Below are 52190 nucleotides of genomic sequence, written 5' to 3' on the forward strand. Positions count from 1 at the left end.
TTTTTTAGCGACTTTGCACCAAAATAATTGAAAAAAAAACCCTGCTTGCCGACACTTTAAATGCCTCACATATGGCAATAGGTAAATCCTTCAGAAAATTTAGATTTTGCAATGAGAATTTTTGCAAAATTAACAGTTCTGAATTTTACCATTTTGATAATCCACTGTACACGATGCTCTTGGAAAACTTAATGGGGACTGAAAAAGATCACATATCACACCATCTGTACCCAATACATAGTCTGATTCCTGTCAACAACAAGAAAAAACAGCTTTTTTAGCTGTTTTTGCAAATGTGAAATAACATTTTTGCACTTTAGCTGCAGTTAAAGTCAATTGCAAGGCTTCTCAAGGTCATGCATTTTTTTGTTTCAATAATAAAATAACTCAAGGAATAACTAACAGTCTCAGGTTACATCAACAGCTCCTTACTTTTTTCCTACTTGTACATAACTGGGTGATTCTTTCTGCTCACTCTCGGGCCAATGTGTTGACTCTGGTTAGCTAACCTGTACCAAGGTTAGCTGTCGGTCACTGAGGCCCCCCTCCAGTTTACCAACTGCCTGGAGGCTTCAGGGCACCGGACCAACCATCTGCTTACCCCTCCACCTACCTTCTGCCTCTTCTTTCTTTCTCCTCCTTCCTCTCTCCTCTCCCTACATTCAAGTGATGTCGAGTCGTACTTTTCTGCGAGTCTGGAATACGTTACAACTGGGCCATCTGAGTAGTTCGCGTTCACGTGCTTTGTGGTCGGAAAATTGGAGAAACTGTTTACATACATTGCCAGCCTTCTAGGCTAACGTTGGCAATCGAGCTAGCGATGGCCTAGCTAGCAAGCAATCTTCAGCTATTTCAGGGGATTATGAATGTAAACACCACAGGAAATTGAATGCCGTAGCACTATAGTTATCAAGGAATTATATCTTTTAAATATGTACTTGTGGTTCATTTTCAGCTTTACTGTATGATTTTTTTTCTGTTCACGTATGTCCCTGTGCTCTGTTCAGCCAGAGCGATTACATCACAACTTCAATTCATCTTTGTTTTTTACATTCAACATAGTTTTTTTTTTTTTTACTGTTTTTATTATGGCTTGTTTTAGATTTTATTTGCCTGCTTATATTCATACTTGTCTTTTTCCCTGCTGAACCCTAGAACTTTTTGCTGCTGCAACAACACCCCCCACAGGGATCAATAAAGTTTCATCTTGTCTTATCACATGGGCATGGTAATTGCTTAATGTAATAACCTAGTATGTATGAGAGAGTGAGGAGAATTATTGGTCAATGTGAAGTACAGTAAGACATTGCTAAACTGAATCCCTGATCTGAAGGTTTCTTCTTTCTGAAAATATATTTTCCACTATATTTACAATATGTGAGCTCAATCCAAACTTTATTAAAGGAGAAGTGCTCCATTTTTTTTAAAGGGGAAGGGGTGCTTGCGCTTGTGACCAAAGCCAACCACAAAATATGCTTCTAAAAGCGCAGAGTGAATAAAACTACAAATGTGTTTGAGACAGAAATGCTGTAATGGGAGTATGAACAGTATGGGTCGGTTACGCATCTAGAGATGTTCCCATGAACCTTGTAAGACCCTGCTGCAACTGCTGGGACGCCCCACAGAGACATGGAATTACTACAGCATTTACATGTGTTAAGAGCCCGTCTCCAAGGGATTACGACATTGTGATTTAATCAAAAATCTCCCCAGTGAGTAGTATCTCAACGGGGAGGAAATACTGTATCATGCAGAACAAAATGAGCAAGCATAGCACTGTGAGCTCAAGTGTGTCTATCTCAGATACCAGGGTTGGACTTATGCTTCCACACCAGTTCTTGTGTGTATAGGATGCCAAGGGGCAAATGCTGTATGAAGCAAGTGTACCATGTTAATTGCTCAACCAGCACATCTTTCGAAGACGTGACATGCTCCGAACAATCTCCTCCTCAAGCTCCTTGGGCCAAATGCAATAGGTTAGCCTACATTTCTACGCTTTGAAACTTCAGGGGTTTCTGCCATGTGTTAATGAAATAATTAGCGTTAGAGTTCAACCAATATGGACCTTTTGAAGGCCGATAACGGTATTTTTTGGAATGAAACTTATTTAAGATTTTTAAATTTGACCATTTTCATACCAAAAAATGAATTATATTCTTGTCAGGGTGGAAAAGCCACTGAAACAGCATTTAGACCATCATGGGACACTAAAACTCTCCATTGACTAATTCAATTATTTTAGGGTTAGCAGCTCTTTAAGGCAGGGCGACCCCCCTCCCCCCTCCCACCATGGTATATCGGTCTAAGTCCCACACTGTTCAGGAGAGCCATTTAAAGTTTGTCCATTTCCTCTGATGGAGAGTGATGTGACAGGAACAAGAGACTAGATAAGAGACTGAAAGCTGCACTAGAAGGCAACATCCCAGGTCAGGCTGCTTTAGAAATGGGGCGGCATGTTAAGACTCTGGATTACTGCAACTCACCAGAGAGCTGGTCTGACGATATGGGCAGGTCTAGATGAGAAATGGTTTAATTAAATGCCATTAGTGCTCTGATCTCAATTCTGTTAATTAGTTTAGTGGTCGACCTCTCTGAAATGAGCTTGCAGATTGAATGGAAAGAGTGAATCATAGAAGCCTTGATGTTGTGCTCTTGGAAAATTAAATTTGATAAGAAGTCTTTTCTCATATAAAAATTAAAAATCTGTAAAATGTAAGAATCATGTGATCTTTAATAAATAATATCAATAATAACCCAGTTAAACCCTCCCTGTGTGTTCACATTAAAGGTAAAATCCACCCTCAGATACTCTTGTACTGTTACAGTATATCGTCAGTCTGTGATGTTCAATGCATTCCAGGAATTACTTTGCGATGAATTGTTGTAATTTTGGTGTATCCACTTTTCTTCAACCTGTTCATCTATTTCTACGTCAGTTAGTGATTTCCTACGTTTCCCAGAATGTCTTGGACAACCCCTCAGTGAAGGGGCTATGAGGGAATATGTTGCTTTCAATCAAAGGTGGACGTATGTACGTAATATAGCTAGCTAGCCAGCTAGTTCATGAACATTGGGGCGTGTCTATAATTGTAATATAGCTAGCTAGCCAGCTAGTTCATGAACATTGGGGCGTGTCTATAATTGTAATATAGCTAGCTAGCCAGCTAGTTCATGAACATTGGGGCGTGTCTATAATTGTAATATAGCTAGCTAGCCAACATTGGGGCATGTCTATAATTGTGGCCACACCCCTTACTCAAACACAACATGTCCTGCGGATGCATTGCAGTGTCAAAGGTCAACGTCAACATCGCATGCAGTATAAACAGCATAAATTGCTAAATATAAGTAAACTATGCGATGTACCATTCCGACTTCTCAAGATGTCACAGGATATAGGGATATGTTCCCACTTACAGAATTTGAGGGCAATTTAACCACAAATAGGCAAGTTTTGGATATCTTGAACATCGCAGAGATCAAGTAGAACTCAATCATACACTTGACGCACTTGATGAATTAATTTCTTCCTCTCCTTGATGTCTGATGGAAATCTATAAAACAAGCAATCGTTTTTTGCATTATAATGGTCACAATTAGGTACAAAACATGGCTTATCAACAGTAATTCTACCCTCTGCTATCTATATCTAACGTTAGCAACCCGGATGATAGATGAAGTTTTGGTTGGTCCCGGTACGTATCAACCGAGAACTTCCAGGATGGCAACCATAGAGGCTTGTGGTAATCTCGATGTCATCACAGTTCCGGAAGAGTTTTGGCCATTTGTTTGTAGTACCCAGATTTCAAAATAGCTGGTTTGATTTTTCCTTTGATGCAAACCTTGTACTCTTTTGCTGTCATTCCTTGTGAATTACAGGGTCAGGGTTAATGTTAATATTAAAAACAATGTCCAATGTATGTATTTTATATGTCTTAGTTTGCAATAAAAAAAATATAATATGTAAGTGGCCATTAGTGGGTCTAAGCCAATGGGGCAAATGGTTTGACAGTGAGATATAAGCTTGATTCATCATTTTGGAAAAGTTCTACATCTCAGATATACAACATTTTGGTGAAAGTCCTGCAACTGCAGGTGAAATGATGCCTGACATATAGATGAGTTTCCAAGCAACGTCACATAAAGTATGCACGCGCATCTCAGGGGCAGAAAGGCTACCAGTAGCCACTCAGTTCACGTCAGTTAGTTAGTTATCTGAGTTCCCAGAAGCAATAGCAAAGATTTTAGTTTAGTAAGTGGCCATATATTTTAACATCATGCGTCGCAGTTGCTAGTCACAGTTGCACCCTAGACTGGTAAGAATAAAAGCAACCCCCAAAATCAACAGTTACAGTAGGGACCAGCTGCAGCCCCGGAGAAGCCCCTGGCTTGGCATAGCACACTCACCCAAACCCCTATCCCTAACTTCGCCTTGCCTAGCCAGGGGCTTCTCCGGGTCTGCAGCTGGGTGCTGTTGGAGTAGCAATCCAGCTAACTCAGTTAGCTAGCTTCATAGTAAACCCCCTGGTTGACACTTACCGGCCATACATGTAGAATTTGTTGTCAGGATGTCGCCTTTTTCAGTATGTACACCCATGCATCAGGGCTTTGCCTTCACACTTTGACGCTGGCTGGGTAAAACCTCTGCTCTTAACACACAAAACTCACCAGAGCTGTAATGTCTAATCTGTTGCACATGCCCACATACTACGCAATTTACAGGATCAAGAGATTTGTATGCTCGAAGGCTGTCTTTTGTATACGCTAGGCTTTTCAATCAGATACATATGTCTGGCAAATACAAGCCATTCATCAACTGGGATTGAATAAGGGTCCGGCAGTCATTCACCACTACTTAAAACAAATTTTTCTATATAATCTGCATGATCAGAGTCTGACAAACTAGCCAGGTACGCCATTGTTGTCTGTTTGTTGTTATCAGTGCGAAAATGACAGCCAAGTTGCTATAGCTCCGATAGCCACAGCGGCTTTTCTGCCCCTGAGCTGCACGCGCATCCTCGTCTGTAAACAGGAAACTCATCTATTGGCATTTGAAAAATTGACACTTTTTGGCCTCATGGTCAAGCTATAGCGTGCAATCAAATGTAGTCTGACACACTTTTAGGCCTTCACAAACATTTATATGAAGTTTGGTTGCGCAAACATTTGGTCATTAAGGAATTATGCATTCCCTCCTGTTTGCATGCAACTTTTTTTGTGCGTCAAGGCCAAATGGTTACAAATATAAAAATTCTGTGATAATAAAGATGATGGAGTTGAAATATGCTATTTGTAAAATTTGGCGGAGAACGAGGCAACTTTGTAGAACAAATTTAAAAAAAATAATGCAAGGGTGGCCTGATAGTGGCGCTATGGAGCACAACCAAATGTGGTCTGACACACTTCTGGGCCCATCACAAACATGTATGTGAAATTTGGTTGGTCTAGCATCAAGCGTTAAGGAATTATGCCTCACTTTCTGTTTGCACGTATTTGCTGTCAACTTCATTTGTGCACCATGGCCAAACAGTTTAACTTTTCAAAACTCTGGGTAATAGCTGTAATTAGGAAGTTCATATGCTGTGTGCAAAATTTTGTTGAGATTGGATCAACTTTGTCGGGGAAGTAGCGAAAAATAGTTTTTGCATAAAATTTGAAATGTTGGAAAACTATCAAGGCTGAAATGAAAACGTGGATTCGTCTTGAGCCAAGGAATCTGAGGGGAAAAAATTAATTCCACACCTACGGCTCAGTAATTATTGGCCAAAACGGAAAGTTGCTTGTTATAGTGCCACCATCTGGCCAATCGGTGTCATTTTTGTCGCCTGAGCATAAACAAAATACATTAAATACCAAATTTGATAAATTAAATAAATGTAATTAATAAAATTGCCTGAGTAGTGGGTGAGAAGAAGAAGTAGAAGAACAATCTGAACAAAAACACTAGGGATCAAGAACCCCTAAGAATCAACGCAGGGGGAGAAAGCGAAGGAAAGGGAGAAAGAGGAGAGAGGGATGAGAAGAGGAGAAAGTGGTGGTGGTAATGTGTGAGTGTGTGTGTGTTGGGGGTGGTAGTGGTTATGGATTTGTTTGCTGTGTTGCCTAATCCTTGCAGCACATGCAGCACACTAACACCATCTGTCACCATTCACATTTGGTGAAAGAGTCAGCTGGACTGCTGGGTACTGTACTGGTGGGTACTGGTGGGCAGCTTACTAGTGGGTACTGGGAGGAGTGGGGGTTGGGGCTGGGGAGTGTGTGTGTGTGTGTGTGTGGGGGGTGTGTGTGTGTGTGTGTGTGGGGGGGGGGGTAGCACACACCTCCCGCAGCCCTCATGTACCACAGAGCACACAGTCTCTGTCTGTCAAGCCGGAGCGGAGGGAGAGGATTTTTTTTTTCTGAATTGCCGAGCATGCAGCAGCAGTGGCACAGACTCTGAATGTGCGTGGAAAGAGGACGCAGAGGGAGAGAAAAGGGAGAGAGAGAGATGCTGTGATGATGATGCGTTGACACGGGGCTGCCCGTACCCGCCTGCCTGGGTCTGCGGCTTCCACTTTCCATTCACCGGGAGACAGAAAAGGCTGGACAATGGGATGCTGAGAGAGAACGGGAGGCTGAGGCTGCTGCAACGACGATCCACACACACACACACACACACACACAGCCTTTATTCACACATCTACCGGTGATCACATAGCCTATTGGTAAGTGTCCACCTGTCATTACCTGCATGCTTTTAGTTATTGTAGCCGCTAGTCCTATTAGGCTACTAATAATGATCCATCTCACAGTGTAGCAACAATTGTTTTACATCTCCATTCGGACATTTTTGATTGATCTGTATTTTAATTGTGCATACTTTACCTTAACAGTTTGTTCCAATATTGGCCATAAAGCGAGGTGTTTAAGATCCAACCATTTCTCATGGAAAATAGATTTGCATCTCTTTTATTATATTTCTATGAACTGACCCAGGGGCCTAGCTTATATATAAGCTTAGCCCACTCAAGGTGACATTCATTTGCTAAAGTTTTTCGTCAGGTGTTCCAACTTCATGCGTCAAACATACTGTATAATGCTCTGTGCTGCTTTTCATTTGTCAATGATTCTTAGTAAAGTTTCAGCTGGGCAAACTTTTCCTCTTATATTTCTCTACATTCGCTGTCAGTTGGACATCACAGTCTTTTTTTTCAAAATTTGAACCACAATCAGAATACAGGCAATATGCTTGTAACACCTGAGCATAAAAACAGTCAAATGAAGTAAAATAAAAATAGAAACAAAAAAATAAAACAAAAAATCTACATAGCCAGGGGCTAAACATATTCAAACACATTGATGATGTTGCACAATTTCAGGGCAGTTTTACTTTTTCTTTTTTGATTTTTGTTCAATAAAACGTGTTTGAAAGCAGCCAAGATTGGAGGGTCTTAAACAACCTGCATTTATCAATGTAATGTAACTGAAAATTTGTGATGTCAGCCAGAGATAGCCAAAATAATAGCCTACCGTTTTAATTTTCAGGTTGTAACTGGAAGTCATAGCCTATGTGTTATATTTGGTTTTAGCGTTTCCAATAACAGTTTTGTTTACACTTTTACTTTCAGTAAACTGTTCATGACACATATAGCCAAATTAGTTTTTGTGGAAAGATAGGCTGATGGACGTCATTGACTGAAACGCGCTTCCTTAATTCTACCTTAATGGCCTAAACAGCGCGCCTGCAGAAATACCCCTGCCGAGCCGCCGTAGCAATGGGAGATAACGTATCAAAACGACTGAAGTTGGTCTCGGCTACGGAAGCAGAGATGGAGGAGAGGTCTTTTCCCAACCCGTATCCCGACTGGGACCAAGGGGTCCTCACCGCCAACTCCGGAACAGAGGTGGATTATGACGAGCCGTTCGATGCAGATGGAAAGGTGAGCAATGTTGAGTTTGTAGGGGTGGGCCACTTGCAAGTCTTCAAACGTGGCTACCGTGCTACAAGTTAGAGCTAGCTTAGCCTCGATTCGCTCCGTTCTGTTACTGAAAGTACGTCACGCCGAACTCCATTTAAAAACCTGTCAATTTAATGTTGTCATGCTTATTGGCGAACGTACACACCCCCCAAGACGTGACTTAAGACCTTCTCTGGAGCAGCGGTAGCCATTGGTATATTCGGCAGGTATATAAACCACCAAGTAAAGTTTATTTCAGTAAAATGTTCACTTTAAGAATTGGTTCGTATGCAATTCCCATAATATTCTTCCACCAAAATACACCGCGAAGTAATGCTAAATTACCAGTAGACCCTACCGATTCGTCAAGGTGTTATGTCATTTTTGCGAGGTATATACATTTGCCGATAAACAAGGAAACATTAATGCCAGATTTGTCGATGGAGTTTGGTGTGACACTCCCCAGCTCCACTGCTGTCCATGAGTAGTTCCACTGGAGCAGTTGGAGGTACAGTGCCTTACTCAAGGAGACCTGAACGGTAGATGTTGAGGGAGGGGAGAGGGGTTACAGCCAGATACTTCTGCAGTGCACTGGAGGGAGTGTTTTTAGGATGTTTTGCTTGGAATAAATTACTGGTTTGATGGTACATAGGCCCAGCCAGAATCATTAGTCCTTCAGTTACTAGTGAATTTTAAACCATTTCAAGCCCATATGGCTGAAACCCTTTTGTTTTGTGCTGGTCTATTACAGGTTCAAGTCTGTAAGGCTGCTGGTTTCTTCTCCTGCTTCTTCTGTCATTTCTCAAATTGCCGTGAGATGGTACATGACAGAGCCATGAAATTTGGCAGAATGATAGATAATGTTGTGCAAAAGCTTGCCAATAAATATGACCCCAGTCAGCCTGATGGGGCGCTATAATTAAAGGTCCAAATTAGGGCTGCAGCTATCGATTATTTTAGTAATCGAGTATTCTACCGATTATTCCATCGATTAATCGAGTAATCGGATAAGAAATACTTTTGCTTTATTAAAGAGCAATAGTAAATATACAAAAGAGAAAAGCTGTCCGCACGAAGCTGTCCATACGACACTGTGATTTACTGAAAACGAGGTGAAATAATAATTATTATTGATATTTATTACTAGGCCTAAATATCATACAAGTTCATAAGACTGGCTAATGTACATTTATTTACTATGGTGAAGGGTTGCCCTACACCTACTGACCCTACTCACTGCAATCAAACTAAACTGAATATACCTGCTGTATTGGACTGGTGCATTTTAGGCTCCAATTGCTACTTACACCACCTGATATTTTGCTTTCTGGGGTATTTTATGCATCACTGTGAGGGGAGTAGGTGTGTGTGTGTGTGGGGGGGTGTGTGTGTGTGTGTGTGTATGTGTGTGACTATCATAATAATAACATGAATGAAGCTCAGGCTTTCACAAATTGACTGCAGCATTTTATTTTCTGTGGTTATTTTCTTGAGCAAAACTTAGCTAACTTAGGGACATCATAACTAGCCACCATATTGATTTACGTTCTTAACTAGCCATTACATATAGCCATAATTAATGTGCATTCTTTACTAGCCTTCATCTCATCCTGTTTTAATATTAAGTGCTGACTCCGCCCACCCGGGCCAGTTTCGGCATACGCCGGTAGCAATTACAAGTGGACCCTATCCTACAGTCCCTGCTGTCAGCGGAGGGAAGGAGCTACGCTGTGTGTGGGAAGCGTATTAACAGCATCCAGCATCCAGCATCAGCCGAACCAATTTATTGCCAAATGCTTTGGGATTCAACACATTAACATTGCTTCCCATGGTCAGAAAAAGTCGGCAGATTTGTCGCTAGTCGCTTTTGAGAAATAAAGTCGCCAGGGGGGTCTGAAAAGTTGCTAAGTCTAGCGACAAAGTCGCCAAGTTGGCAACACTGGATCCGAAACTTTGGACACTTTCTGTCGTTTTCTCTGGCCTGTCTCTTCTCTTCGCCCCTCGCTATTTTCTCTCTCTTTCTCCAGCGCGTTGTGCAACAGTAATAATCATCCGTGCGAAACACTGAGTGTGTATATAGTTATATGGATTAAACGAAGCTTCGATGCAAAGAATTTGCATCGATGATTTTTAGTAATCGAGTTACTCGAGTTTCTCGAGGAATCGTTTCAGCCCTAGTCCAAATTTGAAACCTGTGAAACTCTTTCACAGTCACATTCCAAAAGTCAGATTGACACAAAAGTTGCTACACTTATTTTCTCGTTTGCTCTACAAATTTTCCAATGGGGCCACTGAAGTCTGCTATGATGGATTTGTTGCTAATTTGCATTTGTTGAAAAACAGTTTTTCCCTAAGGCTTTTCAACATGAACTTGTTGCATTCAGCACGTCTAAGTGGAGAGAATGAAGAGCAAGAGACAGCGTTTTTCCAGTCAAGAAAAAGTGATTGCCCCTTACTCAAAATGCAACACGTCTTATGGCTGCATTACATTCTGGTCTCTTGAGGCTACTGTGGGTGGAGAAACTGGTATCTCCTTCTCTTCTACGATGGATTTCTCCCTGTATGATTGTTGAACGTCTCTTGGCGCAAAATGGAGACTCTAGAAAGAAGCCCTCGCTCTTTGATTCTGAGGGACTGACACCAAAACGTGACATTTACTGTTGATGTTTTAGATCGCTGAAAATATTTCTGCCATTAAACTCCATTGTAGCTGAGCTGGAAATATCTGGATGTGACGTCAGGTCAACTACATTTGGCTAGTTGACTACGGGAATAAGAAAAATACACCACTTTCTTTACCGCCACTCCCGATATTTTGCTCAGCCATGATCCTACACCAAGGTAACGAAGAGACATGCCTCCTTACCTGGCGGGACACAGGACGTTAAGAGGCAACCAATGGAAAATCAGTGTAACAATAGTTTATTTGAAAATGGAGATAATTTCTGATGACAAATGATGAATTATCAAATATTCGTTGCTGCCCTATACACCACCAAACAACAAAAGGTACATCACCAGTATCTGATTTGTAACAGTAGCTGTGTTTACATGGAACCTTTTATTCGACTAGTAATCAGAATAACAGCCCAATCAGAATAAAAATGACTCTTATAACCACCTCAATCAGAATAAACCAGCCCACTCCAAATTAAATTTCATTCCATTTGAGAGGAGTGGTATAAACCTTTCATAATCCGGTCAGTGGATAAAATTTTGTCATGTAAAGGCTCATTCCGATCACTTTCTTTGGTTGGAATAATTTTCGGGCTAATTTTCCATCAGAATGATTTAATTCAGAATGAAACACTATGGCTCCGGTAACTGCAGCTAGTGTTAAAGTGTTTTAGGTTGGATTTTTCCTTAGGTTTTTATAAACAGCTTTTTTCAACTCTGTCTCTCACTTGAATAAAAAGAGGAGTTTAGAAATGAGTCTGTAATTAGAACAGATCAGGGTCCAGGTTTGGCTTTTTCAGAAGTGCATGTGTAAAACTAGAAGGAACTCCAACTTGCTGTTACACCCAAAGACATCGTTCCTCTTAATGGATTTTTAAATTTAATAGATTTCTTGACCCTAAACATCCCCTCTGGATTCAATTATTTATCTCTAGTTGCATAATAACGGCTAAAAATTATATCACTTTTCAACCGTTATACTTGAGCATTCTCTTTCTCCTTCTCGGCTTTTCGGAATATTCCATTGTTATGCTTGACGGCAACTTTTTGTTTATCTCTGTTGAACAATCCTCTCTTTGACTTTGCCTCAGCCTTGTTCTGTGTTCCACCCTTTCTCTTCCCTCCATCTCTCCCTCCATCCCTGGGTGGCTGTAGCAGTGACTCAGAGCAGAGAGTACAGACTGATTCGGTCATAATCCTCCCTGTTTAAGGACAGAGGGCGGACTCGGGTCAGGGCCTTTGTGTTTTAGCCTTTAGGACAGTCTGTTCTGTTTGGAGCGGACTGGACCCAGAAAGGATTTTTTTTTAAGCTCTCATCATCTCATTATAGTTTGGGATTTTTCATTAGTTTTTGTTTTTATATAGCTTTCAATGTTCCATTTCAATTTCAGTTTGCTTTTAGATAGTTTTCAGAGGGCTTGGTAGTTTTAGTTTAATTTTTTTTTTTTTTTTTTTAACGTTTAGTTTTTATTTAGTATCAATTCTAATTTTGGTATTTTTGGTAGGGGTAGTATTTTTTTTTTTAAAGTATAGGCTAATGACAGAAGTTCAGAACAGGTATTTTGTATATGTTTACAACAAGTATTGCGTAACACATATGATACATCCTAAATTCTTTAAAAAAAAAATATTTATATGCATTTTTCAATTACCGTTATGTAAAAACAGGCAAAAATTATCCCCATAAAATTCTTCTTTTTTTTTTTACACATCCTAAACAAAAATACAAAAACTAAAAACATTTCATGTGTATTTACTAGGGGTGGGAATCACAGAGTAACTCACGATACGATACTATCACGATACGTTGCCCACGATAACGATGGTATCACGATACAGCGATTCTGCGATACTCGATACATTGCAAGACAATTCATCTATGATACATAACGATATCTGTGTAACTGAACGATATCTGTGTAACTGCTTACCAACTTGTTTTATGTAAACCTGGACACATTTCAATTCATCCTGAAATATGCATGTTCTTCTTCAGGAACAGCAACTGATCAGCATGCTCAGAGGTGAGTACACTCCTCTGAGTGGTGATTATGTCACCAGCAGTCGAAAAGATTCTTTCTGCAGATACACTAGTCCCCGGGACACACAGATACCTTTGTGCCAGCTTGGCAAGGAGTGGGTACCCTTGTGCCTGAGATTTCCACCAATCCAATGGGTCATCTGTCAGTGGTAGAGGTGGAGCATCTTGGTATTGTCTGATCTCCTTTTCAGCTATGGAAGCAGCCGACAACAAGGGAGCTCTGGTGCTCTTGAACGTCTGCCCGAGGAGGTCAGCAAGTGCAGATTTCCTCTTCTTTGGTGTGTGTGTGGAGTGGAAGGATCGTTCCCATTGTCACTGGTGTCAAGACATTCAGCAGCACTCTGCTCAGTGCTTCCTTCCTCGTCAGTAGTGCTCTCTTGAGAATTATTCTCCATTTCCAAGTTTGCATCCTGTAAGAAAATGAACAGTGGCACACCTTTTACACTATTATTTAAAAACATGTTCACATCAAGTCAACCATTTCTATTAATTTTAAATTTTCACGCAAGACTTTTTGCATATGGATTGGATATATGGATGGCATCTCTAGCAGTAGTCTGATGGTTTAAAGGCACAACTGAAACTAAGAATTCAGATGACCTACTACTGTTTACAAGATGTAATTACCTTCAGAGCAGCAGCCTTTGACACCACTTTGGCATACGTCTCCTGCATATCTTGTGGCGATAGGAAGAGCAGAGATTTAAACCTGGGGTCTAAGGCTGATGAGATGTACAGGTTGTTTTTCTCCTCTGTAGAGTCATATCTCTTTGATAGGTCTTGATGGATGGTGCTCTTTATCTCCCTGACAAGAGGGGAATCCTCAATGGTGCCGATTGTGTCACTCAAAAGTTGGGCATGAAGCGGAGCAATAACAGAAATTGTTGGGCTCTTCTCGCACATGATGTTTGTTGCCACCAGCATTGGCTTGAGGGCTTGCACAACCTCTTCGGCATTTGAGATGTCTGTCTCAGTCAGGGTGCAGATGTCAGAGACACTCTTTCTTACCTTTAATGAAAGAACAGGACAGAATGGAACATTCATTATAAACATTAATTTAATGTATATTTTGTGAATGATATAGCCTAAAATATTAATTCATGATTTTTAATTAAAGTGCTATGCTGCTCTGTTCTTGCATTAATTTAAAGCGTAGGCAAGTTGAATTTTAGTAATGACTAGGTTGTGAATTATATAAAATATAAATTATATAAAATTTATATAATTTAAAATTTTTATATAATTTATATTTTATATAATTCACAACCTAGTCATTACTAAAATTCAACTTGCCTAAGCTTTAATGCAAGAACAGAGCAGCATAGCACTTTAATTAAAAATCATGAATTAATATTTTAGGCTATATCATTCACAACCTCATTATTAAAATTGAATCTGTGATATACAAACAAATCAGATACATACATACAGATTTGAATACACTTTATCAGTAACAATGTAGAATAAACAACTTACCTCGGGACATAAAAGGGCAGCACAGACGGCAGGCTGCTGCTCGAGAAACCGGGAGAGCATCTCATAGGCGCTGTTCCATCGGACAACATCTGTTATGAGCTTGTGTTGTGGAAGGTCAAGCATCCTCTGGTTTCTCTTCAGTGCATCGGCGGCTGTGGTGCTTCTGTGGAAGAAGACGGAAATTCTCCGGACCCTCGCAAGCAGTCGAGCAGCGGCAGTCAGTTTCAGGGCACGCTGTGATGCGAGGTTCAGTATATACGCAAAACACCAAATGTGTTGATATCCAGTCAGCTCAACAGCTACAGTCATATTTGATGTGTTGTCAGTAGGGGTATCACGATTCTCCAAATCCACGATTAGATTTGACTTTCGATTTTAAGGTTTCGATTCGATTTTCGATTTAAACTTTTTTTTTTTCAGCACTGACGGCTATGCCATTGTTAGACTATCGAGTCTTGATTTGTAAAGATCAACGGATCATTGGTTTTATGCCCGACAACTGTCATTTACATTTTCAAATTCTTCTTTAAAAAGATGATATCAAGTGTGATATAACTGCCATATTTTTTTTTTGGAATGTACCACACTAAGGCCATATGGTCAAAGTTTTTCCATTTAAAAAAACACAACTTTCCCTTTAATTTGGTAGCCTACCAAATACATGGCAAGGCGATTCAGGGCGTCCTTACTTCAGTGTCAACATTCACAGTATGACAACAAAACAGATCCTTCCTATCTTGGCTAACGAAAAGCTTTCAAAATACATACAAAACCTCCAGCGCTTCAACCCACACAGTAATAAGATCAGACAATAATAGTCGCCAAACAAATATGGAAAAAGTCGCCAAACTTATATGGATAAAAGTCGCTGCAACCCGGCCAGTCCTCCTACCGACTCTTCGGCACACTGCCTCCCGGAAAACAGCGTCTGTCTCCAGCGGTGAGAGCAGGTAGGTCCCGCTGTTTAGTGAAGGTGATCTTGTGTCTTGTTTCATCGAGCAAGAACAAGCGATTTCGATCAAAAGACTTCAACTCACAATGTCTTCGTAACTTTCCACTACATACGGCGGGTCAGGTTCTGTCTCACAGCACAATCTGACAGCTTCCAGAAGGTTTTAAAAGCGTGACGCTTAGCCGGTGAAGGCATTTTTACCGGTGGAGGACGACTAAACCCAGGGAAAATCAAACGTCTCAGTGTCACCAGATATACAGTATTTTCCGGTTCCGGTTCATCGATGACAACTTGAAGTATATATAAAACAAAGCTGATAACTTGATTTTCAGTTTTTGGTACATTTTAAATGATTTAAAAATGACGGGAGCTCTTGGGCGCTATAGTGAAATATAGAACGGGCGCTCTCTAGCAGCTACGCTGTGTCGTCATTGAAATGTTTTTTTTCTTCAGAGGCGTGCAAGTAGGCAGGGGTGGAGAGAAAAAAACACTGGGAGAATCGCAAACCTGCTTGTGATTTCGAAGGTCGAAATCGAACGCTCATTTCGATCGATTTTCGATTTAGAATCGAAATCATGACACCCCTAGTTGTCAGTAACGACTACTGGGTCTTTTTCAGTAAGCTTCCATTCCTCTGTAGCCTTCTGTAACACTTCTGCCATATGAGCACCGGTGTGACTCTCGTGCATCACCCTAGTCTGAAGAACGTAAGATTGCATTTCCCACTCGTTGTCAATAAAATGAGCAGTGATGGTCACATAGGATTCGTGGCCCTTGAAGTCCACCCATCACAGGTGAGTGCAACTCTCTCAGCAGATTGAAGTGCATCCTCCACCTTTGCTCTCGTCTCTGCATACAACGCTGGAATAGCTTTTTCAGTGAAATATTTTCGACTCGGTATGTCATATCTTGGTTCCAGTGTTTGAAGCATTCAGCGAAAACCTTCATTTTCGACTACACTGTACAGGCGAAGGTCCTTGCAAATAAACCCAGCGATAGACTTAGTAATACTCGTAGCCCTCGGGGACGTAAATATACATATATATATATATATATATATATATAATATTGTATTCATTGCAGACTGACTTCCAGTTGTGGTAACGTTAGCTGTTTTCTCCACGACGAGATCAGGATGATGACGAACAAGGTGGCTATGCATGTTCGTTGTGTTGCCTGTGTACTTTACTTTCACGAGACAGTTCTTGCAGACCGCGTAGTTTTTATCGATTTTGTTTGTCCCATCATCAGTGTTGTAAAAGCCGAAGTAGGCCCAGACTTTCGACTTGAAAGATGACGGTGCCTCTCTGATTTGCTTTCCCCTGCTGTCCGCCATTTTCCCCTCTGTGAGTTACTCATCTTCTTCACCGCAAGTTAGTTAACTTCCGTTGACTTTACCCTCATTCATTTGATAAGCGCCACCACGAGGAGTCCTGAAATAGTGACTCTGGTAAGTCAAAATGGTAACAGGCTTAATGCGGGGGAATCCGTTAAGAGCGCCTGCATGTTTTAATAAAAATATCGTTATTTGGCGCCAGTGTATCGATAACGTATCGCAAGAGGAAGTATGACGACATATTCCAATATCGATATTTTGTCCCACCCCTAGTATTTCCATATTATTAGTTAGTTTTATAAGGAGACAAGATAGGCCTAGTTTTAGTTCTGTTCGTTTTGTCACAAAGTGGTCGTCTTTTTTTTAAAATTTCAGTTAACAATATTTTTTAACCTAGTTTTCATCTTAGTGGTAGTTTTAGTTTACTATAATTACCTTGGCTCTCACGCCAGTACTGAATGTTTGATTTGGAGAGGAGTGTAGACTCACTAGACTGTAGAACATGCATTTTTAATGGTGGCAGTGTTTTCTGAGGGAAAACGATACAAAATGGCCAGATCTTATTATCACCAGTGATGTAGTGGTAAAGAAATAGGAGGGTAAACTATGACCTATGAGAAGGCAACTACCAATATAAATAAAAATCAATTGTTTTCAGAATAGCATTAATTGTTTCCTTAAAATACACTATCATATGACTTAAGTCAGTTTTATACAGTTTTATACTATGAAATTGATGTCAGTCTAAACGGGTGGGTAAACTGATTTAGGTGGGTTTACCCTCCACTACATCTCTGATTATCATACATTGAGGAAAATGGCGAAGAAGATGCAGTCTGATACCGGCTGGAGAAAAACTCTCTCCACATGACTGGGTTTCAGCAGCAGCAGAGATTGGCCGGCGCTGACGAATCTCAGCCTATTCTCCAAGCTGCTCCACTTAATTTATCAGGTTGGTGGGTAGGAGTAAATTGGCCCTGAGCCCAACAAATACTCTACACCCGCCTTGTGCAGTCCCAGACTCCCAACTGTGTTTGTTTGAGGAGGAGGCTGGCGAGAGTTGCCGATACTCCTCGGCAGTGAAATCTCTCTTGGTGCGTTGAGTCAGGAAGCTTTCTAGGCCTACTGGTCATACAGTGCGCTCTATATAGGCTGAATGTGAAGGGAGCCTCTAGAGGATAAATTAACTCCACAGCCATGATCAAATACGGCTTTGAAGCCTAGTGGCGGCCGACCCTATTGGACAAATCTGTAAAGGGTAAATAGGGCCTTGGGCCTTGTGAAAATAACCTAATTAACACAGTGCATTTCATGAAATGAATCACAATGATGAAGGGCTTGGGTTGTAACTTACTGGCCTATATCTGAATAATTATTAGGCTTTCCAGTCCTGGTACAGTCAGAGTGGCAACTCTTGATGACTTCCTGGAATAAGACAGGAAGCACATTGACTCACTCAACCCATTTTGAATAAAACGTTTTTTTGCCCATTGGATCAAGTCGTTGGTAGCAGTATAGTGCTAGCTGTAGACGACAGTAGTGTAACATCTGTACAGGTGACATTAACAGTCTGGTATCTCTGTCTGGGAATCAGTCTGGCTGACTGCTGCTTCTCCACATTGTACGCTTATTGGTGTTTCTCCATTTGCTGCTTCTGTGGAGTGTCGCTATGGAGGCTCTGGTGTGTTGCTCTGACCACAAGGCTACTGCTGCCCCTGAACACCAAAATCTGAGAGTCTGAAAGACCCAAGTCCAAGGTTTCAGGGCTTACAATGGCACTGCCCAAGCTCTTTTTTTCCCCCTCTCTGACAGCTCATATCTCTTTGGTAAAGTGAAATTTGCTGCAATTTCATTGTATCATAGCATCAGTTAAAGGATAAGTTCAGTGATTTTGGATCTATATATAATTTGTCTCATACATACTGTACCTATAGCCTAATACTTGGACCCACAGACAATATTGGCTCCCTAGTCAGCTGTCGGTTGAAATGGCGAGCTCCCATTGCTAGCCTTGCGTTGCTAACAAGCAGTCCAAACAGAGTATGTCAAAATGCAAGGTTTTTTGGGTATAAGGAGATGCATGCTGACACATCTGATAGCCAGCAGTTCCTCATGTTTGGAAAGTGAAGCGAGAGCAAGCTGCAGTCTGGACTGATGGTCATATTCGGCTATTTCTTCATGTGTTCTTAACTGCTATGAGCACCAGAGAAAGGAAATTGCAGAAAAGAGCACAGACAAGTCCATCATGCCGAGCTAAAGTTACAGGGACTGGAATCAGATTTTGACTCCCCCTCACCAACACTAACATCTCCATCCTGGCGGGATGACAAGTTACCAAAAGTCTGTCCAATAAACAGGCTATTTGTGAGTCCATGTGACTTTTGTATACAAGCCCTGGGTCGCTTGTAATTGGGCAGTTTGTACCTAAAGAACCAAATACAAAAGTGCATCAAAGTAAACTTTTCCACTATGGCTCAGACCAAAGCTGTAGGTGTGCTCTTAGCTACCTAGGTAGTAACTGGATTGTATTTCTGTCATGTCATTTGAATGCCATGAATCCAGAGTAGAGAACAGAGAGTCACTCTGAGATCTCTAGCCGTGCTGACCCAGTCTGCCTTGCTGTCTCAAACCAGTAGAGCAAAAGAGCAGAGAAAGCAGCAGTCTTTGCAGCAGACCTGAACAGCCCAAATTAGCAGCTGCAGCATTACTTATGTTTTCCCTCAGGTTGCCAGGTTTGTTTTTTTTTCTGCCAGTTTCTCTCTGTGAGAAAAGGGCTCCGGGGATGGCGTGATGTGTACAAAAAAGGTTAAAGGTGTGTGTGTGTTTGTATGTGTGTGTGTGTGTGTGTGTGTGTTAGTGTCTGTTCTGCACCTCGGGTGAGCAATTCTCTGTTTTAAGCAAAATCTGGCACGCTGCTTGTAACTGTTCAATTCTTCTGCCTGTAGACTAAATGCCATAGTTACCTCACACCTTATATTTGTGTATTTTTTGTTGTTTGGTGGTGTATTTTTCCTATTCCCGCAGGATTTTTTTAATAGTGGTTAACGTCAGGTTTTGGTGGCAGTCCCTCAGAATCAAAGAGCAAGGACTTCTTTCCAGACTCACCATTTTTCACTATATTTATATGCCTGCCAACCTTTGATTGAAAGCAACAAGTTCACGCCCCTTCTCTAGACATTGTCGAAAGGCATTCTGGGAAACGTAGGCAATCATAAGAATAACTGAAGTAGAAGTAGACAAGGTAGGTTGAGGGAAAGTGGGTACACCAAAAAAGTAAATTACAACACTTCATCACAAAATAACTCCTATCCATATCTAACAGTGTAACAGTATACAAGGGTGGATTTTTCCTTTAATGAATATTCTATTGTAATGCTTTGACTGGGGTTAATAAATTCACTATCTTTCCTCCACAGGTGAGCGCTGCATTCCAGAAGAAAGTCCAGAATAAGATCAAAGATCTCCTCCAGCAGATGGAGGAGGGCCTGAAGACCGCCGACCCCCATGACTTCTCCACTTACACTGGCTGGACAGGTCTGCCTTTTACTGTCTGTCAGACAATTTGACTGAAATATAGTTTTTCATTATGTTAAGTAGATCAGTGGTTGGAAAAGTTCTTAAAATGTCTTGAATATGCTTCGAAAGTCCTTGAAAACGGCTAAATACAGCCTTCTTGGTGCGCTATTCTGTGAAAAGTCAGCCCACTCTGAACAGAACAGTTTTTTTGTTCATTTCAGTGGTAACATTTGTCTTATATTTCATTCTAATTGGCATTAAAAGGTCTCAAAAGTATTGGATTTACCTTTTTTAAACTTGCAGACAACCTGAAATTAGTATGGCTGAGGCAACTATATGCAAATTATCAGATGAGGTCATTTGACCCTCATGACACGGGGAACCACCAAAGAAGTGGAATAACTAATTACTTACACTGCCTCTACATACAGTACATCTTGCCTTCTCTTTTCACTCTCTCTACAGGCATTTCCCTGTTGTATCTGCAGTTGCACCGGCTGTCCCAAGAGGCGTCCCACCTGCAGAGAGCGCTGGACTACGTGAAAAGGACCCTGAGGAACCTGAATGGCCGCAAAGTCACTTTCCTGTGCGGTGACGCTGGGCCGCTGGCGGTGGCCGCCGTGGTCTACCACAGGCTGAACAACCCCGCCGACAGCAAGGAGTGCCTGACCAAGTAGGTGGCTGGGGGTTCGGGGTGGGGGTGGGGGGGGGTGTCACATCTAACATTGTGAGAGGGTTTCAACCGATATGAGTTTTTGAAGGCTGATATTGATATTTTTTGCATGAACATGATCAATTTTAACGAGATTGAATATCTGATCAAAACATCTATATCAGCTTTCAAAAAGCCATGGTGGTCGAACCCTAATCCACAGCAGTCAGAAATAAACAAATGACAAGAAAATGTACTGTACAGTGCAATACAGTGTGTATTCAGTTGAACTTTTTTTTAATTAATATTTTTGTTTTTAATACAATAATACTAGAAGAAACGTCATGATACATAATATAATAAAAACAAAATAAATGCATATAAAAAAAAACATTTATTTAAGGAGAAAAAAACAATAAAAAAGAAACCGCGGACCCACATACATGCATACATACAATATCTTCATGCAGTAGACATCAGCAATATTGATTGATATACGTATATAGTATGCCAAATACAATATCCATCCCAAATAATTAGTCCAACTGATTGCATATATAACCATGCATACAGTACACACATGTACACACACGCACACCTAGTTGTTTATGTATGTGCACAGGCATAGAGACACGGACACACCAACAAGCACACTGTACATGGATACAGATATTAGTGTATGCATGTATACACAAGCATAACTTCACACGTGATTGATCAGACATTGTCATTGATTATTACACCTTAATTACTTCTTCAGGTACAATATAAATTCTAGAATTTTATTTACCGCTTTACTCAAATATTTACCCTTCCCAACATATTATATGAAATCTTTTCATATGCCGCTACTGTCTAATTTCAGTAAACCATTCTGAGATGGAAGGGCCCCCTGCCTCTTTCCACCCCCTCATAATTACCAGTTTGCCTAACATAATTGCAGTTTTTATCCAGTCACTCTCTTGCTCTGAAAAACGTTGCAATGTGTGAGGGTCTCCAAGAATATACAAGCTTGGGCAAAGTTCTTTTCCTGTGCTCATAATAGCTATAATATGGCCATGGATCCTGAATTTTTGGACACGACCATAGTACATGAACCAAGCTACCTTCCCCTTCTTGACATCTCCAGCATAGTGCAGTATCTTTAAGACCTAATCTAAATAATCTAGATGGGGTCCAGTAAAAACGAATTTTAAATTGTACAAGCCTAGTTTTACCCTCTTGGAAATCCCACAGATGCAATCCCATTCCTTCTTCTCTAAAGATATATATATATATATATATGTATATATATATATATATATATATATATATATATATATATATATATATATATATATGTATATGTATATATATATCCCAGACTAATTTAAGAGCAGAAGAAATCTATCTATCATGACCTTTGCCAAAAATGGTGAGAACTTTGTGGAGCAGATCAATACCTTGAAGGGAATTCTGAGATTACCCAAAAACACTCCCGAGAAGATGTCTTAATTGTAAATATCTCCAATATCGGCCCTTGGCTAAATTAAATTGTTGGTGTAGGGTAGCAAATGATTTAAGACTTTCCTTCTCTTAAAGGTCACTAATGTTGAGGATGCCTTTATCAATCCAGTCCCTTCATATCCATAGGGTATCCCTCTATCTTCAGTTTAATAGAACTGTTTTTTTAATTTAGTTGTGAAAGGTTCTTGGTTTCTTAGATGATAGTCTTGGTTCTTGGTTTCTTAGTTCTTGGTTTCTTAGATGATAGTCTAACAGAGGAAAATGCATGTTGACATTCAGTTACATGTTGACACAAATTTAATTTTGTATCAGCACAAAGTCTTGGCTCTCAGCTGCTTCAATCCAATCAGTATCGGTTAAATGCTAGAGAGCGAAAACAATTCTTTGTCCATAATCACTTAATTGGTTCAATCACACCTGCTGCGTTTAAAAAGTCTGACCCATGCAAGACAACATCATGACACACTGAAGGAAGGCCTAGGTCCGAAACGTGTCCTTTTTCCTCCCCTGCTCCATATTTACTAAAAGATGTTGGAACCAATTTAGTCTACGAAGTCTGTTTTTGAGTGCGAACCTATGTCCCAGGCTCCTCCAGCTCCAGCGGGCGGTGCTGAGTCCAGACTCGGAGATGCCAGATGAGCTGCTGTACGGCCGGTCCGGCTACCTCTACGCCCTGCTGTACGTCAACAAGGAGATGGGAGCCGACACCGTGGATGAGAGCACCATCGGCAAGGTGACTCGCACATGCACGCGCACACAGCAGGCGTTTTCACATCTAGTTGATTTAGAACAGTTACTGTGTACCCTGGAGTGTTTTCCCCTTCGTTGGGTTTGGCCATATGAGACCTAGTCCCTGTTGAGAGGGAGTGTTTTTTTGAGGGAGAACAAGACTCACCAACGATCCTACCCAAACACAGGAAGGACTGTGCATTTAAGTAGCTAAACACGCCGGGAGTTATGGGTTACAGCTGCACTAGGCAAGATTTTTATGTAAAAATACACCCATCTTATCCTTCTAACTCATAAAGTGGTGCTGCAACAGAGAGAGTGTCCTATCCCCACTAATCGAGAGTCCATAGACTCGCCCTATTTTCCCAAATTATTATCATTTTAATGATGGGTTTGGTAATTGGCAGTAAATCTTCTCACCGCACAGGAAGGGATGAATTGAAACTTAAGAGTGAAGTGCAAAAGTGTCTCCTCAACAGCAGTGAGTGAGCACTCTGTCCAGAGAAAGCTGGACTCACCAACGATGGCTGAACCTCTTCAGTACGCTCTTCAGTACACTCATTAAAGCCTGCCTTTGGAGGCAGCGCCTTCTCTTTTTCCAATCAAGTGAAGCAAATACATTGTTTTCAAGATGTTGTCTACAGATTCAGCATTCTGCTCACATGCCACAGACTAGTATATGAACCAAAGAATGACTGCAAATGTGATGATCCACAAACTTAGCTGATGTTCCATGTTGGTTTACCCTAGAAGAAAGTCCTTTCCTTTCCCAAACCACATTTCTGACCAATGCATGAAATCATTGGTTCCACGTGGCTTTTCTTGATATTATGGTTCACTTGAAATTTTGCTGTGCGAAACGCAACCGAACCATTGCGTAAATACAGCATAGTAACAACCGGTCCCCTGATTGAGACCAAAGCAACGGACTAGAGGTTTGTCCTAATCGTGCGAGCATGTTGCAAACACACACATATAATGCGCCAATAGAGACAAATGCATGCACCCTGGGTAGAGATGAAGAAGGGGAAACCGATCTTCTTGCAGGTCCTAGTAATTCTCGTATTAAAATTGAGAATGGCCTCGATTTGCACCATTCAAATTAGGCTACAGTTTGCTATAACATGCACACGAGCCCTGGAGGGGGATAATTCCTTCCAGGCCTGGCACCTGAAGAGAGCAGAGATACTGATAATGATGATGTGCATATAGACCAATTGGATTAGATAGGCTGCTTACAGGTACAATAGAACAGAACGTATTTACTATGCATCAAGGTTTATAGGCAAATGGAGAAAATGAAACACCAAGTGCTGCATGAGCGATGCATTAAGTCCATTTACAGAGATCATAAAATTTCTAGTAATGGCTGCTTACAGACAGGCTATTATTGGAAGCAGTTAGATCATAAATCAGCTGACCCTCTGTTTGGATCTTGCCTCTAACAGCTATCTCTTGTATCTTATGCCGCATAGACTTAATGCCCAATGTGGCTAGACATTGAACTTTAGTCCAAAAGGTATTCAAATATCTCAATTCCAGTTATTATATACGTTTTGGGCTCTAGACTCTTGGACGAGATGATAAACCTGTCATGTACCCACATCCTCCACTTCAGAATGGACTCCTCCTCTTCTTCAAGAACAAGCACAGCAATAGCTAACTTTCTGTGGTCCAACAACATTATCCCCCTTGTTACTTCAGGTTGGCTAGCTATCGCTAATTAGTTTGCAAGTTGTCAAACTTTGTGCTGCATAGCAGTGAGAATGATGCAACGTTGCTTGAGCTCTTGCTTTCTCCGTTACTAGCAATGCTCACAGCTGAGCTTTGCATTTGGGCTGCGAAAAAAGGGTCTGATCACGGTCTTATGGTTCCAGAACTTTCATTAGCTATGTTCCATCAAAATAGGGGTAAACTGTATATATGGTAAAGCACCATATTGGTAGGAAATGCATGTGACATTATGGGAATACTATGAATTCTGATGGTCACCCTCAGCATCACTGTATTCATTTTTTCTGGAGGTCCGCAAAGCACCATGAGTACATTGTATGTTCAATGCTGTTGGCCATATGCCACACACAACAAAACAACAAAAAAGTCAAAATATTATTCCAAGTATTCAGTGTTCTCCCCAGAATTGTATTCTTGTCAGGGTGGAGAAGCCTCTGAAACAGCATTTAGACCATCATGGGACACTAAAACTCTGCAGTGAACGCCATACTGATGGAATATTTTTAGGTGCTTAGCAACTCCTTAAGGCAGGGCGGGACAGGGCTCTGAGTAAATTTCGCCCACGCCACACTGGAATGATTTCTCTGGTGAGACATAAAATAATAATAATAAAACATATTGACTAGCTGTGGTCAGGGAGGAACCGCCATCATATCAGAGGTGGACCACACTGACTGGACCATATCTGATTTTTAAGAACAAGGCTAATATCGACCCCATATATCGGCAAACATATCGATCTAACCCCAATGTTTATACACATACAAATACACATAAGATTACATATTTTCAAATACGTGCGTGTATATTTATGTGTGTGTATGTTCCAGCTTTGCTGCTGCTTTCCCCTTATAGTAGAAGAGTTAAACTGAGCTTAGAAAGCATCTTCAAATGACAGGCAACATTTTTCTCTGTAAGACTAGTGTAATAACCATCTGTTACACACCAAGCAGGGACAAGAGTGGGGTAGCACCAGGGTAAAGGGCACACACACACACACACACACACACAGCAGATAATAATCCCTCGACTCTCTTTTTTGACTATTTACTTAAGCACAAGCACACACACTCCTGCAATCAGTGTTGCAGGAAACTGCGGGACCAGCTGTCCCCCTTTGGTAAAGTGCCAGGCAAAGGCGCATACACACACACACACACACGCACTCTCAGCAGGGCTTATAAAGAAAGAAGCAGAAGTGGGTTGACATACGGCCAGTGTTGTCTTCAGGCTTATCGAATAGGAGTGTTATTATGACCAATAGAGGACTAAAGTCATGTGGAGCTTTAAAGCACTGCACTGCTATTTATCAGTCTATCATCTGTACTGAAATACCTGTCATCAGTGCAGCCGCACAGCAGCACCCTGCAGGCTTTAGTAAATGGTGGCTTTGCTCCAGGGTGCCATTTGGAGTTTATTTCTCGGCTTCTCGGCCTCCCGGCTTGGTTTCTTGCTCCGTCTGTGGAGTTCTTGCCTCGACTTTCTCCACGGCAAGGTTTCCTGACAGGGTTTTCACTCTTCAACTCCCCTGCCTATAGTACACGCGTGTTTGTTTAGCCTATTAAACATTGTTTTCTGCTATTCTTCTGTGACTGACAGCTCTGCGACACAGGGGCTCAGAACTCCAAGGAGAAAGTGCTTCGGCTCAGGGTTTTGTTTTGGAGGATTTGGGTCGAACAGCAGATTGTTTATACAGTGTTTGGGTTTAACCCAGGCAGCTCTGGTGTGTGACAGCTCCAATTTGGGGGAAAATGAAAATATGGTTGATGTGTCTGTGTGTTTTCCAGCACGTCTACATAACTGAATGTACGCTGCATTTTCCTCTTGTTAGTTAAGCCCCTATCTGCCGTGCTTCGTTGTGCTCTGCATTTGACTGACATATCAGCTAAGATGGAGAGACCGAGTCCTCCACAGTCCCATTCTATAAAACTAAATTAAACAAAAATACTTTTTGTTGGACTGTTGTGGATTAGGGTTCAACTGACCTGGCATTTTGAACATCGATAACAATTTTTTACTGATATTCCTTATCTTAAATTTGACAATTTTCATGCCAAAAATTAAAGAAATTACACATATTCACTGTTTCCCCCAGAATTCTGTTCTTTTCAGGGTGAAAAAGTCTCTGAAACAGCATTTAGACCATCATGGGACACTAAAACCCTCCATTGAAACCCAAGATAATGACAATAATAAACGTATTCCTACATTCTTTTGTGGAATCTGATCAAAATGTCACATTAGAATCAATTCAATTCCACTTGACAAACAGTGTAGTATTGATCAGTTCTACAATAAATATATAATCAATCAAACTGCATAACATATCAGAGGTGGACGATACTAATTGGCCCACATCTGATCCTCAGGAAAAGGCCAGTATCAGCCCAATGCGCTGACACGCTGATATATCGGTCTAACCCTGCTGTGAATTGCTTTTAAAATGGACTCTAAAACTACACGAGGTCACGTATCAGTAGGCTGCTCTCCAAGCCCCAGCTACTGCATAAGTCAGCACATACTGACAGCCCCGACAATGAAACAGTCAAGTCACTCTCTCTGTATCTCTGTCATTCTTTAGATGGATTTTGTTTTGAAACCGCAGCCTCGTGCAAATGCAAATGCATTATTTGCAAGTTTTTCTAATAAAGTGTGGTTAGCTGTGGGTCCAGTGGGCCAGTCACAGCCAGAGCTGGCAGACTACATTCAGCCATTTTCAGTTTTTCATCCTCTCCGTGCCGAAGCCCACAGGCTCCAATTTATTTGCAGTGGTGATTAATTTGCCCTGCAAACAAATTAATTCCCACTAAATTACATTGCTTGTCCCGCTGGGAGAGACGGTTGATAGCTTGTGTGTGTGGGTGGGTGGGTGGGTGGGTGGGTGGGTAGGTGATGTGTGGGTGGGCGGTGCCTTTCTTAACAAGGAGGGGTATGTCACTAAAATGTATAGGGCAGCTTAGGAAGGCTAATGTGTGTGTGTGAATATGTTAAAATGCTTTAAAGCGAGCGCCGTCCTGTAAAATGTAAATTGAGCGAGGGCCTAGCTTCTGTAGGAAAAAAAGAAGGGAGCCAAGGATGGAGGTATAGATTAGTATGGATCTATAGGAGAGAGGGGACCGGTAAATGAACATCAGGCTGTAAATACGCCCTGTCATGAGGGAGGGGTCGCTGCTGCAGAGCACTCTCTCTCTCTCTCTCTTTTCACTCTCTCTTTTTTTCATCCCTTTCTCTTGCCGTGCCTGTCTTGAATGGGGACAACAAAAACTGCTGACTCAGCTCTACCCCCCCACTCCCCACCCCCCCGTATACAAACACACACACACACAATCAGACCATTAAAGCCAGCCAACAACAACAACACAGAAGCCTATAATCCGACCAGTAAAACCATCCAACAACACAGAAACCCACAATCTGACCAGTAAAACCAAACAACAAACACAGAAACCTATAATCTGACCAGTAAAACCAATGTACCAATGTATGTTATGGTCAGTTTGTGCTATGGGAACAGTAAAAATCTTATTAGACACATGTTTTTTTTGAAGAGCTCATAAGAAAGCCAGGCAAATATTCGCAATTGATGCTGCCGTTCTATTGGGGCGCGCATGTAAACTAGGAACCGATTCTGAGAATGGGTAAAGTTATAGGCTATCTAAGATTAACTCTCTTCTCTTCTCACTCCATCTATCATGCTCGATAGTTGGTTTGTACCCGCCCTCCATTATGGCAGTACGCTCCATCCTTGCCAGCGTCTGCCTGTCACATGACCAGGAGGATACTGGGTGCCTTTTTAAAACGAGGGCACCCGCAAATATGCGGGCTCCATCTCTGGCTTGCTGTAGGTTCTAGGCCACTGGTTCTCAACGTGGGGTCTGGGGACCACCGGGGGGTTCCAGGGGGTCCCCAGCAAATTGATGAATTGTTAAACTTCAATATTATCTCATTTACAAGAAGATAACACAATTAGAGAATGTAGAAGAATGACTGTTTTGATCATAGTTTCTCTGTTATCTCTCTACCTATAATACAGATAGTCATGGAGTTCTGAACAAAATCGTATCTAAGAATAAAAATATTCTCAGAGACAAAATCTCATCAAATGGGTGTCCGTGGCCCTAATGTGGACTAAATTAGGGGTCCTTGATATGAAAATTGTTGAGAATCACTGCTCTAGGCCATTCTATGCTGTTTTCCCATCGAGTTCAACGGCTGACCTTCTCAGCTATGCTGCTACTCTCAGGGCTTGCTTGGCTTTCTGTTGCCTTTCCACCGCGCTTTTTTCATTATGGAAGTCAGTGATGTGTGTTGATGGGGCTCGGTTAACCTTTTCACCATGCGTGCATTTGTATTCATATAGCCTATTCACCGTCTCTGCCTTTAACTGTCACTTCTCTACATTTCATTGACCAGTATGACCCCTGCCTGTTTGCACTTAAAGCTAATATTTTGATAGAATAGTATAATGGCTGTAGAAAAATGAGACCATTGCAGTAAAAATTGGTTTATTCTATGTGTTACTTTCTGTGTGTTTATTCTGTGTCCCCGGGTATGACTCAAATTCACATAATAACAAACTAGTTAATGGCACTGACGTTGACTGATGTTGGATACTGAGACATGGACTGAAATACCTTTGATGCGGTTTGTGACGACAAATTTCTGTTACTCCAGATTTCCACCATGCAGTGCTTGGAATGCAAAGGCCGTCTAACAGTTGGAATAGCTTGCTGGAGGACGAGAGGGAGAGAAATTCATACAGCGCATTGCATTTACAATGCTGGAGAAATTTAAAATTTTAAACCTCGCCGTCTAGTGGCTTGGGCCTTCGGCTTTTCTAGTGGATAATAAAAGTTTCATCTCATACCCTCGCATTGGACTGTATACCTGTGGCAATCCGCTCAATACAAAGATTCTTAACTCTGTAAGATTCTTGGTAGCAAAGCCGAAGATGCTTATCCCCTATATCTTTATTATATTACTCTCTATAGCCTACTCTTTGCTTTTTTTTTTTTCTTATACAGCAAGGGACTGATTGAGACCTTAAGCTCTGTGCACCCTCCAATGTGTATAGCAGTTTCATGATATAAAACAAGAAATGTGCATAAACACCAAGATATCAGTTAATGTATGAATTGTTGAGTCTCAAAAACTTGAGAGAAATAAATTGGGTTATGCAATGCTGTTGAGTGACCAGTGACTATGCATGATATATGCAGTTTTTAAGGGATTGTCAAAATAGACAGCACTTCCAAGGCAGAATTCTTGAGCGTTTTATCGGTAAAGTGGGTGGAGGAGCGAGACGGTGGCAATGGTAGGCAGAGTACTGTAGCTATGGCGATCTCCACAGTGTGCGGATGCCATCTCATATAACTCGTATTCCGTCTGAATCACCCGAGCTACTGTGACACACACACACACACACACACAGCATGGTGAGGTGAGATGCAATGTGTCAGATCTTTTGGCATGAATCTGTATGAGGATGTGGCAGTTAAATGAAAAGCTCTGAAAATATTTTACATTTCCCCATATCTAGATATGAAGAAGATTGTACTTAATTTTGTTCCTCTTCAATATGGTAGTTTTGCATTATTATTCCACCACTAAGCACCTCAATACCCTGGCACCAGTCTCATTATTGAAACAGAACAAACATAAAACAGAACAGTAGGATCCTATGTTTTCCATTTTGTTGTGTGTGTGTGGAAGAAATCCGGGTCTCAAAATGGAAATCGGCCGTATTTGAAGAAAACCACAGAATTGTGTGTTGTAGGAATTAATGAAGTGGTATTAGTAAGTTACTGTATATAACAAAAAATGTTTACATGTGTAAATATAGCAACGTGTTTTATGGGGTGTTGTGCTTATGCTATGCATGCATGATTGCCTGGGGTGTTAGAAAATTGATGCGGTTTAGTTGTGGGATAAGCAGGCAGAATGTTCAAACAACAGTCATCAATGGAGAAAACCAAAACGTTAAAGCTGAAAATGTCAGAAATGACCTCAGAGTAGAAGGCAGAGCAATTCCCAAATCATTTCTCCAAGTAAGGGAAACTATGGTTCTGCAAATTGTGCCAGCGTACCAGCACACATGTATAGCTCTGAATCCCAAGTATTATACACACAAACACACACTCAGACACCTTCAGCAACCCTCTTTCCCCTGTCCTCAGGTGGTGACGGCCATTCTAGAGTCCGGAAAGAACCTGTCAGCAGAGCAGAAGAAGACAGAACGCTGCCCACTGCTCTATGAATGGCACAAGAAGCAGTACGTTGGCGCTGCCCACGGCCTGGCTGGCATCTACTATATGCTCATGCAGGTAAGGGAGGGAGGAAGGCTGGATGGTTGTTGTAAGTGTGATGTGAGTGGTGGATATTGGGGAAGTGCATAAGTCAATTTTCTTGTAGTTGACTATTCATTTCGTGGTCTAAACAAATAGTCAAATATTTGATGCATGCCAGATTCACAAAGGCTAAATCAGTTTATGGACAAAAAGCAGCGCTTCAATCACTTTCTGCTCTCTAAAGTACTCATTGGTGGTATATCTTAAGTAATCATATTGCCAATGATTGTAGAGATTCTCTCAGTTCTCAGTTTGGCATGTGTCACACTGCACAAGTGTCTGTGGTAGTTTGGCTAGGTCCATCTTGGCTTGTAGAAATATCTGTATACTTTTTTGAAAATGCTTGGCTCGGTCCCCTGGTATGAACACCAGAGAAGGTCAGTTATGGCAAAGAGCAGAGACAAGTCCATCATACTTAGTTAAAGTGCAGCTACAGGACCTGGAAGTGAATTTGTTTTAACTTGCTCACAAAAATCCAACATGGTCAGATTTTTTAAAAATGTTAACGACCAAATTACAAAAGTTGGTGCTGATCCCTGAGAACGAATACTCTCTTGACTCTTGACCCATCCCTAGTGGATAGAGTGATATCCATTGGCAGGCAAAGACACTAGATGTTCATTCTGGAGAGGGAGAGGAGGGAGAAGGGATGGGTTAAGGGTGGGTGGATCCACTAGGAGGTGGAAGATGGATGGATGGATATCCATTGCCTGCTACATGCTCCCGCAGATTTGAGGAGGAAGACGAGGATGAATGATAGATCGGTTGGAGAATAGATGAATCCCGGTGAATGAATTTGATACATTGATGGTTTGATTGTGGGACAGTTGGATGGATGGGTGGATAACCATTATATATTACATCCTCATTTAGCTTAGAGACATTAGGGAAGGAGTGATGTTTAGTAGTACAGGATTGTTGGAATGACTAATTTAAATTGCCTGGCAGACCGGGCAGTGGATGTATGGTGTATGGTGTATCCAAGAAGTCCCATTTATTATAGTCCTATCTGCCACGGCCCATTCATAAACCCAGTCCACCACAGCCTGAGCTGACCCAAGACCAGCCTGGGCGACCATTGCCAAAGGCCCTGCCAGTCATCCACCCTAGAGAAAGATTAGGGCTAATCTGGCCTCAGGAATAATGCATGAGGAGCTGTTAAATATTCAACATGTAAACAGCAATGTCAGCTGCAGGGATACTCAACCAGATACATTTTCTCATGCTGATCAATAGTTAAGTAAGAGTTGGCTGGTTTCACACATACACCACACACTCTAGTAGAGAATGCCAAACTTGAAATGATCAAATAGTGATCCCCCTCCCTCTCCATAGGTGCTGTTTTGTAGACTTGTCACATGTACAGTCAATATCTAGATCCTCTTAGTTTTCTAAGTATCAAACATTGGCTGTCAAAAATATTCCTTAAGAGACCATAAGGAGAACATGGGAAAAGCCTTGTGAAGATGAAAAGGGAACATTTACTTACATTGCTGATGCAATCATACAACAATAGTAAAACATGGGCTAAACAGTAAGTAGAATACTTCAGATATCCGTTAAAGGTGCTATATGTAGCATTTTTAACCATTGGCATATCATTGTCAGATGAATTGTGATTCTTTGGTATAATCACCTTTAAACAAATGAGACAATGTCCAGTAGCCTCTATCTCATGCCAGTGGTATCTTGAGTGGTAGTGTTTCTCAAATTTACAACCATTTCACATAAATCCCATTGGTTCCCGTTGCAAAGAGGATATAGCTTCTTCAGTCAAAAGTTTTCTCTTTGGCTTTACTGAAGAGGATCAACACGTTGGAAGTGATTTTCCATCAGCCTGTCACTCCTTCCAGCATCTGCCGTTGCCAGAAACTGAAGGCTTTGCTTTAGAAACTGTAGCTCTGTTTTCACTGGAAGAACAGAACAATCTCCCATTGGGGGGAAAAACAACAAGCAATCCAGCAGATTTCCCGCCAAATCTGCCTCAATGGCACACAATATAAAATGCAGTGTGGAGGCCGATAGAGGCTGCCAGGCTTCTTGGCAATAGTTTCATTTGTTTAAGGTAATTATGCTAATGTATCAAAATTAATGTGGTAACGATTTATTGATGCTAAAATGCTACACATAGCACCTTTTAAATCTTAAATTCTCAAATGATTGAACTTAATTATTTGGTTTGAGATTGGTGTTAAATTGACTCATTGCCAATACATAGTGCAGCAAGAAATATGTTTTTGCTGTTTCTGCGTAAATGTATTTAAATATCTTGAAATTTGTATTGTTAAAATGCTTTTTATGTTTTTCTGTGGAAGAATTGTACTCCTCATTGTGTTTTCCACAGTGAAATGGGAAATGCATCTCTGTCACCCACTACTCCCAGGCCATTTCCACCATGTGTTCAATCTATAATCAGTGTCACACCATTATAGCCCCTGGTTGGCCATTTAATGCAGTGGTTCTCTAACTGGGGTCCAGGGACCTCCCCGGGGTCCTTAAGTGAGCTTCAGGAGTCCTGGAGGAGGTTCCAGGGAGTCCTCAGCAAAATGACAAATAGTTTAAATTCACTATAATTTAATTCAAATTATCCCAATTTGAGAATGTATAAGAGTGACTATTGTAATCCTAGGTTTTTACCACTTATCACCCCATGTACAGTGTATACAGTTTTACAATTAAATACTAAACAACTAAATTCTTCCCATATGGGCAAACTTTCATCACATGGGTGTCAGTGGTTTAATGTGGGTCTATTTGGAGGGTCCGTGACATGAAATTTTTTTTTTTTTTCTGATTTAATCGAAAGATAAAGCCGCTAATCCCCTTATCCCAGTGACAGAAATGAAAAATCTCTGCTACACAAGTGCTCCTTATATTTTACAGGATCTGCTAGCTCTTGTGTTTAAATGAACCAGAGAAAGAAGGGATCGTTGTTAGTCAGCGTCGCACGCTGTAAGTCATAGCAAACATTTAGCGTGCAGGCTGGCACAGTGAAGATGGTCGGGAAGCATTTGGACTGTTGAGTCCAGGTTTGTGAATATGACAAAGTGTCACCAAGTGCTAGGAAAAAGACAGCCAAAGTCCTCTGATGGCATCAAAAGAAAAAGCCTGGAGCAGCATCAGTACTAATGAAGGCAGTGACTAGGGAGGATTTCAATGGAACTGGATGCATTTTCTGCTTTAAAACTGTTCATTTTAGCTAATTTGGGTATAAAAGCTCCCAACACACCAAGGCAGCCGTCTCTTTGATTGCCAGTGGAGCAGTTCCAGATTGAATCTCTCGATGCCATCATGGATTAGAGTCCTGAATCTCTAGGTTGTAGCCATTACCGTGTCTTGCTGATCTTTGGGACGGCAGCGTTCTCACATTAAGAAGACGACTGTATTTTCTGTCCTGGCTGGGAAAATCTGGACAGAAGAATGAGCCAGAGTCGCAGTGCTTTGAATTAGGGTTAGACTGATACATCGGGCCAATATTGACTATTAAGACTCACTTTAAGACTTTAAGACATTATTATTAATGTTCTGTGAAACGCATTACTTTACAGCCAAGCACTTTGCCGTGAAGCATTGCAATTAAAACGAACAAAATTGTCCCAGTGTTGTGGTTAATTTAGACAACTATTGACTGAGAACAAACAAGTCAATTGGCTAATTAGCCTTGCTCCAAATTGGGGTTAGACTGAGCGGACGCTAACTGGTCCAGTGAGCGTCGTCCACCAAAGATCAATGACAAATACAAATCAAAACAAAGACACACTCTGTCTTCAATCTTTCTGGTAGTGAGTGCCATTGTAGAATGTGGTTGTCGCCATGTAGAGACTGTTGAGCTGGCAGAGCATGAAGATTGAGGTTTGAAAACACACACACACACACACACACACACACACACACACACACACACACACACACACACATACACACAAACACATACCTCACCCACTTAGCCTACCTCTACTGACCTCCAGTTAGCTCTTCAGTTTACTCAGTGCTGACACCATCAAACTATGAAATTAATACCATATCTCTATTAAGGGTAAGTACCTCAAAAAGCTTAATGTCAAGCCCTTTACTGAGAAGACTGTAGGCCAGATTAAAGTGGAAAATCTTGCATAGACTGGCTGTAAATGCACATTGGCTTTCACCTTTTTAAGAGGTTTTAATTACTGAAAGGAGCTAGGTTACTCAATACCAGACACCTACAAAGTTCCAGTATACTGTATATAGCCCACGGACCTGACTAGATATGGCTTCATGCTAATATGTTTAACATGGGAATTAGCACTGTGTGAAACATAAGAAACGTAGGATTAGTTTGCATCTAAGCCTGTTAACAAGTTGTTTACTGTATGTTTTAACTTGCTGATAAAGTGCTTACGGCCACACTGCTCAGTAACGTAGGTGTTTATGGCTTGATAAATATTTGAGCTGCAGTGAGTGTGTGTGTGTGTGTGTGTGTGTGTGTGTGTGTGTGTGTGTGTGTGTGTGTGTTGCACAGTGGGAGCAACAGCTGCTGTGGTCTGTTGAGGTAGTCATTACAAAATTGAAAGCCTGTATTCAATTTGGCCTCGTCACCTCTCCAATCTGGCACACACACCTGTACCCAACTATGTGTGTATATGCTTTGTGTGTGTGTGTGTGTGTGTGTGTGTACATTAGGGGTGGAGCCGAATCCGAATACGGTATTCGGAAAAGCACAAATAGTGGGTTTTTACGAATATTTATTTTGTACAAATATTTTAAAAATTATTTGTTTTCGGGAAGAAAAAAAAAACCATGTCAAATAACAGCACGCAGGTCGGGACTCGTAGCGTAGCGAGGTTACATCGCTGTCTCCGTCTCTCTCCTCTATTGTCTATTTATGTGTCATGGATGTATAAATAGTTGCAGGTCTGTGTGTCTGGCAGAGCTGATCTTTGGCTGAGTGGACAGCACAGTCGTCCGTGGTCTGGGAGACCGGGGTTTAAGACTCGCTGTGGGAACCCTCCTTTGTAAAATAGTTTATTGAAGAACATTTATTTTAACACTTTAATATCCTAAAATTAGAAGTGTAATAAAAACAAAAACAGGATTGTTACGCCTATTTCCACTTTTATTCGAATACAAATACAAATACAAATAATTTTGCTGCCTCAACAAATACAGATACAAATACAAATACTGGGCTCTCTGCACATCCCTAGTGTACATAAACTGTATATAGCTCCAAATATACACAAAAGAGTGCCACCTCGAAACTGCAACAGAAAAGCCAAGGAAAAAGACGTCGCAGTCCTGCCCACACTGTTTGATTGACAGGTGATCTCTGGGAAGTGCAGTGCAGAAACACCACAGCAATTTATATTAGAAAAAAACATCATAAGATAACTAGCTAGGTGCTGATCTTCTGTTGATGTGTAGGTAATTTGAGACCTCTAGTGTGTGTTGAGCCCTTTCATTTGAACCAACTGGTGTCTTAATACTTCCCGTACATTCCTGGCTTTTGTGCATATGCAATCAGCAGAGTTAAGTGTTTGTGTGTATATGCACTCAACAACATGTAGTGTGTTTTGTGTTCCTGTGTACCAACTGGAAATTAATAATTAATTCCCCCACCAATCTGTGGTGTTGAGTCCATTTAAGCCAGTTGAAGTTTCTGCTTTGTTTTTGAAGTGTGTGTGTGTGTGCGTGTGTGTCGGCTGACCTTGTGCTTTCAAAGAAGTCTAAGATGGCTAAATTAAAATCAAATTCTCTCTTCCTCTTCTTATTTCTCACTCTCCTACCTTCTCTCAGTTCATTTCAATTCCAAATCTGCTTTATTGGCATGACAGGAAAGAAACCTGTGTTGCCAAAGCAGTATAGTGTCAAATGAGGTAATGTTATACATATGAACAGGCAGTAGTAATTAAACTAAAACCGATCTGTCTCTCTCTCTCGCTCTCTCCCTCTCTCCAGCCAGGAGCGAAGGTCCACCTGGACGTTTTGTCGGAGCTGGTCCGCCCGAGCATCGACTACGTCCGCCACAAGAAGTTCCGCTCAGGGAACTACCCGTCGTCGCTGAGCAACGAGTCCGACCGGCTGGTTCACTGGTGCCACGGAGCGCCCGGCGTCGTCCATATGCTCCTCATGGCTCATAAGGTGAGAGGCTGGTATTGCGTGACTCACACTATGCGGTACAGGGCGGTAAAGTCTGGAGTCAATGGAAAATCTGTCACTCCTTCACAGCATGTGCCGTCATATTTAGACTGTAAAAAGTCTTCATATGTCTTAAAGTATATTATCTGAACTCAAGGCCTTAAATGCTTGAGTACAGATAATAAAGCATCTTAAATTCAGTTTTAGAGGTCTTGAAAATGTTCCCCCCAGAAAGCAAAATTGAGAGGATTCAAGTCAGGAGGTCTGGAAGCCTAACACCTCCCTATCCATCGGTTGGGAAATGACACCCTGAGAACTCTGGAATCATAGCGATATGTAACACCATATATTTTGTCTGTGAAGGAGTGAGTGTTCTCCCTACAATTCCACACTTTCCAGATGGACACCCTGTACCACAGTGTGAAAAACTGGGCTGCTTTACATCATCAAAAGGACAGAGAGACAGAAAATATGCAATTTTGCCCACGTTTCCTCTGTCTGTTGCTCTAACGCTGTGACATGATTGCATACAGCTGATAGCCTGAGCTCACCAGACCTTATGCAACCCCACCTCTCCATCATAAAGACATGAACAACAGTGACACCTTGTGGCGAGGCTCTGCATGACCACATGTATTTTGGCTATTGGCAGTTTTTCACTGCATTTGGAGGATGCAGTACATTTCCCATTTCCAAGAAGAGAGCTGAAAAAGTGGTAAATCTGTTTTTGTCTTGTATGTGTATGAGGAATGAACTCAAATGTACACACACATACCAACACGCATTGATGCTTTGGGACGGCAGGGTGTCCTTATGGTTAAAGAGATGTTCAGTATGTTCATATAATGTTAATATATTGATTCCCTACAGGGAGCAATATAAGTGTTTGCCTTTTGTTAAACACATTTTATCACATCCGCGGATGAGAGAGACTTGTGAGTAGGTTGAAAAATGGAGCATGTGACAAAGCTGGGAAGTGAATATGCACTCCATGTTTGACTGTTTTCCCCTCCTGACAAAACACAAGGTGTCTTCATTAGTCATAGCCTGGTGTACGCACACGCACACACGCACACACACACACGCACACACACTGCTCTACACACACGCAGACACTACAGAAATGCATTGTAGGGTAATTTCTTCTTTCCTCGGCCCATTAGTGCGCCACTTGGCAGCTAATGTGTTGCTATTTTGGCACTCCTATTCTTCTCTCTAATGCAGAGACATCATAGTACCACACAGAGACTGTGAGGGCTTGGTTATGAAGCACAATGGGAGAAACCATTGCTTATTGCCGTCGCACTGTTATAACAACACATTTCAAATCACATATTTATTGCAAAGTTGGCCAGTAGGGGCCTGTGAAGGACACCATGCATCAAAATAAGAAACTTTCAGCAGTTTCGTACAATTCAAAATACTAACATTTGTGCACTCAGTATATCTAAAGTGGGTTAAAGAATATGTAAAGAATAAATGAAGCACATTGTTGCATAAGCTTCTATTTATTATTCTATTAAGCTTCTATTTGTTACAAGCTTAGTCTAACATTGCTGTATTCTCCTTTACCTCTTCACTAGATGTTTCTACTGGATCTCTGCTCTAATTAGCTGGCTTACTCCTCTCTGTTGTGACTTTATTTCTCTCAGTAGATTTTTCTCTCCCAATAGAGGTTGATAAAAGTCATAGATTACTTAATGCCCTTTTAATCATGTGAATCTTTCCCACCTCCAACATGAATCTGGCCGTCAGGTAAATGAATCAGCCAACTTCTTAATCCAAGCCTGACCTTGTGCCTTTGCCTTCAAAGATTTACCAGATGAAAAACCAATAGAAACCCATTTGGAGAACATAGCAGTTTTTAGTCATTGTATGCTCAGTTTGTGGTCTCTGTCAAGTTGAACCCAGAAGTGTCTGGTTCCTGGTTTTTGCAAACAAACACCAAGTAATGCCAAATAGCCACAGGCCTCAAATGTGAAATTAGGAAGTAAGGAAATTCCTATTCAGTGTGACAACTTTAAGTTTCTAGAGAGCTTGCTTCTGTTTTGTCTTTTCTGGCAGTGCAGCAGCCTGAGAGTTTAAGGTCATATCTCTCATAAGCTCACATCTTTAATGAAGTTCAATAAGTTTTAAGTTCTAAAATGTCTAGCTGAAGTATTTATGATGCTGCCAGATTAATTTTTAAAAAGAAAATTACAGCAGAATGTGGCCGTAAATTAATAGATGACACTAATGCACAAATTTGTGCCACCATTTGCGCCTATGACCCATGTATGCTCTGCTATGCTTTGTGTTCTATGCCTTGTACCACATACCCAAAACAGATGGTGTACTCAACCAAACATCTTGTGCCATTTCATTACATGAAGCTTTCAAGACAATTTTCAGAATTTGTTAGCATTGCAGGAAGGGTTGGTGGCTTAAATTCTCTCTTCTCATTTAGTTAATTGTCTGATCTCATCACATATCGGCAATGGAATTTTAGCTCTGCGAAAACAGGATTTACAGGACATGCTTCAATTTCTTGGAGCGAACAGATGAACAAGCTATTAGAGAATATGGATTCATCACGCTATTGCAGTGCGAGATTGCAATCACCTCACAAGGTTAGCTTGACTAAATATTAGGCTCCCCCACCCACCAGATTCCACTAGTTCAGATTCCATTAAAGGTATTTTTTAAGCTTTCCATACCCCAAGGATGTTACTAAATTGGTATTGGGGAGTATACAAGTCCTGCAGGGCTGCTGCCTGCTGTCTTCTGCCAACCCGTGTAGATGCCTAGCTCCGTCTAATGGAGGTGTCAGCTGTGCTACTTAAGAGGTTTAAACACTTTTGACCCTGGTGTAATTTGAACACGCCACCCTCAGTTCTGGAATCAGATGCATGGAGCCACAATGTCCTGGAGGTAGTAATGGGGATGAGTCTCATTTGTAGATTTCTCACCCAGATACTAGCAAGGGTGACAGGCATAAGAGAGATATAGTGTCCTTCTATCTGGCTGGAGTACAGTTCTGGAATATTGAGCATCAAAGATTATCGAAGATATTTAAAAAAAAATGTCATACAAGCATAAAGTAACATTCAAAGATCATGAATATGTGGATAACTCATTTTGATTAAAAAAATGTATAATTATTAGCTCACGAAATGCCAATGACACACATTCTCATTCACTTTCTCTCACTTTCTCTCTGGGTGCACTTGTTTCAGGGCTCCCGGTCAGGTGGTGATGTACCGGCCGGGTGGAGTTTGTACTCGTTTTATCAGCAGCAAAAACTGGCAAACAGCAAAAAAATAATCTGACCAGTAAACACTCTGCATTTCAATGCCCAAATGTACTGTATATAAAAACTCCCAAGTTCATGTACATGTCCTCATCTCTTGACTTAGGATATGTTTTTTCTGAAGAGCCATGAAGATATTCACCATTGATCTTACTGTTCTTTTGGGGTGCACAACATGTAAATTAAGCATTAAATTAGACACACACACACACATACAGACACCAGTTTTGCCATTCAGAAAATGCAGTAATGAATTTGCACAGTGATTACCTGACACATCAACTACACAGCTCTCCATGTGCTACTTCTGCCTTCTGTTTTACCCTATGATGCCAAAGTAAATACAAACTGCTAGACCTACAAAAGAGGCATTTGTGCATGGCTGAGGAAGAGCCTCCTCAGTTTGAATGCAGAATACAGAGGGAAAGCTATGATCTCATTGTTTCTCAAACAAGCAGCCTTCTGATCTGGAGTCACACGCTGCCGTCGCACCACAAGATCCTGTTTCCTCACACATCACTGACCGTAAAGCTGTTTGTCATCAGCTTCCAAGTAATTGATCTGGTACCATTGCCACCAAAATCCATTCTTAGAATTGTGTTTTTCTCCTAATTGGTTATCCAATCCTTTGATGTCTGAGACATTTGATTGGGCCATGTCATAGTGTGTCTTTTGAAGGGATAGGCTTGTTTATCCTCCACTGAAAGAGACATGAGAAACCGTTTTAGGCCATAATCACTTTTTTTTTCTTCTCATGTACAAAAGCGAAGCTCGGCTGTGAGCATCGCTCGTAATGGAGGGAGCAAGAGATCAAAGGGTTTAAGGAGCGTTACATCTCTCTGGTCGCTATGCAACACAAAGTTTTACAACGAGTTTGCGATTGCTCTGCTTGCTCTTGGAAGAAGAGGGTGAGGATCCCAGTCTGAAATGGAGGATGTGGGTGCATGATGTCAGGGTAATGCCACCAAATGCACCATGTCCAAAAACGTCAGGTGCACAGTGTGCAGGAGACGCACAACCTGCCGTGATTAATTCACTGAAAATAACTCAAGAAAGGCACATTCGAAAATGGCCTGAAGGAGCTTCTCTGTTCTCCTTGTCTATTGGGACAGTAGACAACATGGAGGCATGAACGTTGGTTTCTGTGTCACATGAAAGATGGAGCTAGTGGAGGGAAAGAGGAGGGATTTTTGGGATGCAATTTATACCTCACTTCTTCATTTTCTTATACTGTATGTGGCAACAACACAAGCTGCTGACTTTGTGTGAGCACTGCTTTTTTTTCAGCCTTAGACAATCTTAGACTCAGTCACACTGCCAGCTCTGTGTTTACCTCAGGTGCTTCATATACGGTCAGACAGGTCATCCCCAAGTTCTGCTATGAAATGTACCAACAACCCTCTAATCTGGATTAGACTTGTTACCCACTAATGAGGTCTGGGCATATGGGAACATCAAGTGTATTATGTCGGCTCACCTCTTGTCTTTTCTCCTGGGAAAGATAAGAAATGGCGACCAGCCTGTGGGAAAAGTACTATATATTTGTATGTTATAGGGTATGAATGATACTGGGACGCAGGCTGATGCTGATCTTTTTGGATTGTGGCTGCAAATAGCTGATATTTTGTGCCAAATTTGACAATTTCCATTGCAAAAAATTAGTATTCAGTGGTTTCCCCAGAATTAATTTTTCTTGTCAGGGTGGAAAAGCCTCTGAACCGGCTTTTAGACCATTTTAGACCTAACCCTAATGAGGTGTGGACATATAACTTGTAAGATACTGTATTATAAAACATTTCCCATGTATCAAGCTACTATTTTGCCCAGGTTTGATCAGTCGTCCCGCTCGGTCCGTGTCTTCCCAGGTGTTTAAGGAGGAGAAGTACCTGAAGGAGGCCGCAGAGTGCGGCGAGGTGATCTGGCAGCGCGGCCTGCTGAGGAAAGGCTACGGCATCTGCCACGGCACCGCCGGCAACGGCTACGCCTTCCTGTCCCTCTACCAGCTCACCCAGGAGAAGAAGTACCTGTACCGCGCCTGCAAGGTAGGAACAAGGGTTGGACCCATATATGGGGTCAGTATTGTTCTTTTATTGAAAATGGGATCTGGTCCAGTCAGTGTCATCCACCTCTGATATGATACATACTTGTACAATTAATTAACTACACTGTTTGTGCCTTAATCTGGATAACACTTTATAATTACCATCACTAAAGTAACCATCAACTGATTGATGATTACATAGTTTACTACTTAATAGTAAATGATATAACATTTACATAAATTACATTATATAACATTTTAGTCAATGTTAATTTATCATTTACATAGTATCATTACTGTTGAATCAATGACTTTTGATTGCCTTGGTTAACAATTTGTTTGGGATTTGATTTGTCTATCATAAAGTTGCAACCATTGTTTATTGCTTAATAATAAACAGTGAACATGTGATTTTTAAACATAAATCAAAATTACTGCCAATCAAAAAAAAAAAAAACAGGCTATCAGAGGAGAAAGATGGAATAAAAACAGCAATACAGTGAATGAACAATGAAAAATAAATTACACCGGCATTTTCCATTCATATTGCCTTTTTTATTCCATCTCTCTCATATATTGATTATGTTTGGTCGACCCTCCCAGGTAAGTCAACAGTTGCCCATGCAATTTTCTCTCAAACCTGGTATTTCTGGTTGATGTAGTGTAGAAGAAAAAAAGAGTAGAGAGGCAAAGTTTGAAATGTAGCCTGTGGGTGAATTTTTTTTTTTATTCCCCTGTTCAGTCTATTCTAATAATGACAGAGTTGTTGTATGTTGAGGAGATAACCCATTTGTAATTAGCTGTATGTTATATTGACTGTATGTTATATTTTATCAGGGGCACTGATTTAATCATCTAATTATTTGATGTATGATTTCTTTTACATTGCTCATCAAGCACATAAAGATGAATCTTACATAAAAGCTGTTATTATTGTTATTACCTTCCTTCAGTTTGCCGAGTGGTGTTTGGACTACGGGACCCACGGCTGTCGCATCCCAGACAGACCCTACTCTCTGTTTGAAGGTACCAAATATTTATTCAACTTTCCAGCAGATGGATTGAAAAACCACCTTGACATTTTCCCTCCCTTCCCTCCATCCCATCTGTTCCAATCGATGTAATAGCAGGCCTGTAATTTTTCTTGTGAAAATTAAGTCTGACGCTCCTGCCTGTTCTCCATCAAAGGCCAGTTACATAGCAGGCCGCGTGTAATTTCATTTGGACTAAATTGGAGTGGCCTTTCACTTAGCTGTAATGGAAGAATTAAAGACAACACCGGCAACAAAACACAGCAGTGGCGCTCCGTTCAGTAGAAAGAAGCCATCGACCAGACAGAAGTGGCAGAACATTCGCTGGTGTAATCACAGCACTTAAACTTTCAGCTGACATATGTAGATGCAAAATACCTGTTTTTGTTTGGGGTTTTTTTCCAGATAAATGAAAGCTAAATCGTTTGGTGACTGGTAAGAAGTAATGATCGGAGTACTTCTTACCTTTCACATTTTTTGGTTACTCAGTGGACCCACATAGACTCTTGCATTTGGAATTTCAACTTAAACGTGTATTACTGCCTACCGGTTGAAAGTCATACATAGAGCACCAGACAGTACCACTTTACTTCCCCTATTTTATACTTAACTTACTGGGAATTCCATAGCCAAGGATGTACAGGAGTTTTGGCAACACAGTAAAGGAGATGTCACTAACCACACTGCCCGTCAAAAGTTTGGACACACCTGATTGATTGCACTGTTTTTCATCATCTTAAATCCATTTTGATCTAAAGGCTTCTGCTTAAATGCTTGAAATGTGTTTCTTAGACAAATATAAATAGTGAAGTTGATCCTATGTATGAATTTCTTTCCAAAGCCTTTGCCTTTCCATCAAGGCAAAGGGCGGCTACTTTAAAGAATCTAAAATATACAGTGAGATTGTTTTGATTTGTTTAACACTTTTTTGGTCACTGCATAATTCCATTTGTGTTATTTCATAGTTTTGATGTCTTTACTATTATTCTAAAATGTGGAAAACAGTAAAAAATAAAGAAAAATCTGGTGGTCTCCAAACTTTTGACAGGCAGTGTATGTTTCCATTTAACTGTCAAGCGAATTTTAAAAGCGAAATAAGTAAGATTTGTACTGCTCCATTGCACAAAATGAATATATCTGAAGGGGATTGAAGGAGTTTGTTGGTCGATACCAATTACTCAGCGATTACTTGGTCAGATGCTGAGATTTCTAGCTTGCAAAACTCACTTTACAGCCTTTTTTTTTGGAACAGACCCCACCCCATTGGAGTTTTAAGACACTCCTTTTGGAACATCCAAAGCCACTCGAACCATTCATCAGGCTGCTACATCATTATTCCACAAATGCATTTCCATTGCTCTTTAACACATCATTTCTGTATCGACAAAAAACATTTCCGCCTCTAGTGAGCGTTAAACTTTGTGCGATATTGAGGAAATATTATCAAATTTTGCCGATTCCATTCCGCTTTTCTCTTTCGATACATCACATACTTGATGGAAACCCAGCTATTTATGTCTGTGTGTGTGGCGTCTCTCTATTGTTGGTTCATCTGGCACAGAACTTTCAGTTGATAGTTGGTGAAATCATTAGAAATTCCCATCCCTATTCTCTTTTTCTAGCTAGCAGTAACGGATGTGTTTCTCCTCTCAGGTATGGCGGGGGCCATCCACTACCTGTCAGAGCTGGCGAACCCCGAAGCGTCCCGTTTCCCCGCCTTTGAACTTTGACCTGCCTTCCCCCCTGTAGACTGAGGAATGCCGAAGAGTGAAAGGGGACGAAATGGTGGAAGGAAATTGAAAGGTGGTTGGTGGAATGCTGGACAATGATGTATTTGCGTTACAGATTTCCAACCTTGGCCAAAGTGAGCAGTGACTGAATGAGACTGAAAAGAGAAAGCCAGGTTGGAACTGAGTTTAATTGATCCGGTTGTTTGTTTAATGGAGCGAACAGTTGATTTGTTCTTGGGATTGAACAAAGACATATACCAAAAGAAAAAGGGAAAATTGACCTAAGATTTTTTGGGGACAAAACTACAGCCTGAAAGTTGTTGATCCAGTGAAAATAAAAGAAACGGACCAATCAGGCGGATAGTGGATCCAAGAACATGATGTTGATTTGATATTTTTCATCATTGAAGACGGACAGTTGTTTCTTCTGCAGTGGGGCTCATTATGGTAAGACTGACAAAGCTTCTGGATTCCCCAGCCTCGGGGCCCCTGTCCTCCCCCTCTCCTCTGTGGCATGAGGGCAGAGACATGGACCCCTGTCCCCCAGCCCCTCCTCACCCATTAAAATCTGTTGCCAGCCGGCATGGACGCAAAAAAAAAGAACACACCCCAAGCCCTCAGCCTTTAATACTGTAGCACCTAGGCCAAGAAAGGGGGTGGGTGTGAGTGAGTGCGCGTGTGTGTGCGTGTGTGTGTGTTTGAAGTGAGCTAAAGCTGTTTTGGTATCTCCACACCTCTGCATGCTCGTCGTAATCGGCTCTTGGTGCCTCTTATCCTGTCAATGTAGTGATTTCCTCTTCCTGTGTTTTCTGGTGTGCTGTTAAATAGAAATATATTATTTCAATTCTCCAGGCATTTGTCACACAGTGGGAAAATGTTTCTCTATTATCACCTCAGTTAATAAACAGGTGAAAACTAGCTTAGTGCTAGTTTCACGCTGGTCTGTTTTGTCTGTGAAGCTGACCCATGTAACAGCTTAAAGTATCAAACCCAAGTGTATATTCATAATTTCTAATAATTCCCAGCATCTATGCTAAGTTGACATCACACAGATGACAAAAATCAAGAAGACCCAAGGCAACCTGCTTTGGCCAGTACATGATTTTAGCCACAGAGATGGCAACATGTAATGACCAGTGTGGTAACTGCCACAGGTGAATGAAACTGAATGAGCATCCAAACTAAATAGAGGTCTATGAACACTGTACCCAGAAGTCCTTATGGACAAACCAACGTGTAGAAGCACTCCACCTAGTGGCGAGAAGTGGGGGTGCTGGCAAATTTTATCCCATAATGTCACAAGTGCCCAATGAATTGAAATAAGTTTGATTCATAGTATGAGAGCAAACAAAAATTTCTACATTTGTCCCTCTACCTGAAAACAGCTTGTTTGCATTGTTAGCATTTCCATTGAAACCACTTGTTAGCTTGCATCTAGCAGCACGCATTGGCTAATTTAAGTTCCAAAGCTTTTTCCCCACTGTGTGACAAGTGGGGAAAAAAATCTATGAACATTGTCCCCAAAAAATGTCCTTATGGACATACCAACACATGGAAGCACTCCACCTAGTGCCACTATGTGCACCCATTGTTTTAAAGTGGGGGTGCTGGCAAATTTCCAAGCTATTTTTTCACTAACTGAAATGGAAAGGCAGAAGGAATGATCCCATAATGTCACAAGTGCCCGATGAATTGAAATAAGTTTTATTCATAATGTGAGAGCAAACCTTCAATGTGCTGAAAAAAGTCTCTACATTTGTCCCTCAGCTACCTGAAAACGGCTTGTTTGCATTGTTAGCATTTCCGCTGAAACCAGTCAAGCTAGCTTGTTAGCTTGCATCTAGCAGCATGCATTGGCTAATTGAAGTACCAAAACTTTTTCCCCACTGTGTGACAAGTGGGGGAAAATATTAAAAAAAAAAAAATAAGGTATCCCCATAGCTAGGTGTGCTGACACACGTTTTACTGTCCCATGATGGTTTAATGCTGTTTCAGAGGCTTTTCCACCCTGCCAAGAATAGAATTCTCGGCGAAACACAGAATACCTGTAAATTTTTGGTAATTTTTGGCATGAACATGGTCAAATTTAAAGATATTGAATATCGGTACCAAATACCAGCTTTCGGCATCTTCAGCCCAAACATATTGGTTTCAGCCTTGAAAAACCCATGTCGGTCGAACCCTACCCATCGCCATAACTTCCCTACCACACCGTCTCCTAATCTCGCTTTATTTGACCGATTGCCCTTCTTCCTATTTTACCTAGCTAGCTACCCTCACTTCTCTTCCTGACCTTACCTACTAATGTCGCATTCATGTGCATGTCGGATGTACGTTTCTACACGTTGTGAAGTCGGACACCCACACATTCATGTGTTTTTTTGGTCGGGAAAATAAAACCAAAAATTTGAATACGTATTGCGTAATATGTATTGTTTGGTTTACTTCTGACAGCTGCGTGCCTGAGACCCGACTATTACATGCTAGTTACATTAAACTTAAATTTTGGTAGATGAATAGTTTCTACCATCAACAACAACAGAGTGATGTTGTTGTCAGCCTTGTTGGTGAAGGCAGCTACTTCACAACTCGGCCATTTTGTGCACCATGTAGAAACCCCAGTTGCAGTCCCCGTCAGTGGCCGACTTGGGCGGGGCGTTCAAGCGGTACTTCCCGATGGGAAAGTTGTATATCCGATAACCCCGACAGCACATGAATGCGCATAAATATCTTACTCTCTTGTTGGGGATCTTGTCACGGTTGTCATTGCATGAGGATAATGTCACATGTAATAATAGCCTGGGAATATGTGTGTGTGTCTCTCAGTGCGTGTTACGAGTTAAGCCAATGTGCTCGTTCGACTCTGTACATCAGTCAGATGAAACGGTGTCTTTCATTTTCTGGTCCGGAGTTCTTCGGTGGTGATTCGTGTCCTGGTCACAGCAGCGAGGACTCTGTGGACATTAGTGGAAAAGTGTTTGACCTTCGTCCTCGTCGTTGTATTGAATGTGTATTTTTTGTTGTTTTTTTCCTCCCCCAAACTCCCAGGCTTCAGCGACAGAGCAGCAGTGTTAAAATGTCTCAACCATTCTTTTACCTGCTTCTTGGCTAGCCAGTGCTTACAAAAGTCAAGCGACAATTTCATGCAAGGTTTGATATTGTTGGAAATAAAGAATGAATAGAACAACTTTTCTTGTTTGGTTGGTTTCTTCATATGCAAATACATATTTTCTCAGGGATTTATGCCATGTGCACGTCATATCAGACGAACAGGATCTTGTTATGCCTTGAAACCGTTCACATGTTTAATTCATTGGAACGCCCACATCTAAAATCTTTTTTATTTCTGAATTTAAAATCAACCATAAACAAACTGCAGCAGACATTACTCACTTTCTGCAAGTAAACTGTATTAATTACAGAACGGTTTTCATGACGCCTTGTTCTTGGTGGAAAATACACTTGTCATTCCCATTATTGCTCCAATGTCCTGTCCTTTGCCAGGTAATTTTATTGTCTAGAAACTGATTACCTTGGATGGTTAGACCACCCAGGGACACTACCGACAAATTTTTAATTAATGCGCTCACCCAGGAGCATAAATCATGATAACAGTACGACACAAATTGGTGTGGCCTATAATTAAATATCAAAGATGACTGTGCAGGGTGTTCTTCTCTACACAAAGCAATTAGAAATTAATGCAATCCAGACATTTTTGATGGTCAAAACATCCCAAACCTAAACTTGTAATTGTTCTAAATCTATGTATTTTTTTCCATATGGGTTATTATTTCTTAGCTCATTAAAAAAAGTAACTAAGTTTAGACTATTTTCATGACACTTTTTGGTGATGCATCCAGTGAGCTAAGGTAAACTAAGCTAAACTGAACCCTTCAGTTCAAAGGATGTTTAGAGAGAAGTAACCAGTGTACCATCTTACTTCTTAATCAAGTCAGTTGTTTGAAATTGCAATCAAATTGATCTACTGAATTGTAGATAAACTCAAAACAACAGCAGTCACTTTTGTAACGGCTGTTTATGTGTGTCTTTCTTTGTAAAAAAAATCACAATACAGACCATTGTGTGAATGTTATATAAGCTTTAATTACGCCCACTTTGTGCCTTTTCACACATACCGGCTTCTATTGCGTTTGGTTGTATGTTCTTTTAAAGTTCTTTAGTCATCCAGGGCACTAATACTTACTGATGAGTCAGACTTGGAACAACTTGGCTAACAGAATCTGGATTAACATATCAAATTGTGTTAATAAATGTCAGGAAAATGTTTCTGATGTCAGAAGGGATATACTATATAAGCCAGTTGCATATATCTTGATATTTTTTTTTTATCTCTCTTGGTATATTTTCTCTCTTTGGTATTGTAGCGTCCCGGGGAATAGGGGCGGGGAGAAGCCTCCCAGCATGCCCTGGGGGGCATTAGAATTGTTAGTTTGTTAGTCATGTTGTTGTGTTGCCACATTACTTAGTGTTGCTAGTTATTCCTTGTTCCTTTTCTTGTCGGCTGAGACTTTTATGTTGGATTTCATTTCACACATTGTTAAACCATGACGAAGGGTGTGTGTGAGTTTAGTGACCTGCCCTCGGTACGAGGAGGGAGGTGCTCTGTTCTAAATGGTGAATTGTGTGTTACTTGCCAATAAAGACACACGTTTGAGTGATGTAGATATCTCTACGTCTATTCTTTTAAGTAACGATCCACTGCTCGCTACAGTATATTTTAAAGGTCCCATACCATGGAGAAACAGGATTCCCCTTGCCTCTTTGATTATAAAGGAGTTGGATGGTCTATCTAAACATGGTGAAAGTATCAAAACGCACGGTCGCCAACTAAATCCACACAATCCTCAAGACATAAAATAAAACACTGGAAAGTGTAGAATATGGGACCTTTAATATTGTATACATTTTTCCTTTTTTCCATGCCTCAGCATGTTCTGCTACTGTTATTTTGCCCACTCATAATGCTGTAGATGATTTTTTGCATGCTTTCATTCATACATTTAAACTTAATGTTCTAGTGTTGAAATAGTTAGTCCAGTCAGACCACTCATGTAAACAGATTATTGAGAATGAATGCAAATATAGATACAGAGTTCAGTATGGCGTCTTGGTTCTGATCCTGTCACTCCCAGTGAGCATACATCTAAGCTAGGCAAATGAGCAGGGAGTGACAATAGGCAACTTTCCCCCTGGGGGAAACCTAGAATCAGAAGCTGCGTTTCATTAGTCATTTAACAGGCCTCCTTCACTTCCCCTTGGCACTTGGTAATATGTAGCACCATATGTAACGCGAGTGGCCACTTGCACAGCAAGGGGGCGGAGGCTGAGGGGGAGCAGAATATTTGAAATGGAACACACTTGCCCTTAAGCAGGCATAATAATTAATAATAAGAATAAATAATAACACACAGAACAATGAGTAATAAAATATTGCAGATGAGTTAATTTCATAAATATATCTAAATCCTCTAAATATTCTTTGTTTACTTACATTTATATATATCACCTGTACGTGCACTGGAAATGACGGACGATCACAATGCATCCTGGGAAAGATGCGCTTGTGAAGTCTACACCGTTGCTGACTCGCTCCCTCGGCCCTTGAAGGGTCGAGCTCAGAAAGTTCACTTGAGTTATCAGAGTAATGGAACGGACCTTAAGTTGGAGGAGGGGATTCCCCCGAGGGGAAGTCAACGAGGGCAGGTTGAAACGACTAATGAAACGCACCGAGAGCCTACAGGTGGGTGGTGGGTGGAGGTGGGGATGATGAAACGGTGTGGTGAGCAGCAGTGATCAGCAGTCTGAGCAACATAGGCAATACAAGAGAGTGAGCAAGTGTATTTGGTAGCTAATTAGTAGTCTTATTGCAAGGGCGGTGCTGGAGTTACGACTAACCAATTTCACCACAGAGATAAAAAATAAAATAAATTAAAAAAAGTTTCATCTTATCTTAGCATTGGAGTGCTCCCCACAAGTGAATGTGAAAATCAACTTGGATTTCTTGGTGTTTATAATCAGCCAAGGTGATAAGAGCCTACATACACACAAAGCCCCTGGGTCTAGTCTACTTAGAAGATAAAAAGCAATTTTAACTGGAAGGTTGCAACACTAAAGATGAATAAAGAGTGATTCTCTGTACAGAGAATAATCCCCATCACATTTTTTGATAGTGTCATCATGCCCAGCTGTTTTTGTAAAGTGCAATTTTTCTCCTTGAGGCAGGAAGTGTAAGTACTGTAGTCAGACCCGTTGCTATGGGCGGGCCTTAGGGGGCCGGGCCCACTCCCAAAAGTGCTAGTGCCCCCCCACTGGCGCACAGATATAGTTTGAAATTTTTTTTTTTTTAAATTAATTATAGTATTTTTCTGTTAAAAAATTCAAATTACGTACTAACTTTATATTCCTTATAAATGAAGACATTAAAATAGAGAAACAATGGTGTGTTTTTGTTTGATGGGGTTCTGTTATGTGAGCAACAGCCTATCACGCGCGGCCGTACTGAAAAAGGAAGTTACGCCAATGTAGCGGTGCCGGTGGAGCTGAGCTGTTTTTCCCAGTAGGATTGCTTTTGCTATTTGCTTAACAATGGACATTCGTAAATGGTTTAAATCGCCAGTCTCTTCCAACTCCTCTAACGTTATATTGGAGGAATCAGATTCCGCCTCCAAATCGGACACTGCACCCAAGCCCCGTGATGTTGATGGCGGAGATGGCGCCGCCGGAATGCAGCCTAGCAGCAGCAGCGGTCGCACCTGCGGCGGCCGCTGATCTGAGACCAGCCCGACTAGCCTTGCTGCTGCAACCACGGGAACGGTATTTGGACCACAACTGCCTGTTGGATTATCGGTGGATGACCTTGGCACGGTATCTTTAGGCTGGTCGTATTTGCTGTTGATGGTTTAACGTGATGATCGCATCGGTCATACTGTATCTTATTTGCAAGTGCACTGATTGCGGTGCCAACCTCCCCCGTTTAGTCATTGTATCTCTGGCATCTATTCATTTTCTAAAGCCAATTGTTTACAAAACCTTGTAAGTGCGCCTGATTGGTGCCAATTG

General features: G+C 41.1%; 1 protein-coding gene across 1 annotated transcript; it reads left to right on the forward strand.

The window, feature by feature from the left end:
* The first annotated feature begins 7754 nt into the window (after nucleotides 1–7754).
* Nucleotides 7755–48299, forward strand: lancl2 (LanC lantibiotic synthetase component C-like 2 (bacterial)). The gene is made up of 9 exons (XM_078291483.1): nucleotides 7755–7919; nucleotides 19835–19952; nucleotides 20400–20607; nucleotides 22678–22825; nucleotides 30732–30878; nucleotides 36837–37019; nucleotides 42171–42347; nucleotides 43300–43372; nucleotides 45031–48299. The coding sequence occupies exons 1-9, from the start codon at nucleotides 7755–7757 to the stop codon at nucleotides 45105–45107; spliced, it is 1296 nt and encodes a 431-aa protein (XP_078147609.1). The 3' UTR covers nucleotides 45108–48299.
* Nucleotides 48300–52190: the final 3891 nt, after the last annotated feature.

Source organism: Centroberyx gerrardi, chromosome 22, assembly GCF_048128805.1.
Source record: "Centroberyx gerrardi isolate f3 chromosome 22, fCenGer3.hap1.cur.20231027, whole genome shotgun sequence".
NCBI classification, from domain to species: Eukaryota; Metazoa; Chordata; class Actinopteri; order Beryciformes; family Berycidae; genus Centroberyx; species Centroberyx gerrardi.

Coding starts and splice junctions, on each gene's coding strand:
- lancl2 (XM_078291483.1), top strand. CDS start 7,755: ATGGGAGATAACGTATCAAAACGACTGAAGTTGGTCTCGGCTACGGAA. Junction 22,826..30,731: donor ATGAGAGCACCATCGGCAAG/GTGACTCGCACA, acceptor CCCTGTCCTCAG/GTGGTGACGGCCATTCTAGA. Junction 30,879..36,836: donor TCTACTATATGCTCATGCAG/GTAAGGGAGGGA, acceptor CCCTCTCTCCAG/CCAGGAGCGAAGGTCCACCT.